This window comes from Podarcis liolepis (assembly GCF_965112155.1).
Source record: "Podarcis liolepis genome assembly, chromosome: 4".
NCBI lineage: Eukaryota > Metazoa > Chordata > Lepidosauria > Squamata > Lacertidae > Podarcis > Podarcis liolepis.
The window spans coordinates 97,776,515-97,848,495 of record NC_139558.1 but is presented as its reverse complement, the minus strand read 5'-3'; the positions used below and the strand labels follow the sequence as shown (position 1 = coordinate 97,848,495).

Here is a 71,981-nt window from a genome sequence, read left to right as displayed (position 1 = left end):
AAGCCCTGGCTCTGGTTGAGGCCAGCCAAACCTCCCTGTGGCCCAGGACCTCCCAAGATGTTTTTGTTTGAAGACCGTAAGGTCCTCCGTGGGACATACCAGGAGAGGCGGTCCCGTAGGTACGAGGGTCCTAGGCCGTATAGGGCTTTAAAGGTTAAAACCAGCACCTTAAACCTGATCCTGTAGTCCACCGAGAGCCAGTGTAGCTAGTATAGCACTGGGTGAATGTGATCCCGTGGTGAGGACCCCGTAAGGAGTCTTGCCGTGGCATTCTGCACCCGCTGGAGTTTCTGGGTCAGTCTCAAGGGCAGCCCCTCGTAGAGCGAGTTACAATAATCCAGTCTACATCTACATCTAGGGGAGGCCGAATCTGTCTTACTCCCAGTCCAAGTAACTTGTACATGTTTTTGGTTTTTAAAAAACCCCACCATTCCATTTCTGCATCGTAATACCAAATCACGTACTTTGATAAGTTCCGAACCGCCTTGCAACGTTCAGAGAAGTGTGAAGTCTTGCGGATAGCAGAGTTCCAATATGCACATGAGTCTGAAACGTGGCTTAGGTCACTGCCTGTAAGAATTTGCAGAGATCAAAGCATCCCCCTAGGCGCCTTGATATTTCTCATTTCTCGCCGACTTCCAGCGATACATGCAGGAGGGAGCCCTGTTTTAGGAGAACATTGTGTTTCCAAGATGAAAGCAGATACGAAGGGTCTTTCTGCGCTGCCTGCTCCAAGGCTGCTCATTCAGGCTTGAATACTGGCACTCGGTTCTGCTATTGTTGCCATCGCAAAGTGATGAATGGGGAACTGCCAGCTGGCCCACAGCCAAGGAGGCTGCACCCCTGTAAGCGACCTGAATCTCGCCCAAGGTTTTGGAGCGTAGATCGCACTGCTGTGCGTCTGCCAGACGAGTCTGTTCATTTGTCTTCCACCCATGTAATCTATTCAGTCTGTCGTCGTCATCTCCTTCAACGTGCATTTGCCAGGAACCAAATAGTAAAGATTATATCCAATTCTATTGTAATTATAATTATAAATAGTCCAAACAGTTATCTCCCGCTTGGACTACTGCAATGCGCTCTACGTGGGGCTACCTTTGAAGGTGACCCGGAAGCTGCAATTAATCCAGAACGGGGCAGCTAGACTGGTGACTGGGAGTGGCTGCCGAGACCACATAACACTGGTCTTGAAAGACCTACATTGGCTACCCATACTTCTCCAAGCACAATTCAAAGTGTTGGTGCTGACCTTTAAAGCCCTAAACGGCCTTGGTCCAGTATATCTGAAGGAGCGTCTCCACCTCCATCGTTCTACCCGGACACTGAGGTCCAGCACCGAGGACCTTCTGGCGGTTCCCTCATTGCGAGAAGCCAAGTTACAGGGAACCAGGCAGAGGGCTTTCTTGGTGGTGGTGCCCGCCCTGTGGCCCTCCCACCAGATGTCAAAGAGAACAACTACCAGACTTTTAGAAGACATCTGAAGGCAGCCCTGTTTAGGGAAGCTTCTAATGTTTGATGTATTACAGTATTTTAATATTTTTTAGGAAGCCGCCCAGAGTGGCTGGGGAAGCCCAGCCAGATAGGCGGGATATAAATAATAAATTATTATTATTAATATTATTTGCATTTATATCCCCCCTTTTTTCTCCAAGGAGCTCAGTGTGACATAACATGGTTCTCCTCCTCATTTAATCTCCTGCTACAATCCTGGGAGATCGGTTAGGGCGAGAGGCAGTGACTGCCCAATATCACACCCAGTGATCTTCATGGCCGAGTGGGGATTCGAACCCTGGTCTCCCAGGTCCTAGTCTAACACTCTAACCATAATACTATGCTGGCAGTTCACCTGTACAACAAGAAACAGGGATGTGGGTGGCGCTGTGTTCTAAACCACTGAGCCTCTTGGGCTTGCTGATTGGAAGGTTGGCAGTTCAAATCCCCGTGACGGGGTGAGCTCCCAGCTCCTGCCAACCCAGCAGTTCGAAAGCACACCAGTGCAAGTAGATAAATAGGTACCACTGCGGCGGGAAGGTAAACAGTGTTTCCGTGCGCTTTAGTTTCCATCACGATGTCCCGTTGCATCAGAAGTGGTTTAGTCCTGCTGGCCACATGGCCCGGAAAGCTGTCTGTGGACAAACACCGTCTCCCTCGGCCTGAAAGCGAGATGAGTGCCGCAACCCCATAGTCTACTTTACCTGGACTTAACCGTCCAGGGGTCCTTTACCTTTTACAACAAGATGACTGCTACTACCATTATTCCTTTGTCTCTGACTTGCCCTTCACCCGCAGATCCCAGGGCAGGTTACAACAATTTAATTTAAAAAACAGCTCAGACATATTTCATTCACAATAATAGAGTTGGTCCTAAAACCACACGTCTCGGATGTCAAAGATCGGGATAAAGAAGTCTGTGTGAAATCTCTTGACTTCTCGGGTACCACTGGACAGCTCTCAGAGGTTGGTGGCACAGCTAATGGAGGTTTTCGAACAGAAAGCGTGTGAACAATTCCTGCATTCCAGGGGGCTGGACTAGATGGCCTTCGGGGGGTCCTTTCCAACACTATGATTCCATGTTTCCTTCTCTAGTTAAGGCTACACATCGCTTTTTGGACCTTCTTCCAGAGATGCCGCGCAGCTGGAATAACAGACCCGCAGAGCATTCTGGTGCTAGGCGCCATATGGGTTTGTGGAGCTTTATGGAGTGTGGAAATGGGATGTTCGCACATGGAGGCAGGTTTTCTTAATCTTCCGGCACTTCCTGAGATCCAGGCAACGGTATGTCTCTGCCCCCTGCTAAACCCCCCACATTTGCTTCTGATATATCCAGACAGCAAAAGCAGTCGAGAAATAATCTTCAGCTGATGTGAAGTGGTATATGCCTCGAGTAAAGAGGGGTGGTGGCTGAACTGTGTCACCCGAAAGTTCGGAATGATAAAAATCAGGAAAGGAGATTGCAAGGGGCTCCAGGAGGGTCTCTGCAAAGTGGGCGAATTGGCCATTAAAACGACAAATGCAATTCAGCTTAAGGGGCAGCGGGGATCCTTCTAGCATCACAAATAGGTGAATAGAATCTGAACCAGCTAAGACTGACCATGAAAAGGAACTTGGGATTGTAATAAGTAGCATGAAGGAAATCTCAACCCCATGTGCAGGAGCCATGAAAAAGGTAAATCCCATGTTAGGAATAATTAGTTTGGAAACGAATTTTCCCGTATTACAATGTTGTATGGCCGCACTTGGATTGCTGTGTACAGGTCTGGTGGATGCACCTCAAAAACTTGTGACAATGGAAAATAAATAAGTAAGGGAGTATTTAGACACAGACGTACACACACACACACACGTCATTAACCGTGATCCTGATTTAAACATTTATATTAATATAATAAGCAGTCCATATGTCTGAATAGAGACTGAAATGAGATTAATATAAGGTAGTTATCATTTAATTATAATTATAAACGCTGGTTTGACATCAGCTGATAGGAGGTGCCTACAGAGGGTGGTGAATACAGCACAAGATATAATGGGCTGTCCCGTGAATCTGCTGAATGACATCGCGGAAGAACGTTGCCTCAGGAGGGTGAGGAAAATTCTCAGGGATGATTCACACCCTGGCCGGCACTTTCTTGATCGCCTGCCCTCAGGCAGAAGATACAGAAGCATGATAGTCGCACCAACAGGGTAAAGAACAGCTTCTATCCGTGGGCTCTTTGGCTGCTGAATGAAAAGATAACAACAGGGCAACTGTCTTTCGGGTTTGGTGGGTGTGCGTCAGTAAACGAGGGGAATTAAGATTAAGAGAGCTGAGTGGGGGGTGCTCGTGTAATCTCACTGTATACAAGTTGTACAAGTGACAATAAAGTATTTCAAATATATGTTCAGTTGTAGAAAGGGCAGCAAGTTCTTGAGAGCAGCGAGGAATGAATGGCAGGTTCTTTGCCTCCAGGGCTCTCGCAGGATCACACTTCCATTGCCCATCTGTTAGTCATCACATCGCAGTAATATTAAAAGGGAGGAATTGTTGGCATCCGTCTGTCTTGAAAGACAATGGAGCACTCCTCCTCTCTGCGGTGGAAGCCTGAACACTGTGAATGTCCTAGATCTCCCAGACAGCACTGATGTGATCCAAAGGAACGTAGAGCAAGACGTTTGTCCCCAGCTGGGCTGCAGGTGTTCCTGGAAGGAGGTGTACAAGGTACCATCCAACCGCCTTAGGGACTCCGCTCCAGATTTGTGTAGGATTTACTCCACAACCTTCTCGTGAAGATGTCCCACAAAGCAGCGGGTATGGATTATACAGCATGTGCAGAAACTGCCTTCTTGACTGTTGGCCCCACTACAGTGGTACCTCAGGTTACATACGCTTCGGGTTACACACTCCACTAACCCAGAAATAGTGCTTCAGGTTAAGAACTTTGCTTCAGGATGAGAACAGAAATCGGGCTCCAGCGGCACGGCAGCAGCAGGAGGCCCCATTAGCTAAAGTGGTGCTTCAGGTTAAGAACAGTTTCAGGTTAAGAACGGACCTCCGGAACGAATTAAGTACTTAACCCAAGGTACCACTGTATTGGTCTTGTCCACTCCATCCACCACAGCCTGTCTTCATATGCAGGAGAAGTCCCTAACCCACCGAGGGTTTGAAACCCATCGGCTCCCCTCACCTGCTTATCCAGCCAGTCAAAGCCATTTCCTGGGCCGTGGCCGCTGTCACCTGCTGACAGTTTCTATCTTTATTTGTTATTTCTTTATTAAATTTATGTACAGTGGTACCTCGGGTTACAGACGCTCCAGGTTACAGACACTTCAGGTTACAGACTCCGCTAACCCAGAAATAGTACCTCGGGATAAGAACTTAACTTCAGGATGAGAACAGAAATCGTGCGGCGGTGGCGGCGGTGGGAGACCCCATTAGCTAAAGTGGTGCTTCAGGTTAAGAACAGTTTCAGGTTCAGAATGGACCTCCGGAACGAATTAAGTTCTTAACCAGAGGTACCACTGTACCACCCTTCATCAAAAGATCTCGGGACGGTTCACAAAATAAAATACAAGATAAAACACGCTGGTCGGTTTAATCTGGCCCCTGCAGTGCCCAAGGATTAAGGTTTTCTGGGAGATGATATATAATGAAATGAAAAAGGTATTTAAATATACCTTCTTGAAGAAACCAGAGGCCTTTCTCCTGGGCATGGTCGGCCAATTGGTGCCAAAGAAGGATAGAACTTTCTTTATGTATGCCACAACAGCAGCAAGAATACTTATCGCAAAGTATTGGAAGACACAAGATCTACCCACCTTGGAGGAATGGCAGATGAAGGTGATGGACTATATGGAACTGGCAGAAATAACTGGCAGAATCCGAGACCAGGGAGAAGAGTTGATGGAAGAAGACTGGAAAAAGTTTAGAGACTATCTACAGAAATATTGTAAAATTAATGAATGTTAGAATGATGTTGGATAGAAAGTAAGTGGTTTATAGCTGTAATGTTATAAGGGAAACATTATGAGAAAATGGACTATTAATAGGTAAAAACCCAATGTTATAATATTTTAAGATTGAAGATTAGGATAAACAAAGAGGGGAGGGATTTGCTGAACTAACAAACTGAACTGGAATACAGAAAAGGGAGACGTGAGGAGGTCCGGGAAATAAGCAAATGAAAGATAAGTTATTGAAAGATTGAATTGTTTTTAACTATTTTTATTTTGTTTTTTTCTTTTTTATCTTTTTGTAATACTTTGAAAACTTTAATAAATATCTTAAAAAATAATAATAATAATCTGGCCCCTGCAGCAGTTTATTTCCTGGGGTAAAATCAACCCTAAGAAAAGGTCAACAACTTTGGTCAGCCCACACATGGCCCTTCACTTCATCAAATCTGGCCCTCTTTGAAAAAAGTTTGGACACCACTGCTGTAGAATATCGATCAGCCAAAGGCCTGGTTGAAGAGAAACGTTTTCACCTGGGGCCTAAAACTAGGAGCCGCAGGTGAGAGCTGAGTGCAGCGTGGAGACCAAAGGTGGAGAAAATACCCCAGAAGGAGCACAGTGTGTCTCCCACCAGAACTCCATTCCTGTGTTAGAATTCCTGCTCCCTGATTGTAGTCATGGGATTGTCTACAAAGTGGGAAGTGATGGAGACAGGATGCTTGTGTTACTGTGTTCCGTGAAGTGGGACTATTGTCCTTTGTCCTTTTTCTCTTTGCTGTCTGAAGACGGGAAGGGACCCCGGGGGTCATCTAGCCCAACCTCCTCAATGCAGGAATCTCGGCAAAAGCATCCAGGACAGATGGCCAATGAAGGAGAATCCACCAGCTTGGAAAATGAGACCATATGAAGATTTAAAGGATAAATTAACGGGGTGGCTTCAGTACCATCAAATTAATGCCCTCTGGAATGAACATAAAAAAGTAGGGATGAATGAAAAAAAATCTAAATACCAGGTAGAAATAATAGAAGGAAATACCAAACTTCTATCCAAAATGTATAATCAATAACTAGAGTGGGATACCAAGGACGAAGAGGTGAAAGAGGTTATGATTAAATGGGCCATAGATTTGGGATATAATTTGGATTACGATAGGTGGGAGAAACTTTGGAACAAAGATATGAAATTCACAGCTTGTGTTGGACTCCGAGAGAATATGGAAAAGATGATGTACCGTTGGTACATCACTCCAGTGAAACTGGAAAAGATGTATAGGACCGGGGACAAAACCTGCTGGAAATGTAAAAAAAAAGGAGGGTGATTTCCACCATATGTGGTGGACGTGTGAAGAAGTGAAAAGGTTCTGGGGCCTCATTTACGATGAACTAAAAAAGGTCTTGAAATATACTTTCCCTAAAAAACCCGAAGCCTTTCTTTTAGGAATGGTTGGAGATGAGATTAAGAAGGAAGATCAAACCTTGTTTCAATATGCAACGGTAGCAGCCAGGATATTGCTAGCGCAAAATTGGAAAACACCGAACATCCCAACTATCAGAGAATGGCAAATTAAGTTATTTGAGTATATAGAGTTAGCAAAAATGACACAGAAGATCAGGTATCAGAAAAATACAAAATTTATTAATGATTGGAACAAATTTATTTCATACATGGAAACAAATTTAGGAAATATCAAAATCACAGTAGGTGTAATATAAAACCTGCGATGAAGAGGTAAAGATGGTAAAAAGATACTGCAGAAGATAACATTGGGATATAACTCAAACCGTGGTGGAGGGAAGTCAGATTAACAATACAGTACGAATTAAGGTTTTTTTACGTGGTTTATTTGTGCTTATGTATTTTGCTTTTTTTTCCCTATCCTTTTTGGATTGTCTGTGGTTTTCTTTTTTTTTGGTGTACTTTATGCTGGAAATAAAATAAAAAGAATTTGAAGAGAATCCGCCAGCTCCCAAGGGAGACCGTTACACAGCTGAACAGCTCAGGAAAGAAATTCCTGATGTTGAGTCGGAATATCCTTTCTCGTAACTGGAAGCCACGAATTCGAGTCCTACCCTTCCACAGCAGGAGAAAACAAGCTTGCTCCTTTCCCATGCGACAGCCCTTGGGATATTTGTCGATTTCACAACAGGGCAATTGAGAAAGGAAGGAGGAAGGCAGGAAAAAGTGGCAAACTTGCATCCATCCCTTGTTGGCAGGGACACTGAGCCCCGATTCTTGCAGGATTTCCCCCTTTACTATCTGGATAGCCTCAGTCCTGAGTTCCTGACAAGCCGAGAAAGACAAGAGAGAGGGAGCCATGTTGCAGTGTTCCGTGTTTGTTTATATGTAAATAAAGTAGATTAGCCAAAATGCTGAGTTGCTGAGGTCTATCATGCAAGCTGCGAAGACTCTGCGGATCCCTAAGTGTGCTGATGTCTGTTGGCATCGGTCGCTGTGATGTTCGGGCTGAAGAAAGCTTTTGAAGCTCCCGAAAGAACGACCAGGAGGGAGAGAACATGCCAGTCGGGCATGTGTCTCTACTAGGCTCCTACTCGAGTGTAGGCTGAGCTCCTGACATCCTTCCTCTGACACCCCATACACCCTGTTACATTTGTGAGCGGGGCACACATGTTCTCCAATCCAGGAGGCAAAAGGAGGGTCGCAAGGATGGTTTAAGCCCCATCAGTTGCATCATCATCATCATCATCATTATTATTTATACCCCGCCCATTTGGCTCGGCCTCCCCAGCCCCTCTGGGCGGCTTTCAACAAAATATTAAAATACTGTAATACATCAAACATTAAAAGCTTCCCTAAACAGGGCTGCCTTCAGATGTCTTCTAAAAGTTTGGTAGTTGTTTATCTCTTTGACATCTGGTGGGAGGGCGTTCCACAGCGCGGGTGCCATCACCGAGAAGGCCCTCTGCCTGGTTCCCTGTAACCTCATTTCTTTCAGGGAGGGAACTGCCAGAAGGCCCTCGGAGCTGGACCTCAGTGTCCAGGCAGAACGATGGAGGTGGAGATGCTCCTTCAGATATACAGTGGTACCCCGCAAGACGAACGCCTCGCGAGACGAAAAACTCGCAAAACGAAAGGTTTTTTCGTTTTCGAGTTGCCTCGCAAGACGAATTTCCCTATGGGCTTGCTTCGCAAAACGAAGCTTGCCCCGGGGACAGCGGGTCTTCTCTTTTGAAGCAAGGGGCGGCGGGGAGATCGCTTCTCCCCACCGCCCCTTGCTTCAAAAGAGGTCCTGGACCTCTTTTGAAGCAAGCGGCTGCGGGGAGATCGCTTCTCTCTGCAGTCGCTTGCTTCAAAAGAGGTCCGGGGGCAGCGGGAAGCGCTTCCCGCTGCCCCCGGACCTCTTTTGAAGCAAGCGGCTGCGGGGAGATCGCTTCTCCCGGTGCTCCGAAGCGGGGTGGGGGGGTGGGAACACCTGCCCCAGCCGCCGGGCTTCGTAGCGCTGCTGCGAAGCCGGGCGGGGGGGGGGGGGCGGGAACACCTGCCCCAGCCGCCGGGCTTCGTAGCGCTGCTGCGAAGCGGGGTGGGGGGGCGGGAACACCTGCCCCAGCCGCCGGGCTTCGTAGCGCTGCTGCGAAGTCGGGCGGGGCGGGGGGGCGGGAACACCTGCCCCAGCCACCCCACTTCGGAACGCTGCTCCGAAGCGGGGTGGGGGGGGCGGGAACACCTGCCCCAGCCGCCGGGCTTCCTAGCGCTGCTCCGAAGCGGGGTGGGGGGGCGGGAACACCTGCCCCAGCCGCTGGGCTTCGTAGCGCTGCTGCGAAGCCGGGCAGGGGGGCGGGAACACCTGCCCCAGCCACCCCGCTTCGGAACGCTGCTCCGAAGCGGGGTGGGGGGGCGGGAACACCTGCCCCAGCCGCGGGCTTCCTAGCGCTGCTGCGAAGCCGGGCGGGGGGGGCGGGAACACCTTCTGAAGGCGGGCGGGGGGCGAAAGTCTTTGCTCCCCCCTGCCTGCCTGTCCCAGAGGGCTTTTGAAGGCGGGGGGGGGAGCAAAGACTTTTGCCCCCCACCCGCCTTCAGAAGAGGTCCAGGACCTCTTCTGAAGGCTGGCGGGGGGCAAAAGTCTTTGTCCCCCCTGCCTGCCTTCCCAGGGGCTTTTAAATCGCCCCGGACAGCGGAGAAGTCCTCCGCTGTCCCGGGGCGATTTTAAAATGCCGCCCGCCAGCATTTTAAGATCGCCCGGACAGCGGAGAAGTCCTCCGCTGTCCCAGGGTTTTTTAAAATGCTGGGGGTGGGAAGAAAAGCCCTTGCCCCCCCCCCCAGCCTTCAGAAGAGGTCCGGGGACAGACTGTCCCCGGACCTGGTCTGAAGGCGGTTTCCCTAGGAACGCATTAATTGATTTTCAATGCATTCCTATGGGAAACCGTGCATCGCAAGACAAAAAAAACTGCAAGATGAAGAGACTTGCGGAACGAATTAATTTCGTCTTGCGAGGCACCACTGTACTGAACCGAGGCCATTTAGCCTCTTAGCCAGTCTTATAAAATCCATTTGGGTGTGGGTGAGGGTGGAAATTTCCTTTAAAACTCCTCCCGTCTGGCTTAGGGTTTTTTTGGTTCCTCCATGCCAGCTCTCCCCAACCCGGTGCCCTCCAGATGTTTTGTACTCCAACTCTCACCAGCCCCTGCCAGCGCTGCCCTGATGGCAGTCTTTTAGCTCTACTGTTAGATACAGTGTGCATCTGAATTGCAGCTGCTAGCAATCGCAGATGGGTCGGCGGTCTGTTGCGTTCAAGCCTTGTTTATGGTTTTCCTATTGGGACATCTGACCCAGAGACAGCAGGATGCTGTGCTAAGATGGACCAGTGGCCTGATCCTGCCGGGCTTCTTTTGTGTCCTTAAGGAAGGCGCCAGATCAGCAAAGTTTGCTCTGCACCGTCAGGGAAACTACCAGAAAAATACAGATATAACAGGCTGGTTCTTGTTCTGCGCTCCCTCCAGCTTGTTTTTAAATTGATAATATTGTCAACAGGACCCCTGGCATGACAACGACATTGGAGTGCTTTGGCTCTCTGTCTCTGCCTGGGTCCGCCCCCCCTGCCTCAGTTGGGAATAAGATTTCCTTGAGGTGAGAAATTCAAGATGCTGTCAGGCTGGCCTGAACCTTTTTGCACCAGCTAATGGAGATTGAACTCCTCTTTTCCCACTTGACGAGACCCAGGCCATCGTGGAAATAAATGCTTAATATATATACCGTATTTTTCGCTCCATAAGACGCACCTGACAATAAGAGGCACCTAGTTTTTAGAGGAGGAAAACAAGGGAAAAAAATACATTCTGAATGAAACAGTGGATGTATGATTTTTGTGGTTCATGCTGTGGCCACAGACATGATATACCTGAAGGAGCGTCTCCACCTCCATCATTCTGCCCGGACACTGAGGCCAAGTGCCAAGGGCCTTCTGGCAGTTCCCTCGCTACGAGAAGCCAAGTTACAGGGAACCAGGCAGAGGGCTTTCTTGGTAGTGGCACCCACCCTGTGGAATGCCCTCCCACCAGGTGTCAAAGAGAAAAATAGCTACCAAACTTTTAGAAGACACCTGAAGGCAGCCCTGTTGAGGGAAGCTTTTAATGTTTAATAGGTTACTGTATTTTAGTGTTTTGTTGGAAGCCGCCCAGAGTGGCTGGGGAAACCCAGCCAGATGGGCGGGAAATAAATAGATAGATAGATAGATAGATAGATAGATAGATAGATAGATAGATAACAGGGTCATCTAGTCCAACCCCCTGCAATGCTGGAATCTCGGCGAAAGCATCCAGGACAGATGGCCAACGAAGGAGAATCCGCCAGCTCCCAAGCCGTTACACAGCTGAACAGCTCAGGAAAGTTCTTCCTGATGTTGAGTCGGAGTATCCTTTCTCGTAACTGGAAGCCACGGGTTCGAGTCCTACCCTTCCACAGCAGGAGAAAACAAGCTGGCTCCAAGTCCTTGGGATATTTGTCAATTTCACAACAGTACAATTGAGAAAGGGAGGAGAAAGGCAGGAAGAAGCGGCAAACTCGCATCCATCCCTTGTTGGCAGGGACACTGAGCCCTGATTGTTGCAGGATTCCCCCCTTTGCTATCTGGATAGCCTCAGTCCTGAGTTCCTGACAAGCCGCCCCAGGGTATATTAAGACACAAGCTTATTTTTATGCCATAATCCAAATTGACGGTCAGGGTTAGGCTGCGCAATAAATTTGTTACCACTAACCCCTCCATTGGGCGGCTGGATTTCCTGCTGGCGAGTCGAGGAGGAGGGGATTAGCCCTCGAAGCAAAGGCTTCGGAAAAATGCGTCTGCAGGTAAGAGCTTAATTTTAATAAGTAGTGTCAGTGTTTATTCCCAGGAAACAGCTGGAATTTCAGGGTTTACCAGCGGGCTGAAAATGGTGTTTATGGACGCGGTTCCATCTCCAAATCCTTAGGGCAGCCTTCGGTTTGCTGAGAGGCCCCAACCCGAGCCTGTTTACTCAAAGGAAATCCCAGTTTGTTCCTGCGCTGCGCCGAGAAATATCGAGGCCGTTTTGGGGTCCTCTCCATCTTTCCAAACATCGTGTCAAATGAGCATTTCCCCCAAAGTATAATTTATCATTTTTATATACACTATTAAAGCTGAGCCAAAAATGCTTAGAAGGCTGGGTCGTGGGGGATGTGAAACTGGCCTCTCTTTTGCATTATGGGATGTTTTTTGGGGGGGGGGGCGGCAAGGTAGATTTCCACAATACTTAACCCCCGGCCAGCTTGTCTCAGAAACTGGACAACAGTTAAATTTCCCTGAAATGCTGCTTAGCATCACAATTTCAAGTCAGGGTATTCTAGGAGAATATGACAACCGTTAATCGAAAATTCATTTTAGAGCAGATTTGGGTGGTAAATGTGTTTATTGGCTCCCCCATTCAAAGAGTCCTGTATGGGGCTCTGATTTACTATTTTAGAAAAGGTTTTTCTCCCCCTTGGTTTTTGTGTTCGGTGTTGCTTTGGAGAGCAGAACATAAGCTCCGAAGAAACTGGATGTTATGAATCTGTGTGGTTTCGATCCTCGTGTTTTTACTCTCAAGGTATACGGCCAACACAGCTTTTTATGTGGGGATAGCCAGTGCTTTTGAATTCTGGTGCTGAAGGAGACTCTTGAGAGTCCCATGGACTGCAAGAAGATCAAACCTCTCCATTCTGAAGGAAATCAGCCCTGAGTGCTCACTGGAAGGACAGATCCTGAAGCTGAGGCTCCAAGACTTTGGCCACCTCATGAGAAGAGAAGACTCCCTGGAAAAGACCCTGATGTTTTGAAAGATGGAGGGCACAATGAGAAGGGGACGACAGAGGACGAGATGGTTGGATAGTGTTCTTGAAGCTACCAGCATGAGTTTGACTAAACTGTGGGAGGCAGTGGAAGACAGGAGTGCCTGGCGTGCTCTTGTCCATGGGGTCACGAAGAGTTGGACACGACTAAATGAGTAAACAACAACAGCCAATGTGATGGCCTTCCAGATGGTTTTTGTTGGACTACAATTCCCATCACCCCTCACCACGCTGGCTGAGGCTGATGGGAGTTGGAGTCCCAAAAACACCTAGAGGACACCATATTGGCCAGCTTTGATTTCTGCGGATGTGTGAATCCTACATATTTAATAGCTGATGCCCTGTTTTCTCCTCCTATCCTGTGGAAGTGAGCCATGGCTATCATCAAAATAATTAATGGTGATCAGAAATGCAGAGTCAGGGACTTAAGCTAATAGCCGCAACATGTTACTGTAAGGTGCAATTTAACATATGGAATCGATCATCGTTGCCTAAAAGCACCCTGAAGCAGCCAGTTTAAATGCATCGATGAGCCTCCTATACGTTTACATTAGATGAAGGAGAAGGGATTAAGGAACATGGAAAGAGAACAGGAATATTTTTTATTTTTTTTAACATGAATGGCCCCTGAAATTGAAGGCCTTTTTGTTCCAGACGTTGACGTCTTTCGAGTGAGTTGAAGTGTCTGTGTTCAAATCGGTGTACGAGACTCTCCTTGGGTGGATCTACACACAGGAAAAAGATGCTATAACTAAGTCGTAAATTAAGTCATTATAAGAAAAGAAACGCTATGTAAAATTGCATAGAAGAGTTTTGTGCTCTACAGCGCCATCTGGTGTTGCATATTGACAACGCATTCAAAACGCTGTGGTTATTATTATTTTTTACTAATGTAGCTGAGAGACCATATAACACCAGTCCTGAAAGACCTACATTGGCTCCCAGTACGTTTCCAAGCACAATTCAAAGTATTGGTGCTGACCTTGAAAGCCCTAAATGGCCTCGGCCCAGTAGACCTGAAGGAGTTTCTCCACCCCCATCGTTCTGCCCAGACACTGAGGTCCTGCTCCAAGGGCTTTCTGGCAGTTCCCTCCCTGCGAGAAGTGAAGCTACAGGGAACCAGGCAGAGGGCCTTCTTGGTGGTGGCACCCGCCCTGTGAAACGCTCTCCCATCAGATGTCAAGGAAATAAACAACTAGCTGACTTTTAGAAGAAATCTAAAGGCAGCCCTGTTTAGGGAAGTTTTAAACGTTTGATGTATTATCGTGTTTTTAATATTCTGTTGGGAGCTGGCCAGAGTGGCTGGGGATACCCAGCCAGATGGGCGGGGTAATAATAATAATAATTTAAAACAAAAGACCCTCAAAGGAGCTGAATTCACGTTAGCAGAAGGAATGCTTCCATGAGCCATACTTGGGACCCAGCTCCATCCAGCACGTCCCTGAACTGTATCCTGGCAACAGCTATTACATCAGTCTCTAGCAAAGAAAGGGACTCTATTGGCTCAAACGGAAGACCACCAACTTGCACCCTTCTCTCCTTGAACCAATTCAATTCCTGCTGTCCATTTATACTAATTTTGTGACTTAAGTTTGCTTTCCCCCCTCCTCCCTCCCAGCCGCTTTTCCTTTTGTGCCATGACTTTCCGGCTGTAAGTCTGAGGGCAGAGACTTCCTTCTTCCTTCCCTCTGTGAACTGCCCGGGGAGCCTTCTTGCAGCTGAAGTGTGGGCCAGAAAATACGTCAAATAAATACATCTTAAAATGAGTATTTGCAGTCCAGGGGTAATCAGAACCAGGAGGTTTAACTGCCAAAACCCTCAAACTAATGCACAATCCGATTTTTCTGGATGCGCCGGCTTGTATCTCTTCCAGTTCTACAAATGGCCCTGCCGCGACTCGGCCTGCCTTAGCGCTTAGACTTGGCAGCCGTTTGTATACCTGTCCCTTCTTCCTCCTGGTCGAGACTGCAAGAAACGGTTGTGACGGGCTGGAGATGACCTGATTGCTGAAATATCCATCCCTGGTATTAATCAGCCTGGCAGGGAAGGTGGGCGGGAATTGCCTAATGGGAAAAGCAATCATCTCCTGAATTTGCTGGTGCAATGGAAAGAGAAGGGTGGGAGGGTGAATCTCATGCGAAAGTGTCATCCATGGCTTCTCTTCTTAACATGGAAATATGCTGTGCCTCACATGATGAGACACAGGAACATAAGACGAACCTTCTGGATCAGGCAAATGTTGAGGATTCCAACTCCCAGTGGCCCCAGTTGTTTGTTTTCAGATGTTTATTGAATTTTACATTTAACCACTGGACCATAAAGAAGGCTGATCACTGAAGAACTGATGCTTTTGAATTATGGTGCTGGAGGAGACTCTGGAGAGTCCCATGGACTGCAAGAAGATCAAACCTCTCAATTCTGAAGGAAATCAGCCCTGAGTGCTCACTGGAAGGACAGATCGTGAAGCTGAGGCTCCAATACTTTGGCCACCTCATGAGAAGAGAAGACTCCCTGGAAAAGACCCTGATGTTGGGAAAGATGGAGGGCACAAGGAGAAGGGGACAACGGAGGACGAGATGGTTGGATAGTGTTTTCGAAGCAACTAAAATGAGTTTGACCAAACTGCGGGAGGCAGTGGAAGACAGGATGGCCTGGCATGCTCTGGTCCATGGGGTCACGAAGAGTCGGACACAACTAAACAACAACAACAATATCCACAGTTATACATAAACAACAACAACAAGCCAAGAGATCAATGTAATGTCTGAAGGCTATGAAACAGTGACTGGATCCCTGCTGAGGAAGGAGATCTGTGCAAACTGGCAAATAAAACTCTTATTGTAGGTCTGGTAAAGGTAAAGGGACTCCTGACCGTTAGGTCCAGTTGCGGACAACTTTGGGGTTGCGGCGCTCATCTTGCTTTATTGGCTGAGGGAGCCGGCGTACAGCTTCCGGGTCATGTGGCCAGCATGACTAAGCCGCTTCTGGCAAACCAGAGCAGTGCACGGAAATGCTGTTTACCTTTCCGCCAGAGTGGGACCTATTTATCTACTTGCACTTTGGCATGCTTTTGAACTGCTAGGCTGGTAGGAGCAGGGACCAAGAAACGGGAGCTCACCCCGTCGCTGGGATTCGAACCGCCAACCTTCCGATCAGCAAGCCCAAGAGGCTCAGTTATTTAGACCACAGTGCCACCCATGTCCCTTAGCTTGGTACAGTGGTACCTCGGGTTAGGAACTTAATTCGTTCTGGAGGTCCGTTCTTAACCTGAAACTGTTCTTAACTTGAGGTAGCACTTTAGCTAATGGGGCCTCCCGCTGCAGCACAATTTCTGTTCTCATCCTGAAGCAAAGTTCTTAACCCGAGGTACTATTTCTGGGTTAGCGGAGTCTGTAACCTGAAGCGTCTGTAACCTGAAGCATCTGTAACCCGAGGTACCACTGTATCTAAATAAGTGTGCAAGGATACGAAAGCTTATACCAAGAACAAACTTAGTTGGTCTCTAAGGTGCTACGGGACAATTTTTTTTATTTTTATATATATTTAGACTGTGTCTGAACAGCACGGCTATCTAGTTGCAGAATCACAAGCAGCAAGAGTGCTGCTGCTTTCAGTTCCTGCTTGGGCCTTTCCTAGAGGTACTAATAATATTAATGATAATAAAAAAATATTTGTATCCCGTCTTCCTCGGCCGAGGCCGGGCTCAGAGCAGCTACCTGGTTATGCACAGTGAGAATGGAATGCAGGACGAGGGTTTTCTTACGTTCTTAACAGGTTTGGGGAACGTGCAGCCTTCTGGACATTGTTGTACTGCAACTCCCAGCACCCACAACAGTTAGCTACACTGGCTGAGAGCTCAAGTCCAAAAAAATCTGGAGAGGGGCACATCCCACACCCAAACGTTGCAACAATAAGGTCTAGAAACATGCTTTTTTAAAAAGAAGAGTCAGTTAGTTCTCAAGAAGACAAAAGTCTTTCACCACCACACACTGCAGTTTTTCAGTGTGTTTCTAGGCCTTGCAGTCTTTGCTTGAACCCATATCTTTCTGGCCGAGCTCCTAAGCTGCTACTCTCTACAGCAGTGTTTTTCCAAACTTGGGTCTCCAGCTGTTTTTGGACTACAATTCCCATCATCTGACCACCGGGTGATGGGAGTTGTAGTCGAAAAAAGCAGCTGAAGATCCAAGTTTGGGAAACAGCCAGCTCAGCCAAAACTCGGGGTGCGATTTGGCAGCCTCTGTTTCTGGTGGTGCAAAGAAAGCAGAGGAAAAAAATGCTCTATCAAGGCAAGTCTCTGTTACCAAATTTGCTATGGATTGAGAGATCTCTAGCCGGGATTTCACTCCTGGCTACGGAGACTCTGCAACTCTTTCACCAAGTTGGTGCCGGTGAAATTCTGGAGCTGCCTGTCGGATGCCAGCCGAAATACCCCTTGGTTGCTGTGCTGTGGCCAACAGCAGACATGCCGTGGTGCCACGCTGGTGGGGAGTGAAAATGACAGCAATTTCCTGAACATGGGCAGAGAAGCAGGCTCCTCTCCAGAGGTTTCCCAAGGTCACAGACCCTGGAAATTTATTAAAGGCAAAAAACAGCTAATGGGCGCGTTGGGAGATGGGGAGTCAACTTGAAAGGGAACAAGCATCTTCCTGAAATCCTTTATATGCCCGGGGCTGGTTTTGACCTCCGGTGACAGCGGGTTCCTGCCCTGCGTGATCTCTGGAGCAGGATTGGAGCGGGAAGTGGAAGACATGCTGAGAGGCAGATGGCGGAGTGAAGAGTGCTTGTGTCTACACAACAGGGAGGAGTTAGGCAGGGGCTGCTGGAAATTGAAATTTTTACTGCACTGAGAGAGCGGCTGGAGCTTAGGACTTCTAACAGTTGGGCCTGCTGTGCTGCACGTTGAAGGATATGAAAATGATGTATCGTTCGACCACGCTGCAGGTCCGTGGCTTTTGCAACAATGCCACAGTGGAGGCCGCCATCTGTGGCAGAGTTTTCCTGGGCCAGCTAGTAGTGGATAATAATAATAATTTAAAAAATTATTTATACCCCGCCATCCTCAGCCAAGACCGGGCTCAGGGCGGCTAACACCAGATATAAAACAATTGATTGAAATACAACTTAAAAAACAAGATAAATACAACATTAAAATGCAGCCTCATTTCTGCAGAAACTCAAAAACTTTTTTGCGGATGAAAACGTCAAGTCTTCACCAAGGCCAACTATCCAGACTGGTCCTAGGTGGGCTAGAAAAAAGCCAGGGAAGTCCCCAAGTAGAAGTTCCATCACAGAAGGAAAAAAGAAAGAGGGGAAGGGGATCAAGTTGATTTAAAGCCAAAGGCCAGGCGGAACAACTCTGTCTTACAGGCCCTGCGGAAAGAAATCAGATCCCGCAGGGCCCTGGTCTCATGAGACAGAGCATTCCACCAGGCCGGAGCCAGTGTTGAAAAGGCCCTGTCTCTGGTTGAGGCTAATCTGACTTCCTTAGGGACCTCTAGGGTGTTGCTATTTATGCACCTTAAGGTCCTCTGCGAGGCATACCGGGATAGGCGGTCCTGTAGGTCCTAGGCCATGAAGGGCTTTAAAGGGATGATGGGATTTGTAGTCCACAAACAGCTGGAGACCCAAGTTTGGGAAAACCCCATCTATGGGAAAACATGGCTTTCTTGTAATGAATCGTTGTCTTCCTGCGCTCCCCTCTCCTCCCCCGCCCTTGAAAAAAAGTCAGCAGGACAATGTTCCATTATCATAAGATATATGGGGACCCCGGGAGGGACCTGTAATAATTGCTACCATTTGAGCTGAGAGGTTCTCCGTCGCTATCAGCATTCCAAAGAGAGGCAAAAGTGCTTTTCCGCCAGGGCTGGTAATGCCACGCGGCTTAATTGCCCCTGACATTTTTCTTGGCCTCGTCAAGGACTTCCTCGCTATATCAAAAGCCCAATGGAAATTTATTGTACGTTGTCAAGAGACCGGGGGGTGCGGGGGGGGGGGAATTAAGACCTGTGGCATCTCCAAAGAAGCTTCGATGACCGAGTTGCGTTTAAAATAAATCAGCAAACAGAGGTCCTCTCCTGGGAGCAATAGCCTGCAAAATATTTCATCAGGAGGCCCAGACGCCGTTGCGATGGTAATTAATCTTCCTGGTAATAACGCTGATGATGTTTTCCTGTGACCCAAAAAATCGGACAGTTCCTAAAGGGGCCACAAGGTGGCATTGGGGTACCCTGCTCTGCGGAAGGAATGGTGTGTTTAGAAAAGAAATTTTTAGAGGGCTCTGGTACCTTTCATGGGCTGGGCTCTTAAATTTAGATCGAAAACCCTTTAGATGAAGCTCAGAACATCTCAGAATGAAGGTGTGGTCTGGGAAAGACCAGCCGCATCCGTCGAGGGAGAAGACTTGGCCAGAGACCAAAGGTAAGTACAGTGGTACCTTGGTTCTCAAACGTAATCCCTTCTGGAAGTCCGTTCCAAAACCAAAGCGTTCCAAAACCAAGGCACGCTTTCCCATAGAAAGTAATGCAAAACAGATTAATGTGTTCCAGACTTTTAAAAGTAGCAATTTAACATGAATTTTACTATCTAACGAGACCATTGTTCCATAAAATGAAAGCAATAATAATACAGTACAATAATCATTGTACTGCACTATATTATAAATAAGACAGTATTGTAGATGATCAAGATAAAAATTGTTTTTTTCCCTTACCTGCACTGATGATAGGTCGTTGTTTGGATGGGGGGCTTTTATCCATTTCCACAGTCACACAATCAATCAGTAGCTGAACTGGGTTCCATGCGGTCGCAAAAACAAATTATCCAAAAATCCTGAAAAACAAAAATGGAAAATAAATAGCAAACACAAAAGCGCCAAACTTAATCCATTCCAGAAGTCCGTTAGACTTCCGAAATGTTCGAAAACCAAGGTGCAGCTTCTGATTGGTGCAAGCGCCCTGGAAATAATAGCCGACAGCCATATCAGACGTTCGTCTTCCGAAACACGTTCAAAAACCAGAACACTTCTGCCACAGAGCTCTGCTCCTTCTTTAAATATCTGGAAGCCAAGGGAGGGCCAAAGTTAACATCTCAAGTCCAGATCCTGAAACAGGCTGGGTACACCATTAATTTGCTGTATCGCTTCACCGCCAATGATCAAACCAAGCTGCAGTGATATATAAAATTACAAGCCAGCAAGGGAAACAGATTGCTGAAACAAGACTGATCGGATAACTCTGCTAAATGAAATGAAAATGGGCTGAGTATCGACGGCAGCAGCCTTGAAATCTGAGATCCGTCTTGGACACACGCAGAGACGGGTTTGTTTTAATTAACCGTCTACAGGTGAGCCGTGAAGACAGTTGGCAAAAGTCCATAGGAGGGCATTCCATAGCACCACTGCAGAAAAGACTCTGCTTTCACTGTGCTTTCACTATACAAAAGGTAAAAAGGGCAAGGACCCCTGGACGGTTAAGCCCAGTCAAAGGCAACTATGGGGTTGCGGTGCTCAACTCGCTTTCAGGCTGAGGGAGCCGGCGTTTGTCGACAGACAGCTTTCTGGGTCGTGTGGCCAGTGTGATTAAACTGCTTCTGCTGAAATGATAATAATAATGATAATAATAACAATAATAATTTATTATTTATACTCCGCCCATCTGGCTGGGTTTCCCCAGCCACTCTGGGCAGCTTCCAACATAACACTAAAACACAATAACCTATTAAACATTAAAAGCTTCTCTAAACAGGGCTGCCTTCAGATGTATTCTAAAAGTTTGGTAGTTATTTTTCTCTTTGACATCCGGTGGGAGGGCGTTCCACAGGGCAGGTGCCACTACTGAGAAGGCCCTCTGCCTGGTTCCCTGTAACTTGGCTTCTTGTAGCAAGGGAACCGCCAGAAGGCCCTCAGAGCTGGACCTCAGTGTCCAGGCAGAATGATGGGGGTGGAGACGCTCATTCAGGTATACTGGGCCGAGGCTGTTTAGGGCTTTAAAGGCCAACACCAACACTTTGAATTGTGCTCGGAAACATACTTTCAAAACCGGTGTTATGTGGTCTCGGCGGCTGCTCCCAGTCACCAGTCTAGCTGCCGCATTCTGGATTAGTTGTAGTTTCCGGGTCACCTTCAAAGGTAGCCCCACATAGAGCGCATTGCAGTAGTCCAAGCGAGACACTGTGATGGAAGCCAGAGCATACAGAAAAGCCGTTTTAACTTTCCACAGTGGTACCTATTTATCTACTTGCACTGGCGTGCTTTCAAACTGCTAGGTTGGCAGGAGCCGGGACAGAGCAATGGGAGCTCACTCCGTCATGTGGATTTGAACCGCTGACCTTCCAATCAGCAAGCCCAAGAGGCTCAGTGATTTAGAGCTCACCCCGTCGTGGGGATTCGAACCACCAACCTTCTGATCGGCAAGCCCTAGGCTCTGTGGTTTAACCCACAGCGCCACCCGTAGGGCTTAAAGACAGCATCCCTCGGAGCCTGCTGGACTCGGCCAGTCCATGCGCTCTGTGAAAAAGCACTTAGTTCTTTCTTCCCTAAACCATCCAACAGTCAACTTCCTAGGATCTCCCCAGGTTTCAGGATTAGGAGAGAAAATGTCTCCCAGCTCACATTCTCAGGCACCTTGCCCCACCCAGAATATAAAAGATATAACATTTAAAAAATGGAAGCAGGAATGTCACGCTGACCTTTTTCTCTAGGCCTTTGGAAGGGAGCCAGCGAAATGTCACGGAGACCTCTGCAAACGGGCCGAGGCTGAGAGATCTGCCTCCTTTCGGTACCTTCCAGCGCCCACTTGTCAGAGGTATGTCCAACTCCTATCACAAGCCGCTAATAAACTTATTTTTCTCCCCTCTCTCCCTCCCCACTTTTGAAACTTTCCCACTGGCTTAATCTCTATTAGACTGGGGAGGTAGGCAGAAAAATGGCTTGCCCTCGCATCGGAGAGGTTAGAGCCGCCCCGCCCAGCCGGGCTGATTTAATAGCAATCAATTAATAAAGCAATCTGCCCGTGTTATTCTTCAGCCGGCCCCGTTCTCAGGGCCGTGATTCAGTGCTGCTCGGCGCAGGAGCCATTCCTGCACATTGTCTGAAGCACCCGCCGCGCTAAGTGCCCAATTAATCAGCAGACAGAATGGCCCGGGGCCATTGTCACAGCCAATTCTTATGAGCCCAGCTGTGGAAGGATACTTTTAAGGAGGAGCTGATGGATATATCATAGGAAAGTGCTTCGTTCTGAGTCAAGGCTATCGCCCGATCTGGCTCAAAATGGTTCTGCACTGCTTGGCAATGGATTTCCAGCAGGGATCATGAACAGCCCTGTCAGGAGATGCCTTCTGCAGGTCTTCTTCTTCTTTGGCTGTTATGTACTGAGTTGAATAGGATTCAGAATGCTGCAGTCTGATTGGTCCTAGAACAATAGGATCCAGAATGCAGCAGTTGGATTGGTCCTAGAACAATAGGATCCAGAATGCAGCAGTCGGATTGGTCCGCAGGAGCCACCCAATCCAGCTCCAGGTGGAAGTGAATCCGCAACCTGATTGGCCTACAGGAGAATCCCAGAATTAGCCAATCACGTGGGGCCCATTGTGTAAATAATGTATATAAAGCAAGGGGGGGGGACTTCCATTCCTCCTCACTACTATGAGTCAAATAAAGAGCATGAAATCCACAATCGACTCCGAGTATATTTTGCTGGCCATCACTCGTAGCTGAGTAAGATTGTCTTCCATAAACACGGTCTTAACAGTGAGTCCGTTGGTGGCTGTGGAGGCCAATTCTGAATACACACATCCTTCCACAGTAGGGACACAGGTTTCCTGCGGGAGTTGATCATGGTGAGGGTTTGCCAAGTGAGTTCCTCTTAGTGCGTTTCTCCCTTTTGTCCTGAGTTCGAGTGTCTTCAAAGCCCATGACACCTTTGGTAAAGGCTGTTCTCCATCTGCAGTGCTCACGGGCCAGTGCTTCCTAGTTGGTGTTTATACTACATTTTTTAAGATTTGCCTTGAGACCTTGTCTTTAAACCTCTTTTGTTGACCACCAGCATTACGCTTTTTAAAGTTGGGAATAGAGTAGTCGCTTTGGAAGATGATACCTTCTGCAGGTATCTCCCATACCTTCTGCAGGTATCTTCTGCAGATAACGAGCAAGCATGTAGCTCATGCAACATCAATTTTCATTTTTTTAAAAGGAATTCAGGGGAGATCCTGTAAATTATAAGCCAGTTAGCTTAATGTCTGTCCTGGGGAAACTGGTGGACCTCTGGAGAGTAGGACTCGAACCAATGGCATCAAGTTACAAGAAATGAGAGTCCGACTCAACACACGGAAGAACTTTCTGACAGTAAGAGCTGTTTGACAGGGAACGTTCTCCCTCAGGAGGTTGTGGACTCTCCTTCCTTGAAGGTTGTTAAGCAGAGGTTGGGTGGCCATCTGTCATTAGCTGAGATTCCTGCCTTTCAGGGGGTTGCACTAGATCAGTGTTTCTCAACCTGTAGGCCCCCAGATGTTGTTGGACTACAACTCCCATCATTCCTAGCCAGCATGATCAGTGGTCAGGGATGATGGGAGTTGTAGTCCAACAACATCTGGGGACCCACAGGTTGAGAACCGCTCCACTAGATGATCCCTGGGTCCATTCCAACTCTACTATTCTATTATTCTATGAAGAGAAAATAACCGACCACAGAGAAGAACAAGCCTGGCTGAAGCCAAGTGTGGCTTCTGCAAGGACAAGTGCTATCTCATGAAGCTATAGGTGTGCTGGACCCGAGGGGGTGGGGTTACCGAGAGGCGTGGTCAGAGTCCGGTCCTGGGTCGAGGGTCTGGAGACTGTCCACCAAGGGGGAAGCGGGGTCCAAAGCAGGAAGCCGGGCGTGGTCAGGAACTCCAGAAGAACAGGTCTGGGTGCTGGCAGAAACAGGTTTCCAACGGCGTTGCTCCCGCAACCTGGGACCGGGCTGACTGGCCTTTATCTTCTATGAGGCCGGGGCTGTCCCGTCCCACAGGTGACCCGCCTCTCCTGGCCTTAAGGCGAGCACTCCTCCTGGGAGAGACCAGTTTCCTCCGCCTCTCTGCCCTGAGCCTCTGCAGCTCAGGAGAGGCTGGAGGGTTACTGGACCCAGGGGGAGACTCACCTTCCCCTGACAGGGCTGGGAGAGGCGCACCTGTAGGCAATGGGTCCTCAATCATCTCCAGAGCCAGAGTGGATTCAGCTGGTGTCTGCTCCTGAGGATCCGGCACAGGTGCAGGCGCTTCAGATTCAAGGCCCTGCCCTGGCTCAGCCGGCCCTAGAGGCGGGGACTCCTGTGCAGGCTGGGATTCCTCCGGTTCAGCCTCTGAATCAGACTCCCAGGCCATCACACCAGGAGTTCTTTGGTAGTGTCAGCGAGCATACAGAGGTGATCTGACTGACAACAGGTACTTGCGCTTGTTGGTTTCTGTTTCGCTTTCAAAAAGCTTTTGACGAGGACTCCAGAGTATGCTTAGCAGTCATGGAATGAGAAGAGAGACCCTCTTGTGGATCAGGAATTGGCTAAGTGACAGGAAGCAGAAAATTGGAATAGATGAGCAGTTCTCTGATTTGAATGGAGAGAACTCCAATATCCATTAAAAAATGGAAATAATAATAATAATAATAATAATAATAATAATAATAATAATAATAATAATTTATTTATACCCCACCCATCTGGCTGGGTTTTCCCAGCCACTCTGGGCAGCTTCCAACAGAACACCAAAATACAATAACCTATTAAAAATTAAAAGCTTCCATAAACAGGGCTGCCTTCATATGTCTTCTAAAAGTTTGGTAGTTATTTTTCTCTTTGACATCTGGTGGGAGGGTGTTCAACAGGGCGGGTGCCACTACCGAGAAGGCCCTCTGCCCGGTGATGTTATGTGAAATATTATGTGTATTAATGAATTATATTCCCCTCCCCCACTTTTCCTCTGTAAGGTATTATGTACTGTACATCTTTTTTGGCTGAAAGTCGCTTGGAGGCCCTCAAGTGACAAGCGACAAATAAATCTAATACAGTGGTACCTCGGGTTACATACGCTTCAGGTTACATACGCTTCAGGTTACAGACTCTGCTAACACAGAAATAGTACCTCGGGTTAAGAACTTTGCTTCAGGATGAGAACAGAAATCGTGCCTCCAGAACGAATTAAGTACTGAGGTACCACTGTATTCTGGGTGTGGTCTGACCAAGGCAGAATAGTGTGATACTAATACAGTGGATCTATGGAAGTAGTGCTTCAGGTTAAGAACTTTGCTTCAGGATGAGAACAGAAATCATGCTCTGGCGGCACGGCAGCAGTGGGAGGCCCCATTAGCTAAAGTGGTGCTTCAGGTTAAGAACAGTTTCAGGTTAAGAACGGACCTCCAGAATGAATTAAGTACTTAACCCAAGGTACCACTGTAAATGAAATGAAATTCATTGCCCAGCCCATGTTTGCTTCTGGCCCTTTCCCACCTCTGGCCATAGCCGTCAATGTTTCCCTTTTTTAAAAGGGAAATTCCCTTATTCCGAATAGGACTCCTCACAAGAAAAGGGAAACGTTGACAGCTATGCCTCTGGCATCTGACCCTCAAATGGTGGCCCAAAAGGGAATATGGACCTTAAAATGTTTCCCTGTCCCTGGTTCTGTGCTCATATAAATATACAGCTGAGAAAGCATTTGGTTCAGCGATAGGTTAGAAAGATTTCGAGATGGCGGCCATCTTGGTTCCCTTCGGCCTGCATCTCCCAGGGGTTTGCTTGGGCTCTTCTTGAAGTCTTCCCCATTCTCAACCGAGCTGCGCCTTTTGACTTGTAAAAATAAAAGTCAGAGAGAAGGAGAGGGTCTTAAACTCCAGAGGAAATCTCTTCCTCCAACTGCACACCACCACAGACCAAATGCGCAAAAATGGTGTGTGTGTGTGTGTGGAGAATCACTTTTCAAGATGCCCATGTCTCCTGATGGAGGAGAGCTCCCTTTGCCTCACCAGAGAGTTCAAAGTGTCTCTGCTGGATGTTGGCTTCTCCGCAGGATTTCTCCGCCCAGATAAATCTCTCGGTGCCGGTTAACCTCCTTCCTCACTCCTGGCGTGTGAAACTCACCCGCCTGCGAGAGATCAGAGATGGCCTGGAGTTCACGTTAAGGAACAGATGTCACAGTTCTAAGCGCTGAGGTGTCGGGGAGCATGGCGGTCAAGACATTGAATTAATTAACTAGATCCCTGCAGGCAAAGCCAAAGGACTTGGCCACTTAGAACAAGCCCAAGTGTGAAATTCAGCCCAACACCCCAGCCTGATGCTCTCTGGCTTTTGCTGCCCCATGTAGGACTTACTATGGACCCCTCCAGAGGTCCTTTTATTTCTGCATCCATGGTGTTTTGTGTTCATGATGGCAACAGGAAGGTTATACACAATACTGTTTGCGCTTGCACAGGTTTTGGGGCCTAAAGGTAAAGGTAAAGGTAAAGAACCCCTGGACGGTTAAATCCAGTCAAAGGTGACTATGGGGTTGAAATGCTCATCTCGCTTTCAGGCCGAGGGAGCCGGCGTTTGCCCACAGACAGTTGTGATGGCCTGGGACTCAGGCTCGGACTCAGAACCAGAGGAGTCTCAGTCTGCACCGGATCCTTTGCCTCAGGCATCACCTGAACCAAGTCTGGGGCCTGATCCTGAAGAGTCCCAGTCTGCACAGGTTCCCCTGCAACAAACACCAGCTGGGCCGAGTCAGGGACCTGAGCCTGCCCTGGCTCCAGATGCAGGGATTACCTCGTTGCCTTCAGCTGGGCCATCACTTACAGCTGATCCACTACCGGTTGGGTCAGGAGAGGCTGAGGCGGCTCCTGGGTCTAGTAACCCACTGACGTCTCCCGAGCTGCAGAGACTGAGGTCTGAGAAGGAAAGACCTGAGTACTCGCAGGAGGAGTGCTCGCCTTCGGGCGAGACAGGAAGGTGAGTCGCTGGGGGATCAGGACCAGCTGCTACGCCGACAAAGATAAAAGGCCGTCAGACCCCACCCCAGGTTGCGGGAGCAACATTACTGTATGCTAGATCCTGCCTGAGATCCTGTACCTGTCCTTGCCTGGTTTCCTGCCTCATGTCCTGCCTTGACCCTGTCGGACTGACTCCTAGTGGAACCTATGGATTCTGGACCGGACCTGGACCGCGGTTCTCAGGTTACCCCTGGGCCCAGCACAACAGCTTTCTGGGTCATGTGGCCAGCATGACTAAACCACTTGTGGTGCAACGGAACACCATGACGCAAATTAGAATGCATGGAAACGCCATTTACCTTCCTGCCAGAGCGATACCTATTTATCTTCTTGCACTGGTGTGCTTTTGAACTGCTAGGTTGGCAGGAGCAGGGACAGAGCAATGGGAGCTCACCCCATCGCGGGGATTCGAACCGCCAACCTTCTCATCAGCAAGCCCAAGAAGCTCAGTCGTTTAGACCCCAGCGCCACCCGTGTCCCCTAATGCTTCTTAATACCAGTAGCTGGAAGCCACAGGATGGGGGGAATTGCTCTTGTGCTTAAATCCTTCTTGCTAGTTTCCCACAGGTCAGCCACTGTGAGAACCATTAGACCACAGTGCCATCCTATTTCAGGGTAGACACACCACTTATAGTCAGAGATTGACCGGTAACTTCTGGCTAAAGTCATGCAGTCTTTCACATACCACAAATGTTCTTTTTTTGTTTGTGTGTGTGGGGGGGGGGTGCTTTTTATTTCTTTTATTTATTGATTATATTTCTGTGCCCCTTTTCACTCACGTGAGTCCCAAAGTGGCTTGCAAACAAAAAGTAATAGCTTAGAGTATTTTTGCTTTTGCTTTTTATACCCTGCCCATCTGGCTGGGTTTCCTCAGACACTCTGGGAGGCTTCCAACAGAATATTAAAAACATGATAAAACATCAAACATTAAAAACTTCCCTGAACCTTCAGGGATGTCTTCCAAAAGTCAGATAGTTGTTTATTTCCTTGACATCTGATGGGAGGGTATTCTGCAGGGTGGGGGCCACCACTGAGAAGGCCCTCTGCCTGGTTCCCTGTAATTTCGCTTCATGCAGGGAGGGAACAATTCAGTAATCCAACCTTGAGGTTACCAGAGCATAGACAACAGCAGTTACGCTATAACTGCCCCTCATCCTCATTCGATAATCCCATAGTCTCATTCTGGAGGTCATCGCCAACTGAGCACAGTCTTGTCTGTCAGTCAAAGGGATGTTGACAGAGGGAACTGAGCTTTTTTATTTTTATTTTTTTTATTTCAAAAAATAATAATCACAAACATCAAATTCAAAATCCATATTCATTTTCTAATATAAGCCTATTACATAGATTACCTAAATTAAAATATATCTAATTGCTCTAGGCTTCCCTTTGCTATGTGTAAATACAACGCAATTAACAAATTACATTACAAATGATATTCTAGGTTCCCCTATACCCCCCACTCCCCTTCACCCATGTGTGATCTCAATATTTTACTTCTTCCATCTTGGTGTCTTGTTATAATTTAATAATTATTCAGTTGATTCTTTTATTATTTCCTTGATTACCCCTGCACGTTTTACACATTCTCTGTTAATATTTCAATTCCGGAACCATATTTTTTCATGTATTCCTTCACTCCATCCCACTCTCTAATTATTCTTTGATTTGAGTGGCCTCTAATAATATTATTGGGACGCGGGTGGCGCTGTGGGTTAAATCACAGAGCCTAGAACTTGCCGATCGGAAGGTCGGCGGTTCGAATCCCCGCGACGGGGTGAGCTCCCGTTGCTCGGTCCCTGCTCCTGCCAACCTAGCAGTTTGAAAGCACGTCAAAGTGCAAGTAGATAAATAGGTACCACTCTGGCGGGAAGGTAAACGGCTTTCCGTGTGCTGCTCTGGTTCGCCAGAAGCGGCTTAGTCATGCTGGCCACATGACCCGGAAGCTGTACGCCGACTCCCTCGGCCAATAAATTGAGATGAGCGCCGCAACCCCAGAGTCGGCCACAACTGGACCTAATGGTCAGGGGTACCCCTTTACCTTAATAATATTATTAGGGAACTGAGCTTTCCTGGGGCATTGCTGCCTGCATTCTTTCCAAGACTGATGCAGTTCTGAAGAGACCCTTTGTGGACATCATTGGATACAGTCCCGCTTTCTCCAGAAGATCGGAGGCATCCTTTATTTTAAAAAATGTGACCAAGCCGATGTAATTTACTCCATGAATACACTCTGGCGTGGGGGATGAGTCATGTCATGTGTCGGTAAGCTGAAGCAGGAAATGGCCACTCGGCAGGTAAACAGTAGGAGCATGTGGCAGAATTTCCCTTCTAATCTCTGGAAGCAGCTGAGCAAACATGATTGTTGTGGCCAGACGCAGCAGAAGAGAAAGATATGGCACACTGTTGCAGCCAGAGATGGATGCCAGCCTTTCCCAAAAGAATATCCTACCGGATTGGGTTCCTTCCTGGTACTAAATGACAGTCTCCTTCCAGAGAATCCCATCATTTAAATTAAATTAAATTATAAATTATAAAAAGTAAATTATAAATTATAATTAAATTATAATTGAATAATAATAAATTTTTATTTATACCCCGCCTTTCCTGGTTCAAAAACCGGGCTCAGTGCGGCTAACAACAAATTTAAAACACTTAATTAGTAATACGACTACTACTACTACTACTACTACTACTAATAATAATAATAATAGGACATGTCTAAACCACTGAGCCTAGGGCTTGCTGATCGAAAGGTCAGCGGTTCGAATCCCCGCGACGGGATGAGCTCCCATTGCTCTGTTCCAGCTCCTGCCAACCTGGCAGTTTGAAAGCATGCCAGTGCAAGGAGATAAATATGTACCGCTGTGGCGCAACCTTAAATGGAGTTTCCGTGTGCTCTGGTTTCCGTCATGGTGTCCTGTTGGGCCAGAAGCAGTTTAGTCCTTCTGGCCGTGCGAACCAGAAAGCTGTCTGCAGACAAACACCGGCTCCCTCGGCCTGAAAGTGAGATGAGCGCCGCAACCCCATAGTCGCCTTTGACTGGACTTAACTGCTCAGGGGTCCTTGACCATTTTTACCTTTTTATTCAGAAGCTTTGTTGCCTCCTTCTGTGGAGGAAGCGCATAGCCATTAAGGCTAGCAGCCTTCAACAGCCCTCTCCTTCTCCATGAACGTGTCTAATCCTTTTTTTGAGGCCTTCCAAGTTAGTGGCCATCACTGCCTCCACAGATGGAGTTCCATAGTTGAACTACGCACTGCGTGAAGGACTTTCCTTTAACTGTCCCGAATCTTCCCCAAAAAATCAGCTTTCTTGGATGCTCACAAGCTCTAGTGCTATGAGAGAGGGAGAAAAACTTTCATATTTGAGGCCTGCTTGTGTAAATATTCATTTAAGCATCCCCATTGTTTCTGTACCGTAGTTTTGGATTTGTGTCTCATTAAATACAAAATATGAAAGTTTGGTTGTGCTTAGACTAATCAGCCCTGAGTGCTCACTGGAAGGACAGATCCTGAAGCTGAGGCTCCAATACTTTGGCCACCTCATGAGAAGAGGAGACTCCCTGGAAAAGACCCTGATGTTGGGAAAGATGGAGGGCACAAGGAGAAGGGGACGATGGAGGATGAGATGGTGGGACAGTGTTCTCAAAGCTACCAGCATGAGTTTGACCAAACTGCGGGAGGCAGTGGAAGAGAGGAGTGCCTGGCGTGCTCTGGTCCAGGGGGTCACGAAGAGTCGGACACAAAGAACACAAAGATTTGATGGACTATGAAAGAATTCAAAGAAAGGAAGTGACTGAAGAACAGATGTAAAGGTGAACTAGAAACTAAGAGGCGTGTGGTGAATGCGATGGAAGTCTTTCAGAATATTTTAACTAGGATTTGTATTTTGTATTGTCTGAAGTATAAATTTGGTATTATTGATTATGAAAAGTATTTTCTTTCTTTCATCTTTCGTCTCTTTTCTTTTCTAGTCTGCATGTTGGGAAATACGTAGACAAATGTGTTTACAGTGTTATGTATTGATTTTTGTTTCTATTTCTTTTTTCTTGTAATATTTTATAAAAAACTAATATAAAAAAAGAGAGAGAGGGAGAAAAACCTTTCTCCACCCACTTCCTTCCTGTCCCTCTGGAATTTGCCAGGAGAGGCTAAGATCCAGCAGCTAGAGACCAGATTCCCAACGCCTCCTGTTACACATCTTGATTTTAGCGTAAGGTGTAATGGGCTGGGACGTGCCATGAGACGAAACCTTTTTGCGGTTCATGCGCCGCCATGCCACAGTCCTCTCTGGGAGCTCCTCCAACATCCCTCAGAAGGGCTTCTGGGAGTTCTCTGGCATGTGCAGAATCGATCTCCTCGGGCCGCGGAGCACAAGGAAGAGGGAGACGTCTTGCAGAGCCGGGGAATCGCAGGGCAGTTCGGCGGCCGTGCCATCGATCACTTCGCGCCAGCTACGACATGACAAGCCCATCATAATATTTGTGAAGGATCGCTTCCTCGTCAGCGGCAGCGAGCGCCAAAACCAACGCTTTACGGTTGCAGTGGGAGCGTCGGGGCTGTGCCGTGCTAACTCGAGGTCACAAAACACAACAATCTGAAATATTCCCCCTCCATTAAAAATAACAACTCGGGGTTAGAAGACTGTTTCATTACAGCTGGGAGGGGGAGTTTGGTGAATGGTAGAGTGGGGGGAGAGAAAACGCCACAGATGGGATGGAATTCAGATGTCTGCATTGGTGGAACTCCTGCTGTTGTCCTGCAACCATCAAGGATTATAGAGGGCTGTTGCTCAGAGTCAACGTTGCCCTGATGGAAGAGATTTGTGGGAGACATTTTTCATTTGTACAAGCAGTATAGCATCTGAAGTTTTTTGCATGTGTCCACAAATGTGAGAGAAAGAGAGAAAGAGATCCCGTATGATGGCCACCCCAAAATGTGCAATTTTCGGGCAGCGCCAGGAATGCGGAAAATTTTGACTCCCCCCTTTTCTTATTTCCCAAGGATTGTTTCAACGTTTGGGAACGGCAAAGGCTGACAGAAAATGGCTAGACAGAAAACATAGCTGTGTTGACACGGCTTAAGATCCAGCCGTTTCTCTTGTTTACCGAAACGTACTTTCATCTCGATTCATCTTCCCCGTTTGTAGCTAGGGATGAGTGAATCGGTCAATTTCAGCTTCTCGTTTTTTCTAGGCTTAAGTTCAGCTCTCCCCAGTTCTTCAGATTTCCACATCAATTTACAACTGAAATGAAAGAAAAGTCCTCAGGAAGAATCATCAGCATGTTGACACAATTTCCCCCTGTTATACACCTTTGTGTGCAATTTTGCTTGAGGCACAGTTAAGGAATTTCCCCCCAGATTCATTTCTGTATATTTGAGTCACTAAGATATGCATTTTTTATGTACGCACCACCCTGCTATGTTTATTGCTGCACACATTATTTGACTGGAGGACCACGTTGCAAAATTCGGAGAAGTTCAAATTTAGGAAATACGGCTTTCTTTTTGTTTGTGTCTTGTTTCGGAAAGCACAAATTACCATATTTTTCGCTCTATAAGACACACCAGACCACAAGATGCACCTAGTTTTTGGAGGAGGATAACAAGAAAAAAAATATTCTGAATCCCAGAAGCCAGAACAGCAAGAGGGATCGCTGCGCAGTGAAAACAGCAATCCCTCTTGCTGTTCTGGCTTCTGGGATAGCTGCGCAGCCTGCATTCGCTCCATAAGACGCACACACATTTCCCCTTACTTTTTAGGAGGGCAAAAGTGAGTCTTATAGAGCAAAAAAATACGGTAGGTAGATTTTCCTTTGAATGCAATCTGAATCAACATTCTCCCCCATCCCTGTGTGCATCATTTATTACTTCAGATTTCTAACGCACCTGCCCACCCCAAAGGGAGGCCAGGGAAGCTCACGATAATAAAGATCACATTAAAAACAATTCAAGGCAGCGGCGTAACAGACTGCAGACAGCAGTTCAAGCCAGCAGTGTGAAAACTTCATGCAACGAGAAGCCCAAAGCCTGGATAAATAAGAAGGTTTTTACATGCATCCTGAACGCCAAGGGTGACCTACCTGAATTCTCTTGGGAGGAAGTTCCACAACTGGGGAGTAATATGATTTATTGGTTGTTTGACATATAGTCTCCATAATCAAAAAGCATAACATTAAAAAATGCATTACAATAAAATAGCCCAGCCGTTACCAACTTGGCACCCTCTACATGTTTTCAATTATGACTCCCATCAGGGCTGGGGCATCCATGGTTGAGCAGCTTCCTTGAATGTGGAAGGTTTCAGGTTCAAATTCTGAGCATCTCTTGGTAGGGCTGGGAGAAATTCCATGACTGAAACCCTGGAGAGTTCTACCAGTCAATGTAGATGTGATGAATTGGCTGGACTTCGACAGTGGAATTTGCTGCCAAGGAGTGTGGTGGAGTCTCCTACTTTGGAGGTCTTTAAGCAGAGGCTTGACAACCATATGTCAGGAGTGCTCTGATGGTGTTTCCTGCTTGGCAGGGGGTTGGACTCGATGGCCCTTGTGGTCTCTTCCAACTCTATGATTCTAGGATTCTATGATTCTATGATTCTATGACTTGGAATGCTGGAATGATGGGAGGCACCGGCTGAGGGACCCCCCAAGGGAAGGAAGCTCAGGGTGGTGGCGGGACGATGATGAGTGCTCCGAAGGAGAAGAGGGAGAAGACGGGGAGGAGGAGGTGTCAGGAGCTAGAGAGGCAACAGGGTTTAGTGAGCTGCAGGAGTCTGTGACAGAAAGCAGTCCAGAATCAGAGGCAGGAGCTAAAGCAGGAGAGGAAGGAGGGCAAGAGGCAGAGAAGAGTCAGGCGAATGAAGAGTCTCCGGTGTCTCCTCCTCCTGCTGTGACAAGCTCCCCTTCCTGCTGTTCTTCCAGAAGAAGAAGAAGAGTTTGGATTTGATATCCCGCTTTATCACTACCTTAAGGAGTCTCAAAGCGGCTAACATTCTCCTTTCCCTTCCTTCCCCACAACAAACATTCTGTGAGGTGAGTGGGGCTGAGAGACTTCAAAGAAGTGTGACTACCCTAAGGTCACCCAGCAGCTGCATGTGGAGGAGCGGAGACGCGAACCCGGTTCCCCAGATTACGAATCTACCGCTCTTAACCACTACACCACACCGGCTCTCCAGGACCAGAAGAGGTATGAAAGAGGAGGAGCAAAGACAGCAATGGCACCACAGTCTCAGATTGCTTGGGAAGGACCCAGGGAAGAATCTGGTAGAGATTCATTCCCCGTGTCTGCAGTCATGGGATTGTTGTCTATCACATGACGGTGTATGTTTTCATTCCACAGTGTGAGAAGTGATGGAGACAGGATGTTTTGGTATTACTGTGTTCCGTGAAGTGGGACTATGGTCCTTTGTTCTTTTACTCTTTGCTGTCTGATGAGAAAGGAGGAAGGAGCTCAGGCAGAATGATCCGAGTGTATTATATGTAAATGAATGTAGATTAGCCAACATGCTGTGCTACTGAGGTCTGTTACGCAAACTGCAGATCCTCTGCGGATCCCTAAGCGTGCTAATGTCTTTTGGTATGTGATGTTCGGGCTGAAGAAAGCTTTTGAAGCTCCCGAACAACCGACCAGGAGGGAGAGAACATGCCAGTCTGGCATGTGTCTCTGCCAGGGTTTTACACGAGAGTAGGACGCTCCTAACAGGATCACCATCAGATCATAGGGGGCAAGATCTACTGAGAAGAGTCACTGTGCTCACTAGGCCTAGCCTGGTGAGCTGTTTGTTTCTTTGAAGATGGGACGTGGGTGACGCTGTGGTCTAAACCACTGAACCTCTTGGGCTTGCCAATTGGAAGGTTGAGCTCCCGTTGCTCGGTCCCTGCTCCTGCCAACCTTGCAGTTCAAAAGCACACCAGTGCAAGTAGATTAAAAGGTACCACTCTGGCAGGAAGGTAAATGGCGTTTCCATGCGTTCTGATTTCCGTCACGGTGTCCGGTTGCGCCAGAAGCGGTTTAGTCCTGCTGGCCACATGGCCTGGAAAGCTGCCTGTGGAAGTATGCCGGCTCCCTCGGCCAGAAAGCAAGATGAGTGCCGCAACCCCATAGTCGCCTTTGACTGGATTTAACCGTCCAGGGGTCCTTTACATTTTTTTTACCTCTTTGAAAATAGAGTTAACTTCACTGATGCCGTGTGATTTATTGCTCTTGACTTCCACTCCTGACATTTGATCAGGTGTGGGGAGTCTTTTTCGGCCCATGCACCTTGTGCCATTCTGGGCAACCTGTGGGCGAGGGAGACACTGCTGTGGGCAGCGCAATGAAGGTGAGCTTTACCTTTGCCCTGCAGGCAAGTTATCGGCGCACTCTCCTCTCCATCCAGACAAGCAGGAGACATTATCCGAGTTCAATGAGATATCTCAGCTAGGGAAAATACACTGTGAAGTGTTGTAAAAAAAAATCTGCCCTTCTTGCCTTATGGGGTATCCAAGAGCCCATATAGAGACCTTACGTAGGTTCCCTATTGGTAGGAGAAAATAACAGAGGCCAACCAGAGAATATTGAGAAGCAAAGCAGCTAGTAAGCCTGATCTTTATTGATCTGTTGCAACAGGGTCCTCACTCACCATATGAAGGAGGGAGGAGGAACCCAGAACAATGGTGTGCAAGGCCTTATATGGACTTTTGAAATTGCCACCCTGTAGATCAAGACCACCCCCAGAAACATCATACATACATCACAGAAGGGGTGTAACCTAAGACCACCCCTCAGATACATCACACCTACATCACAGAAAAGGTGGTCTAAAACAGAAATTTGAATGTTGTTTTTCTCCTGTCGTTGTTTATCTCCTGTCTGGCAGGTTACTTGATTGGATTTGCCTGGGTAGCCTGGCCAGTCTTTTGTAATGATAAATACTTAGTTCCTGGGCCAGGTCACAGGCTCACACCCTATTCAAACACAGACATACCCTTAAGACAGGATTTGTGAAGGAAAAGACAATGGGGAGGCTTTCCCATTTTCCTTTGACCTCGCAGAGAAAACATTTGGTCAGTTTGGGACAGTTTGGAAATCAAAAATGGTTCCAGGTCGGTCTTCCTGTGCTGATCTATGTTCGTGGTTGGTTGGTACACTTATGAACATTACCATATATCTAAAACCTCAAAATTCCTATCACAGAAGCAGGGCCAGTGAATGGTGGCAGCAATATTCACATCCCATACTTGATGTTCCCCACTCCTAGTATAGATGATATTGAGCTATCTATGGACCAATGGTGTGGCTTCATATCATAGAATCATAGAGTTGGAAGAGACCACAAGGGCCATCGAGTCCAACCCCCTGCCAAGCAGGAAACACCATCAGAGCACTCCTGACATATGGTTGTCAAGCCTCTGCTTAAAGACCTCCAAAGTAGGAGACTCCACCACACTCCTTGGCAGCAAATTCCACTGTCGAACAGCTCTTACTGTCAGGAAGTTCTTCCTAATGTTTAGGTGGAATCTTCTTTCTTGTAGTTTGGATCCATTGCTCCGTGTCCGCTTCTCTGGAGCAGCAGAAAACAACCTTTCTCCATATAAAGCAGTTGCCTGTGTTCGCAGCTCTATGGTAGAACACATGCTTTGAATGCAGAAGATTTATTCATCTCTGGCATCTCCAGGTAGGGTGAAGAGACACTCCTGTCTGGTAGCCGCTGAGGAGCTAGATGGATGAATGGCCGGGCTCCGTTTAAGGCAACTTCCTAATCTCCTCCTCCAGAGGAAGATTAGTTTAACAGCTGGAAGAGAAGCGCAGCCATGCTTGGGTGTTTTGACATGACAGAGCTCTGGGCTTTGATCCCTTCGCAATATGGATGTGAAAGGCGCGCCGATAAGAACGCTCATTCATATTACAAAGGCCTCCCCTCTGCTTTCTCCATTGCGTGAGCAACGGGGGGATGGTCAGATGTTAACATAAATTACAGGAGAGGCGCGAGAAGAAACAAAGGATGAAATGGATTGTTGCAATGGATCTCTCTTTCGCCGTGGGAGTTGGCCGGTTGAACATTTAACATGCTTGCCTTGAAACGAACCCCATAGTCATTATCCATCAAATATGAAGGCCTTGGTACTTCCAAGCTCATCAACACAGTTTAATTAGGCAAATGCGTGGATGACAAGGCTAGCCAAAGCTACAATGGCTAGGTTCTCGCTCCATCGTTGGAGGTGACATGTGCCTCTGAGGACCGTGAATCACGAGAAGGGAGAGTTGTTGTGCTGGTCTCGGGGCACTAACTGAGAGGCAAGGTCCGAGTCCAGTCCGAGGTCGAGGGTGCGGTATGGAGGCTGTCCATCAAAGCTGTAGCTGGGTCCAAGGCGGGGAGTGGGGTGGGGTGAGGAACTCTGGCAGAAGAGCAGGACAGGGTGCAGGCAGGAACAGGCTAGCAACAACGTTGTTCCCGCAACCTGGGACTGGGGCTGGCTGGCTTTTATCTGCCCCGATGCACAGGGCGGCCCCGATCCACAGGTGACTCGCCTCTCCTGGCCTAGAGGCAAATTTAGTTCCCTCCGCCTCTTCCCTGAGCCTCTGCAGCTCAGGAGAGGCTGGAGGGTTACCGGACCCAGAGGCAACCTCAGCTTTCTCCGACGGGGCTGAGAGTGGAGCACCTGCAGGCAATGGGTCCTCCATCACCTCAGGAGCCAGAGCAGACTCAGCTGGTGCCTGCACCTGAGGATCCAGCACAGGTGAGGACCCTTCAGGCTCAGGCCCCAGCTCCGGCTCAGCTGGTCCTGGAGGCGGGGAATCCTGTACAGGCTGGGATTCCTCAGGTTCAGCCTCCGAGTCCGAATCCCAGGCAATCACAGTTGTTGTTGTGTTCAGATCTTCCTTGTGGGCTTCCTAGAGGAGGAAAGCTCTTGTGTGTGGGGGGGGGGGAGAAAACACCCCCGGGTGCAAGAACACCCTCCCCACTTGTGATCCACAACAAATGACCTTCAGAGACATATTGCCTGTGACACTGAAGGCACAATACAGACCCTCCAAGTGTCTCTATTTTCTAGGGCAGCGGTTCTCAACCTGTGGGTCCCCAGTTGTTGTTGGACTACAATTCCCATCATCCCTGAGCTCCAGCCTTGCTAGCTAGGGGTGATGGGAGTTGTAGTTCAACAACATCTGGGGACCCACAGGTTGAGAAAGGCTGTTCTAGGGACAGTCCTGGATTTGCAGAAGCCGTCCCTGTTTCTGATTTGATCCCAGATGGTCCCAGTTTTCCTTGGGATTTCCCTCTTTTCACTGGAGAAAAGTTGGAGGGTGTGGAGTCCTGCAACCCCAGAGCCAGGGAGCTAGGTAACTATATAACCTATACAAAACATCTGTTTAGGAAAGCCTTCTGATGTTTATTGTTTGATCATGTGTTTATATTTGTTGGAAGCTGCCCAGAGTGGATGGGGCAATCTGGTCAAATGGGCGGGGTATGATAATAATGATGACATTATTATTGTTGTTTAGTCGTTTAATTGTGTCCGACTCTTCGTGACCCCATGGACCAGAGCACGCCAGGCACTCCTGTCTTCCACTGCCTCCTGCAGTTTGGTCAAACTCATGTTAGTAGCTTCGAGAACACTGTCCAACCATCTCTCCTCTGTCATCCACTTCTTCTGCCCTCCATCTTTCCCAACATCAGGGTCTTTTCCAGGGAGTCTGGAGAGCCAGTGTGGTGTAGTGGTTAAGAGCGGTGGGCTTGCAATATGGGGAACCGGGTTCGCGTCTCCGCTCCTCCACATGCAGCTGCTGGGTGACCTTGGGCTAGTCACACTTCTTTGAAGTCTCTCAGCCCCACTCACCTCACAGAGTGTTTGTTGTGGGGGAGGAAGGGAAAGGAGAATGTTAGCCGCTTTGAGACTCCTTCGGATAGTGATAAAGCAGGATATCAAATCCAAACTCTTCTCCTTCCCATGAGGTGGCCAAAGTATTGGAGCCTCAGCTTCAGGATCTGTCCTTCCAGTGAGCACTCAGGGCTGATTTCCTTCAGAATGGAGAGGCTTGATCTTCTTGCAGTCCATGGGACTCTCAAGAGTCTCCTCCAGCACCAGAATTCAAAAGCCTCCATTCTTCGGCGATCAGCCTTCTTTATGGTCCAGCTCTCACTTCCATACATCACTACTGGGAAAACCATAGCCTTTGTTAGCAAGGTGATGCCTATTATTATTATTATTATTATTATTATTATTATTATTATTATGACATCCCTATTTTCATCAGAGAAATGTTGGAGGGTATGAGAGCATAGCCATCAATAGCCGTCTCCTCCATGAATGCATCTAATCATCTTTTAGAGTCAATTTGCGGGATCAAATCCTTTAAAAAAAGAACTGTGTGAGGCAGTTCTTCCTTTCCTTTATCTGGAATCTTCTAACTCATCTGTCAGAAATTTGTGGCATGGCACAGCTTCACAATTGCCTCTGTCATCACCGCACACCTTTCCTCCCCCCCCCCTTTTAGAAAAATAAATTCTGTGCCTACCAACCCATCACATCCTTGTGCAAAGTTTCACCATGACAATCTCACCCTGATATATTGCACCCCCTTGGGAAGCACCTGGAAAGTGTTTCTATCTCATTAATCTGAACTTTGAAGTTTAGCGTTCCCCTGAAGAAAAATAAATCATTTGCCGAGGTAGGCTGGAGTGGCCGGCATGAGATTTTCCTCTCAGGAGACCGGCATCTGACCCTTCCTGGCTCCTCTTTCCCCACTTCCATGAAATGAGCAGTTTCATCCATGAAATGAGCAGTTTCACATTATTTTTGAGGTGTTAATTCTGCCTGTCTCACGAGACGCTGGAAGGCCTCAGCAAAAACACTTCCTTTTGAGGACCTCCCTGTCATGAGCTCATTTTATAATGTGTTTCTTTCATAACATTTATACACCGCTTGATTGTAAAACAAAAGCCCAAGAACCTCAAAGCGGTTTAAAAAGAGAATAAAAGCACAACATTATCAGATATATATACAGTTATACTTCGGGTTACAGATGCTTCAGGTTATGCGTTTTCGGGTTACGGACGCGCCCAAACCTGGAAATACTGGAATGGGTTACTTCTGGGTTTCGGCACTCGCGCATGCGCAGAAACACAGAAGCGCCGAATCATGACCCATGCATGCACAGACTCGGCGTTGCGGCTTGTGAACTCTGCGGGTTGCAAACGTGCCTTCTGCACGGATCACGTTCGCGACCCGAGCGTCCACTGTATATAAAACAACTATTTAGAACAGTGGTTCCCAATTAGCTAATTACGGTAGACCCCCTATTTTCAAAAGCCAAGCCACAGACCACCTACTTTGGAAAATTCTGGTAATTCTATGGTAGTTACATGGGACTCGCTCACCGTGTAGGGCTGGACCATATATCTCGGAAGAAGTAGCTGAGCTAAATTCCAGTCATTGTAAATTCCAGGTTAAGTATTTAATTCATTCCGGAGGGCCGTTCTTAACCTGAAACTGTTCTTAACCTGAAGCACCACTTTAGCTAATGGGGCCTCCCGCTGCCGCCGCGCCGCCGGAGCACAATTTCTGTTCTCATCCTGAAGCAAAGTTCTTAACCCAAGGTACTATTTATGGGTTAGCAGAGTCTGTAACCTGAAGCGTATGTAACCCGAGGTACCACTGTATCAGCATACAGTCGTACTTTGGATTTCGAATGCCTTGGCCCCTGAACAAATTGGCTCCCGAACAATCAAAACCCAGAAGCGAGTGTTCCGGTTTTCAAACGATTTTCGGAAGCCGAACGTGCAGCATGGCTTCCGATTGGCTGCAGGAACTTCCTGAAAAGGCCCTGGCCCTGGTTGTGGTCAATCTAACCTCATTGGGGCTCAGAACTTCCAAATTGTTGTTATTTATGGAGGTAAATATGGAGGTAACCTTTTGTCTCAAATCCTGACGCAAGAAAGCTACTGCAATTGCAGACTGCATCGACAGAAGTATGTTATCCACATCAAGAGAGGTGATAGTGCTCCTTGACCAGACCCCAGCTGGAGTCTTGTGTCCAGTTCTAGGCACCACGGTTTAAGAAGGATATTGATAAGCTGGAACAGGTGCAGAGGAAGGCAACTGTCAGGAATCAGCCAGCTCCAAGCAAAGAAAGCAGCCAGGAACAGAGAGGCTTAGGTGTGAGTCAGAAAGGAGAGAGCTGGCAGCTGCAGACTTCAACTCTTCTGAACCTTGACAGCTGATAAGGCTGTAGCTGAGAGCAGGTTAGGAACACAGCCAAAGCTCTCCGGCAGCTCAAACAGGCGCGAACAGAGACAGAGAGATTCTCTCAGAAAAGGAAGAGGTTGGAGCTGATCCAATAAGTCTGCAGAGTTCGAGAATGGGAGGGCTGTTAGGCAGCAAAACAAAAGACGTAAGGTGTGAAAGTTCAATATATTCTGTAGACACCGGAAGGCGTCTTCAGAAGGGTCATCTTGAGTAATGATGCCGGAGGCTTTGTTGGAGCTGTCCAGAGTTATTTGTGTGGGTTTTTTTTGCAACAAATCCTCCTTTTTAATTATCCGCGCTTACAGTGTTATCAAGTGGGGAACCTGGACAGCGACCAAGATGATCAAGGGTCTGGTAACCAAGACTTAGGAGAAACAGTTGAGGGAATTGGGCGTGTTTGACCTGGAAAAGAGGAGACTGAGAGGAGCTATGCTAGCGGTCTTCAAATATATCGATGCATGTCACATGGAAGATGGAACAAGCTTGTTTTCTCCTGCTCTGGAAGGTAGGATTCAAAGTTACAAGAAAGGAGATTGTGACTGAACATCAGGAAGAAATTTTTGACACCACGAGCTGTTCAATTGTGGAACAAACTCCCTTGGGAGTTGGTGGACTCTCTTCCCTTGAAGGTTTTCAAGCAGAGGTTGGATATGTTGGGATTTTGCCTACGTGCAGCTTCACACAAAGCAATTAAGAGTTGGCTGAAGGCCAAGAAGACTGAGCAGAGGGAGTTATTCTACCTAAAGATATGGCACCTTGGATACAACTCTACTATAGGTTGAGGTCTCCACATAGGCATGATGACTCATGACCTTCCTAGGCTGGATAGTTGGTTGGTCAGTGTGGTGTTCTGAGAGTCGTTTGGAGTTTGTTAAGAGAGGGAGTTGAAGATCCGTGTCTGCATCTTGTATATAGTAACTTGTAGAGTCTGCTGTAAATAATAAACACCTCTAAGTAACCAAGTTACTGGTAGCAGCGACTTGTTCCTTCTTCATCCTTCCTGCCTGCAACGGATTGTTTCTGGAAGTCTGCGTATGCTCTGCTATTGTGCTGGTCCCGAGGGTTAACCGGGCGGTGAGGTCCGAGTCCAGTCCGAGGTCGAGGGTGCGGTGTGGAGGCTGTCCATCAAAGCTGAAGCTGGGTCCAAGGCAGGGAGTCAGGTGAGGTCAGGGACTCTGGCAGAAGAGCAGGGTGCAGGCAGGAACAGGCTACCAACAATGTTGCTCCCGCAACCTGGGACTGGGCGGGCTGGCCTTTTTCTCCTCCGAGGCGGCCCCGGTCCACAGGTGACTCGCCTCTCCGGGCCTGGAGGCGAGCACTCCTCCTGCGGGAACTTAGTTTCCTCCGCCTCTCTGCCCTGAGCCTCTGCAGCTCAGGAGAGGCTGGAGGGTTACAGGACCCAGAGGCAACCTCAGCTTCCCCTGACAGGGCTGAGAGTGGAGCACCTGCAGGCAATGGGTCCTCCATCACCTCAGGAGCCAGAGCAGACTCAACTGGTGCCTGCACCTGAGGATCCAGCACAGGTGAGGACCCTTCAGGCTCATGCCCCAGCCCCGGCTCAGCTGGTTCTGGAGGCGGGGAATCCTGTGTAGGCTGGGATTCCTCAGGTTCAGCCTCCGAGTCCGAATCCCAGGCAATCACAGCTATATTCAACTGGGTCTGGCTAAGATCCTGCAACAGGCCAAAGTTGCAAAACACCAATAGGATGGCCATCTGTCAGGAATTCTTTAGGTGCGATTCCAACATTTCAGGGGTTGAAACAGATGACCCTCCAACTCTATGATTCTGGATGACTCTGCAATCCTCTTTTATTGCATCGACCTTTTCTCTTTTTTTCCTTTTCTGGAATGTTTTCGTTCAGGCCAGCTGCGCGTATGGGCACCAAGCACACAAAACAGATCTTATTTGGAAAGGCATGAAACGGATCCAGCAGAGGGATGGAGCAGCAACAAACTTTAACAAGCCGTCAGAAGCCATTCCCTTTTGAGAGTGTCCAGCCGTAAGCAGACAGGATAGCCGGGAGATGTCAAATTTTGCTACCATCTGCTGAGCGACGGCGGGTCTGGAGGAAAATAACAAAGCCTGCAGACAAACGAACCCAGCCCCTTTCTCGACAGTGACTCTGCTTCCCGCTGAGAATAAAAATGTCTCATAATCGTTGTGGAATATTCCTCCTCCACTGCCTGCTGTCTCTGCTTGAGGATAATGGTTTCCATACCCAAGCCGTGTCATGATGAGCAGTGGTGGAGCTTGCAGGCTGTCTACTCTGACTTGCAGTGGCTCCCCAGAGTAGGTAGGGAAAATGTGTCACCGGAAAAGGGAGCAGAGGTGGGCATGATAGTGCAAGATTTTCCATTTGCTAATTGATATTATTTATATCAGGGACACGGGTGGCGCTGTGGGTTAAACCGTAGAGCCTAGGACTTGCCGATCAGAAGGTTGGCGGTTCGAATCACTGTGGCGGGGTGAGCTCCTGTTGCTTGGTCCCTGCTCCTGCCAACCTAGCAGTTCGAAAGCACATCAAAGTGCAAGTAGATAAATAGGTACCACTCCGGTGGGAAGGTAAACGGCGTTTCCGTGCGCTACTCTGGTTCACCATCATGCTGGCCACATGACCCGGAAGCTGTATGCCAGCTCCCTCGGCCAGTAAAGCGAGATGAGCGCCACAACCCCAGAGTCGGTCATGACTGGACCTAATGGTCAGGGGTCCCTTTACCTTTACCTATGATTTATATCAAGAAGAGAATGAACTACAATTAGAAAATAAAGAAACAGAGCAAGGTGAATTACATATCTGCTTAGAAATCATGCTGAGAAGAGAAAACCAAACAGTAGAAATGAAAGGACAATGAAACAATCATGGGCGGCCTTTGGAAATCTCAGCTTCATATTTAAAAATGGAAACATTATCCTAGAGTTGATCACAGAAGTGTTTGACGCGTGCATGTTACTTGTGATGTGTTGTGGAGCGGAGAAGTGGGCCATGACAGAGAGAAACACCAGCAGTTTATGGACAACAAAGGTAAAAGTTTAAAAAAAGGTAAAGGACCCCATGGCGGTTAATAATAATAATAATAATAATAATAATAATAATAATAATAATTTATTATTTATATCCCCACCCATCTGGCTGGGTTTCCCCAGCCACTCTGGGCAGCTTCCAACAAAATGTTGTTGTTGTTTAGTCGTGTCCGACTCTTTGTGACCCCATGGACCAGAGCACGCCAGGCAAGCCTGTCTTCCACTGCCTCCCACAGTTTGGTCAGACTCATGTTTGTAGCTTCGAGAACACTGTCCAACCATCTCGTCCTCTCTCGTCCCCTTCTCCTTGTGCCCTCCACAGTGGCGTAGCGTGGGTTGTCAGCACCCGGGGCAAGGCAAGTAATTTGCGCCCCCTAACCTGTGGATTTGCGCCCCCTAACCCTAACCCCCAGATGTTGCGCCCGGCCCCCCCTGCACCCCCCACGCTACACCACTGCTAAGGGGACAAGGAACACGCGTGGGGTGGGTGGAGAAGGATGTGGCTAATAATGCAGGAGAGGGGTCTAAGGGGACAAGGAACACGCGTGGGGTGGGTGGAGAAGGATGTGGCTAATAAGGGGAAAAGGAGCTCGCATGGGGTGGGTGGAGAAGGAGCTTTTCGGAGAGCTGAGCGGGGAGGGGGGAGGGAAAGAGCACTGTTGCTTTAAAGGAGCCAACCGGACAGCAGCCACTTACAGCAGTGTAAGCAGCTCCTTTCCTCTCCCGCTTTGCTCCTTCTCTCCCTCTTTGCTGCTTTACACAGCTAATGGCGAATCCCCTGCAACCCAAGTCCTGCTCAGCGGATCAGCTGAGACGCTGGGAGAATTGTAATTTCCCCCTCTCCCTCATCCCGTGCCCTCCTGTCCCCAGCAGCCTTTTAAAAAACTTTTTTACTGGTTTTCACTGCGCTTGTGGCTCAGAGCCCTCCTGTGCCCTGCCGTCCCTCTGCAGCCTCATTGCTCCGTTTAGAGAGCGCACGGACCTTTGCTAGCTGAGGCTGCAGCAGCTGTTGCTGGCTACGCAGCGCTTTTCCCGGCTCGCTATGGCTCCCGTCTGTCCCTCCTCGCATGTAAGCGGCTGCTGCCCGCTTTGCTGGCATGGCTCTCCTTCCCTCCCTCCTCCTCAGCTCCACCCCCTCCTCCTGGCTGTAAAGCAAGCATGAGTGCATTCGCTCTGTAACACGCACAGGCATTTTCCCTTCCTTTCTAGGAGCAAAAAAGTGTGTGTTTTGGAGCGGAAATTACGGTAATTCCCAGCAAGCAATTAGCAGGCTCGCTCCACCTCCTCCTCCTCCCGGCTTTGCTGCTGCTGCTGCTGCTGCGCGGCTCTTTTCCTCCACCGACGGCGCGCTGCGCCTTGGAGAGGTTCCCGCTTCCTCGAGGGGGGCCGGCCAAACGCGCCCCCCCAAATGTTGCGCCCGGTGCGGCCGGCACCCCTGGCACCCCCCACGCTACGCCACTGGCCCTCCATCTTTCCCAACATCAGGGTCTTTTCCAGGGAGTCTTCTCTTCTCATGAGGTGGCCAAAGTATTGGAGCCTCAGCTTCAGGATCTGTCCTTCCAGTGAGCACTCAGGGCTGATTTCCTTAAGAAGTGATAGGTTTGATCTTCTTGCAGTCCATGGGACTCTCAAGAGTCTCCTCCAGCACCAGAATTCAAAAGCATCAATTCTTCGGCGATCAGCCTTCTTTATGGTCCAGCTCTCACTTCCATACATCATTACTGGGAAAACCATAGCTTTAACTATACGGACCTTTGTCGGCAAGGTGATGTCTCTGCTTTTTAAGATGCTGTCTAGGTTTGTCATTGCTTTTCTCCCAAGAAGCAGGCGTCTTTTAATTTCATGACTGCTGTCACCATCTGAGGTGATCATGGAGCCCAAGAAAGTAAAATCTCTCACTGCCTCCATTTCTTCCCCTTCTATTTGCCAGGAGGTGATGGGCCCAGTGTCCATGATCTTCGTTTTTTTGATGTTGAGCTTCAGACCATATTTTGCGCTCTCCTCTTTCACCCTCATTAAAAGGTTCTTTAATTCCTCCTCACTTTCTGCCATCAAGGTTGTGTCCAACAAAATACTAAAATACAATAGTCTATTAAACATCAAAAGCTTCGCTATGATCCAGTGTGGTGTAGTGGTTAAGATCGGTAGACTCGTAATCTGGGGAACCGGGTTCGCTTCCCCGCTCCTCCACATGCAGCTGCTGGGTGACCTTGGGCCAGTCACACTTCTTTGAAGTCTCTCAGCCTCACTCACCTCACAAAGTGTTTGTTGTGGGGGAGGAAGGAAAAGGAGATTGTGAGCCACTTTGATACTCCCTAGGGTAGTGATAAAGTGGGATATCAAATCCAAACTCCTCCTCTTCTTCTTCTAAACAGGGCTGCCTTTGGCTGCCTTAATAATAATAATTTATTTATCTTCAGATAGAGGTGGGATATGGTGCAGAAACGTCCTTCAAAGGATTCTGATGGTCAAATAGACACACACCGGCCACACATGGCCTGTTTCCTGTATCACCCAGAAGAGAAGTTTCTTCCCATCTCGAGACATAAGGACACACCACCAAAATAAAAAAAGCTCCGTGCTGGGGTTTCTAACATTGTAAACTGAGGTCGCATGATGATTATTCATTGTAAGAAAAGTGGGGGGTGAAACCACAGCACTGTATTATTGAATCATGCACCACAAGGGATGTTTATCTGTTACGGGGTTAGCGAGACTTCAATGTGTTTCGAATCAGTCCATATTCCAGTAAAAGTTATGAAGTCTCGCTTAATCAAGACACCACCCACCTTTCCCATGGCGGCTCCTTTGGAAATGCCTTCTCAGTTCCCGGATAAATCCAGATCAAGGATAAGGGCAATCTTCTTGTTGCTGTTGAGGACCATATTCCCTCTGGTCCTCAAAGGAGTGGGGGAGCTGGATGATACTGGAAGCAGCCAAGGCTGGAGACAAACATTATGGGGCCATCCCCTCCCCCCCTTCTTTATTCTCTTTTTATCACTCTCCCTCCTTGCCACCCACATGAAATCAGGGCAAGGGATGCACGAAATTGGCCAGTTGGTGGCGACGTCCTGACAGGGCCTTCTTGGTGGTGGCTCTCCATTTGTGTGGAAATACCACCCCCTCCAAGGCAGTTGCCTTTGTCTCCCGCACCATTGACTTTATGGAAGAACCTAAATCTATTCCTGTTTACCCAGGGAGTTGGTGGATGAACGACCTGTTCCTGGCAACCCTGAAATTATTATTATTATTTCCCCAAATTTTTTATTGATTTTCTGAAATTTATAAACAAACAAACAAACAAAAATCCTAACTGTATTTATTTCACTCTTAATAACATTGTTACATGACTTCCTCAAATCCCCCTGGCTGAGTTTCAATATATACCATTATAATGGTTTTCCAAAACAAATTTCTCATAAAATTTACTTAATCAATTAACGTCTTTCTTTCTTTTCATTTTAAATTTAAACATGTTATTCTGTAACATCACATATTTAAATCCTAAGCCTATCTAGATTTTGCAAGTATTTCTATTTAAATTATCTTAGCATATTTAACTAAATAGTCTTTGAATTTCCTCCATTCCTCCTGGTACTCCTCCTCCTTCTGGTCGCGGATTCTTCCAGTCAGGTCAGCTAACTCCGAAAAGTCCATCATCTTCATCTGCCATTCCTCCACTGTTGGGACTTCTTGTGTTTACCACTTCTTAGCTAACAAAATTCTAGCTGCAGTTGTGGCATACAAAAACAGTCTAACATCTTTCTTGGGCAGTTCCAAACCTGTTATTCCAAGAAGAAAGGCCTCTGGTTTCTTAGTAAATGTATATTTCAACATTTTTTTCAATCCATTATAAATCTTCTCCCAGAAGTCTTTCACCCTGGGGCAGGTCCACCACATATGATAAAAAGTACCTTCTTTTTCTTTACATTTCCAACATAGATTATCACTTATGTAATATATCTTTGCTAATTTTACAGGGGTTAGGTACCATCTATAGCAACCCTGAAATTATTAGCTGGGAGTAGGCAATTTGTTCAACTGTTTTTTAATGATTCTTAAACTCTTTTTAGAAAGGTTTTTTTTTTTGAGAAGTTTTAATTGCATTCTCTTGTGGATGGGTTAACTCCTTTGAGAGGAAAGGGTGTGTGTGTAAATTTAATAAATTTATACGTGAATAAGATGGAGGGCTGCACGCAATCCTAGTTCCACTGGGTGCCCATCCTCAATCAAGATTGTCCAATCTATCCTTCAGTGCCTCTGAAGGATTTCCTCCCTCCATCTCCAGCTGTGCTAACCTTTGATCAGTCAGTTCCAAAATTCGGGGAAATGGCAACGCTCCGTCTCCCCATCCACCGCCATCCACCGCTGGTGTCCTTCACTCGCCATTGACACACATTTTTTGGAGTCCTTCCCAGATTTGGCAGGTCAGTTCTCGGAAGGGTGGAAACTTCTATTTTGACTACATACATATATATGCAAAAAAAAACCCTACCAAATTTCTGAAGCGTGCCAGCCTCTGACACAGCGGCTTGCGAGTTCTTAATAACTTATTATTACACACACATGTTTACGCGGTTACTGGGAGTGTATTATATTACTCCACTGGTTTATAGACTTTTAATACTTTCCCCCCTCTGAGAGTCTTACGGTTTTCAAGGTGCTGAGGGTCAAACTTTGTGTATGGAAATGGGAGGCAGAGAGAGAGAGGGAGAGAGATGGAGAACTTTAAAATAATAGAATCGTAGCGTTGGGACGCTAAGAGTTGTCCATTTCCTGGAATAAAGGAACCACAGATTTTTTTTAAAAAAACCTGACAGATGGCCTTCCAACCTCCAAGGAAGGAGAGTCCATCACCTCTTGTGGGAGTCTGTTTCACTGCCAAACAGCTCCTACCTTCAGAAAGTTTTTCCCGAAAGTTTAGTCAGAATCTCCTTTCTTATAACGTGAGGACATCTCCTCGAGTCTGAGCTTCCAGAGCAGGAGAAAACAAGCTTGCTCCATCTCCCATGTGACAGCCCTTGAGATAGTTGAAGATGTCTATTCTATCTCCTCTCAGTCTCTTCTTTTCCAGGCTAAACATACCCAGCTCCTTCAACCGTTCATCATAAGGCTTGGCTTCCAGACCCTTGATCATCTTGGTTGCCCTCCCCTGCACACATTCCAGCTTATCAATATCCTTCTCAAATTGCAGCACCCAGAACTGGACACAGGACCCCAGGTATGGTCTGACCAAGGCAGAATCTTCTTCTTCTTCTTTGGCGATGCCTCGTAGCCAAGTAAGACTGTCTTCCATAAACATGGTTTTAACAATGTGACTGTGGAGGCCAATTCTGGAACCACACGTCCTTCCACAGTGGGGACATTAATTTATGGGTGGGAGTTGATCATGGCAAGGGTTTGCCAAGTGTGCCTTCCTCTTAGCACGTTTCACGCCCTGGGTTCGAGTGTCTTCAAAGCCCATGACACTTTTGGCAAAGGCTGTTCTTCAACTGGAGCGCTTGCAGGCAAGTGTTGCCCAGGTGTCAGTGTTTATACTATATTTTTAAAGATTTGCCTTGAGAGAGTCTTTAAACCTCTTTTGTTGACCACTAGCATTACGCTTTCCAGTTTGTCAATATCCTTCTCAAATTGTGGCACCTGGAACTGGACACAGGACTCCAGGTGAGGTCCGACCAAGACAGAATAGTGTGGAACTAATACGTTAGTTATAGACCATCACACATAATTTTTTTTATTATTTTACAAGACCACCATGAATGAAAAAATGTGCCAAAGAACTTAAGAAAATGCTTAAAAGAACCTTTCCTAAAAACCCCAGAAGCTTTCCTTCTGGGAATAATAACAAGAGAGAAAGCCCCCTTCCCCAAACCAAACTACTTTATGGATGTGACTACAGCTGCCCAAATTTTGGTAGCACAAAAGTGGAGAACAGATGCAGTACCATCAAGAGAAGAATGGCATCTTAAAATATTAGAACTTGCCTGCATGACAAATAGATTAAGAAATAAAGACGACAAGAATTTAAAAGAGGACTGGACATTCTATATACAGTGGACGCTCGGGTTGCGAACGTGATCCGTGCGGGATGCACATTCGCAACCTGCAGTGTTCGCCACCCATGACTGCATGTCTGCACACGCGTGGGTTGCGATTCGGTGCTTCTGCGCATGCGCAAAGCGTGACTTAGCGTTTGTGTGCATGCGTGACCGCTGAAACCTGAAAGTAACCCATTCTGGTACTTCCGGGTTTCGGTGGTCCGTAACCCAAAAAAAGTCAACTGAAGCATCTATAACCAGAGGTATGACTGTAGATTATACGGAAAAATACTATAACAAGAAAAGTGTAACAGACTGGGGAAAAAATACTCAACAGTGGGAGAGTGTATGGTAATGAAAACTACTTAGTAGAGCAAGAAAGCGCAGTTGAAAAGATAGGAAACTGGGGGAAAGTGGTAGAGGAAATAAAATTAAGGTTTAAAAGAGTCAAATAAATTGGAGGAATAAGTTATGTTGCTATTATTATTCACATACATAGGTTTTACGCTATCTTTTTCTTTCTTTCTTATTACCATGTGTTTGACTGTAACACAGTATACATTGTATATTGATGATGTGATAAAATAGAAAAGCAAATTAGAGAGAGGGAGAGAGAGAGATGGACTATTACTTCCCTTGATCAGGACACTATACTTCACGCTAGAGTACCATTAACCTCTTCTTCTTTTTTAATGCTCCATCACACAGGTGAGAGCCAAGTGAACCTTTGACCAAAGCTGGACCCACTACCCAAAAAGAAGCATGACTTGTCCCCCAACAGAGGTCCTACGCTTCCCATTACGTCCCATCCACTGAGATGCGTTGTTCTAAAAAGAAAAGGAAAACACAAACGTTGAAAGAGACCTTGCTCTTGAATCTCAGCACGTCTCCAAGAAAGGTCAGAGAGTCCATCGGCTTCTGTAGTGAAATGGTTGCTTCTAGAACTTATGTCAGCCACACGTTGCACCCCGCAGATGAATGCTTGATGGGACCTGGGCAGAAAAGACAGCGTGACCAGGTCACTCTCAGGAGGCTGGTGTTTATAATCTCCTCCATCTTCCAGCCCCCTTTTGGAGTGCATTGGATCATGTTGCTCCTTCACAGCGGGAGGCAAGGATGTCTTGAAACGCGAGACCAGGAGCGGCTCTTTAAAGCTCTCCATGGCCACTGACTTCCTGCGTTGGGGCTCCTTTGTTGATTACATATGTAAGGAACCAACTTCACACCGGTCCTGAAAGACCTACATTGGCTCCCAGTACGTTTCTGAGCACAATTCAAAGTGTTGGTGCTGACCTTGAAAGCCCTAAACGGCCTCGGTCCAGTATACCTGAAGGAGCGTCTCCACCCCCATCGTCTGGCCCAAACACTGAGGTCCAGCTCCGAGGGCCTTCTGGTGGTTCCCTCATTGTGAGAAGGGAGCTTACAGGGAACCAGGCAGAGGGCCTTCTCAGTGGTGGCGCCCGCCCTGTGGAATGCCCTCCCATTGGATGTCAAGGAAATAAACAACTATCTGACTTTTAGAAGACATCTGAAGGCAGCCCTGTTTAGAGAAGCTTTTAATGTTTGATGTGGTTGCTTTTTTATTATTAATATTCTGTTGGGAGCCGCCCAGAGTGGCTGGGGAAACCCAGCCGGATGGGTAGGGTATAAATAAATATACCCTATAAGTGCTCTTACCCTGCATCCACTAGAATTTGGTTTATGGGGAAGTATCTGCCCAGCACTAGCCAAACCAAACTGGAGTCCACTCCAGTTTCAGAACAGGAGAAGAAAGTTCTGATAATAACTGAATGCATGAATGTGGAGCCGCAGCTGTATAATTTCAAAGAGCTTAGGGATTTTGGAAAGGGACTTATGTTTAGAATGGCTGGACGGAATTTCTGAGGATTTTTGAGGATTTCGGCATGTTCCTCAAGTTTTCATGTGCTCCAAATGCCCCTGTTTCCCAGAGAATGGGACTAGAGGTGGGGGGGGGGGATGAATCCATTCCGTTCAGATTTTAATGCCAACGTAACTAATTCACACTTTCCAAACCAAGATGTGAACTGAAACACAGTTTCCCTTGGGAATGTGCAGCTCTCTGAATTTTTGCAATGCAATTATGCAATATATAATGTGTATAGCATAATGCACATTTACACATTCTGAAGGAAATCAGCCCTGAGTGCTCACTGGAAGGACAGATCCTGAAGCTAAGGCTCCAGTGCTTTGGCCACCTCATGAGAAGAGAAGACTCCCTGGAAAAGACCCTGATGCTGGGAAAGATGGAGGGCACAAGGAGACGGGGACAACAGAGGACAAGATGGCTGGACAGTGTTCTCGAAGCTACCAGCATGAGTTTGAGCAAACTGCGGGAGGCAGTGGAAGACAGGAGGGCCTGGCGTGCTCTGGTCCATGGGGTCACGAAGAGGCGGACACGACTAAACGAGTAAACAACAACAGCATAATATATGTGTACAGTATAATAACGTGTACAGTAATACCTGCATGCTCCATAAAGAAAAGAAAAGAAAAGAAAAGAAAAGAAAAGAAAAGAAAAGAAAAGAAAAGAAAAGAAAAGAAAAGAAAAGAAAAGAAAAGAAAAAATTCTGTTGGTGAAGATAATGCACAAAAATACATTGGGGAGTGGCGGTTGTTGCTTGCAGGCTCAAGAGCACACCGAAAGATGTGTATATCCATATTACCAAAACTGAAATGAAAGCATACTGCTTTGACTCAGCTCTCAAGTTAAGCAGGAACACAGCTTAAATTCAGGCCTTAGCCTAATGCCCTTTCATCCTTATCCTTTGGCAATACAGTCGTACCTTGGTTCTTGAGCAGAATCCATTCCAGAAGTCCGTTCCACTTCTGAACATGTTCAAGAACCAATGCGCGGCTTCCGATTGGCTGCAGGAGCTTCCTACACTCAGCTGGAAGCCACGGAAGCCACGATGGACGTTCTTGTTCCCAAGAACGTTCGCAAACCAGAACACAGCGTTCGGGAGCCAAAACTTTTGAGTCACAAGGCATTCATTAACCAAGGCACGACTGTATATAAATATTAAGACACTTGAGTAAACGAGTTCAATAGTCACAATCTTCAGGTAAGTATGCAAATAAATTCAATTCGTTTCACATTTAAGGTGTTACTTAATTTGTGCTTTGCAAAACAATGCATGAACTGAAACACACCCCTCCTTTGAAAGTCTGATTCATAATTTTGCAGTGCAGTTTTCCAACCAAGTGATGTATTCAGAAATGCATACACCAGGGTAAAGTGTGCATATAAATGCATATATTAGTGAAAAGAACATACAAAAGTGCTTTCTATTGGGGCAAATGCTTTACAAATATGTGTATATTAGGCAAAATGTGTAATCCCTGACAAATGAGCATCCGACCTCTGTTTGAAAACCTCCAAACCACCCTCCTTCCAAGGGAGTTCGTTCGAAAGAAACGAACCTCCGAAATTGTCCAGCTCCCTAAACCCTTAAGAATCAGTCTTCTAGGGACTTTTCCCCAGCTCCCTCTGGAGTCCAGGACTTGGATGAAAAACAGGGGACGTGTCAATGGAGCAACTCAAAAGCATATCAACGGAAGTGTATATCCGTAATGCCCAAAACAGAATTGAAACGAAAGCATATTGCTTTGGCTCAGCACTCAAGTTAAGCAGGAATCCCTGCTTAAGTTCAGGCCTTAGTCAAATGTCCCTTCGCTCTCCTGCAGTTGTAAAAAAGAAAGATAATATTAAGACACCTGATTAAACAAGGTCAGTATTCACAATCCCAGAGAGTTCCCAGAACTGGGGTGTAAAATGACTAATGTGGGGCAGGATGGTTCAAGAGTCATGGGTAGCAATTTTGCTTTGCCTTACACATGATCTGGACATCTTCCAGGGTATCCTAATATTAGCAGAGTGAGCAGATGTTTTTTTCTTTTCTCTTTGCTGAAGTGAAATCTTGAATGTCCATCTCTAGTTTGCTTTAGTTAATTAAAATGTAGATCTTCACCATGCCTCTTCAGACTCTGCCAAGCTCCTTGGGATTCAAAAACTGATTTTGGCATCTAAAGCAGCCTTTCTCAACCTGTGGGTCCCCAGATGTTGTTGAACTACAACTCCCATCACCCCTAGCTAGCAAGGCCAGAACTCAGGGATGATAGGAGTTGTAGTCCAACAACATCTGGGGACCCACAGGTTGACAACTGCTGATCTAAAGGAATGCATTGACAAAATATTTTTTATTGACCCGGATATTTAAATACTGTATTTTTCACCCCATAAGATGCACATTTTCCCTCCTAAAAAGTAAGGGGAAATGTGTGGGCGTCTTATGGAGCGAATGCAGGCGGGAGGCTCTGTTCAGCGCTCCCTTTAAAGAGCCGCGCGGAGCGTGTGTGCGGCTCTTGGGGGCTTTTCCCCATGGAGGGAGAAGGGCAGCCCATCAGTCCCTTCTCCCTCCTCGGGGAAAAGCCCCCAAGATGAAGGCTTCCCCTGCCCTGAAGAGGCTTCACACGATGAAGCCAGAAGCCAGAACAGCAAGAGGGATCCCTGCGCAGCGATCCCTCTTGCTGTTCTGGCTTCTGGGATTCAGAATATTTTTTTTCTTGTTTTCCTCCTCCAAAAACTAGGTGCGTCTTATGGTCTGGTGCGTCTTATGGAGCGAAAAATACGGTATTTACATTTCCTTGCTATGTTTTTCGAGAGCATTATAGGACACACTAGGGGCAAGAGGATGACAATGAGACCCAACAGAGTCTATTCTCCATTCCATCCATGAATTTATAAGTGATCAGGTCTCTGTGGTCACTTGAGAGCCAGTATGGTGTAGTGGTTAAGAGCGGTAGTCTCGTAATCTGGGGAACTGGGTTCGCTTCCCCGCTCCTCCACATGCAGCTGCTGGGTGACCTTGGGCCAGTCACACTTCTCTGAAGTCTCTCAGCCCCACTCACCTCACAGAGTGTTTGTTGTGGGGGAGGAAGGGAAAGGAGAATGTTAGCCGCTTTGAGACTCCTGAAGGGGAGTGAAAGGCGGGATATCAAATCCAAACTCTTCTTCTTCTTGGGGGATAGAGGGTACAAAATCCATACGTACTGCCTTGTGGGACATCTTTGGGAGAAGAAAAAGCTGAGGAGTAAACCCTAGACAAATCCCTAAGGCGGTTGGATGGTTCCTTGTGCGCCTCCTTCCGGCAACTCCTGCAGCCAAGCTGGGGCCAAACGTCTTGCTCTGCTTTCCTTTGGACCACATCAACAAGGCCAAGAGAGGGGTCTTGTCGTCTGGGCAGCCCAGGGCCTCCAGACACACTGCCCAGACTTGTGCTCCAGGGAATTCACTGCTAACACAACAAAAACAGCACAGGAGGTAGCATTTGCGAGTTACCCATCTCTGCAGCCACAGCAGGCGCTGTGATTCTCTAGCAGCTGGACTTCACCCCGGGAGGCGCACTCCATTGTTTCTTGAGAAAGAAACATGCCAACAGCATATGTTTGTTATCCTGCCCTGAAACCTTATGGTGAAGTCTGGGTAAGAAAACTTTTCAAGTAATAGTAAGGGGCTGTACACACAGGTTTCTCACTAAGCATAAATCACAAGCCACATGCAACACAACCTTGCTTTGCAACAGGAGTGTCCCCTCCTCCTGGTTGGAACGTGTCCTTGAGTTTTGATAATGCTTCTTGCATAATATCACCCACGTTTGCTTCTGGCCTTACCCATCACCGGCGTACGACCCCTGGAGAAAGTGACAACTACATTAGATGGAATAAATAAATAAAATTAAAAAAATGTCCAGTAGCACCTTAAAGGACCCCTGACCATTAGGTCCAGTCTTGACCGACTCTGGGGTTGCGTGCTCATCTCGCTCTATAGGCCGAGGGAGCCGGCATTGGTCCGGAGACAGCAGGACTAAGCCACTTCTGGCGAATCAGAGCAGCGCACGGAAACGCCGTTTACCTTCCCACCAGAGTGGTACCTATTTATCTACTTGCACTTTGATGTGCTTTTGAACTGCTAGGTTGGCAGGAGCAGGGACTGAGCAACGGGAGCTCACCCCGTTGCTGGGATTCAAACCGCCGACCTTCTGATCGGCAAGTCCTAGGCTCTGTGGTTTAACCCACAGCGCCACCCGCGTCCCTAGTAGCACCTTAGAGGCCAACTAAGTTTGTTCTGAGTAACCAACTAAATTTGTTCAATTTAGAGACTTAGTTGGTCTCTAAGGTGCAACTGCACAATTTTTTAATTTTATTTATTTATTTCGACTGCGTCAGACCAACATGGCTACCTGCCCAAATCTACAGTAGATGGATCTTTGATCAAGCAGAACACATAAGATGCTCTTTGGTTTAGCGGCAGGGTCTATACCACTCCCTTGTCAAAATCTCTACACACAATAGATCAGGGGTCAGCAACCTAAGGCCCTTGGGCCGATAGCGACCCATGGGCTTCATCTATCCAGCCCATGGCGACCCTTGCCACCCCCTTACCGGCATGGCGCAGGGAACCGACTTCTGGGTTGATGGCACCGGAAATAAGGTGTGTGCACGCATGTGGGATGGAGAAGCGCCTGTGTGCATGCACACATGCTATTTCCGGCGCACATCCGGGTCAGAGGAGCACGAGAAATAGCTTGTGTGCATGTGCATGGGCGCAGCTCTGATCCAGAAGAGCACGTGTACGCACAAACTCCAGCCCATCATTCGACAGACAGAACATGGACCGGTCCATCGTTCGGTAAGCTTGCTGATGCCTGCAATAGGTGCCAATTGCTCACAGTCACTGAAGATCCCTTTCCTTTTCCCTTGCCGGAATCAAAGGGCAAATTAACTCCTTCGTCTTGGCTGAAACCCCAATATCTCTCCTTTCTTTGTAGAGGTAAACTGGGGGAAGGTCAGAAGTAGGAAACGTGTGTGCAATCTGTTTGTGTGTGAGAGAGCGAGAGAGTGAAGGGCAGGGAGGGTCTTCTGGGAAAGTACTTCTGTGTTGCAAAATTAGTTTCGCTGGGTTTATAAGGTGTTGAAGACTTTTAATGCCATGTGCTGCGGTACTAGGAGATAGTAAACAGGTCTAGCAAAAATGTCTCTCTCCAGACAGCCCTCCCCGGCCCCCAATTCCCCCCCTTCTTGGCCCCTTTCCAACCATTTCTCCGTAATTTCTTCCCCATCTTTTTGCTCTGTCTCTTGGATTGCGTCCCATTCTCTCCGGACTGTCTTATTAATTTTCCTCTCCCTCTCAAAGAGACCAGGTCTGCGGCTGCAGGCTTTACGGCATTCTCCGGCAGACCTGAACATTAAGGAAAGGGGTGGGGGGGGTGGAAGGTATGGACAAAAGAGATTGTATGTATGTGAAAGAGAGAGAGAGAGAGAGAGAGAGAGAGAGAGAGAGAGAGAAGCAATGGCTAGCAGGGTGCCAGTAATGGACTCACGTTGATGGGCCAGACTTATTATTAAAGTAACACCCCTGGAATTTTTATGGACTACAGACGTTTTATGGGTATGCCTCACCACCTGGCATGGCTGCTGGAGAAAAGGAAGCAGTGGTAGTGGTAGATCCACTGGCCTGGAAACTCAGCCTGCCCTTGTAAACTTGGAGCCATGATAAAGTTATAGACCCAGCTGACTATGAACCAGTCGCCACACGTCCAGAAGCTCCCAGGTGACTGTAGCAGCTGTCGTTGGACCCGACAGCAGCACGAGAGGTCCTTCACCACCTTACCAAGAGGTGCTTCTCATTTATCCTCCGGCAACGGCTTCTCTAAGCAGAAGGGTGGGTGGACAAGGAAATCATTGCCAAAGGAAGTTGCCCGTGTGCTTTCGTTCCTCTTGGCTGCAGCTGAACCCAGCCAGGTGCTGCAGAAAAGTGAGAGAGTTGCCTTCTAGGAATGCCTGTAGCTGTCGTTTCTGATAACGGCTGCTACAGTCAACTGGAGGCTTCTGAAAAGACAATGGCAGGCTGCTGAGCGAACTGGTCTGTTGGCTCACCTATATAGCCTGGTTGCAAAGCATAAGCATATGTGTGTGACACCCCCTCCCCCCAAATGCACAGCCCAGGCCACAGAGAATAGGAGCAGCTCAGCAAGGTACCTGCAGGGACATATCCAGATAGCTCATGCAAGTGAGTCCATGTGCACACTGCTATCCCTGATATTCTGACTTGGATGGGGAAAAAATCTTTAGATGTAACTCCAAAGAACGTGAGCATTCAGATTCAGGAAGAGCAAATCACATAAGCTGAAATGCTCCCCAAAATTTATTTTGTGGGGAGTTCTTTCTTCAGCCAGTACTAAATCTCCCGACTTTCAGCTTCGTGGCATGTCGACGTTCTAGTGTTATATTGAAGGATTTCAGCATCAGTGTCGACCCTTGTGGAAAGATAAATGCCCAGGTAAGAGAAGTGATCAACATTTACCAACGTTACACCATTGAGTTGGATATGTGGTGCTAGAGAGGTAGACAGGCGAACTAATGCCAGTGTACTGGAAGAAGCAAAGATCACCCGTGTCAAAGCAATGATTCTTCAACATCAACTTTGTTGGACTGGTCATGTTGTGCGGATGCCTGATGATCGTCTTCCAAAGCAACTGCTCTATTCCGAACTTAAAAATGGAAAGCATAATGGTAGTGGTCAACAAAAGAGGTTTAAAGAGTGTCTCAAGGCAAATCTAAAAAAATGTAGTATAAACACTGACAACTGGGAAACACTGGCCTGCGAACGCTCCAGTTGGAGAACAGCCTTTACCAAAGGTGTCATGGGCTTTGAAGACACTAGAACTCAGGATGCAAGGGACAAATGTGCTAAGAGGAAAACACGCTTGGCAAACCCTCACCGTGATCAACTCCCACCTGGAAACCAATGTCCCCACTGTGGAAGGACGTATGGATCCAGAATTGGGCTCCACAATCACTTACGGACTCACTGCTAAAACCGTGTTCATGGAAGACAATCTTACTCGGCTACGAGGGATCGCCAAAGAAGAAGAAGAAGACAATGAAGGGAGAAAAATGCTTCTCCTCCTGCTTTCCCTACACTGCGCATCAATTTTCGGTCTTCCATCATGTTTCCTTTTCCTCCCAGGATTCCCTGCTCTAGCTGATTGGCCAGCCGGGTCAAGTAGGGCAAAGGGCCTCTATGCCGAGGGCTGTGGAGAACCCCCCTCTCTCTAGCTGCTTCCAACTCCCTCTTTAAAAAAATGAAAAAATAAAAACGGCTGTCTGTTTCCAGCCTTTGATTGCAGTTGATGGATCGCTATCATATCCCGGCCTCTTGGGGGAGAAAAGGCACACAGCTGATGCAGGAGATGAAATCAGTTAAGGAGCCACATTCTGTACGGACCCCTTCCTTCCCCGATAATCAGCAACAGCTGAGAATGTCATGGTGCCCACAGAGTGAAATGCAGCCGGCTTTGTGATTCATACCACGTCTCCCGCCGCTGCCTGCCTCTTGCATCTAAGTGCTGCATGGCCGCTCTGTAACATGGACATATTTCTCCCTTTTGCCGCCAGGTTCCGACTTCCAGGCCAAGACAGACTCCAGAGAGAGCGAGGAAGAGCGGGGCTTCAGCCTTTCTCTTTGATTGCAACGCAAAGACTATGGAGGCAAGCTGGGGGGTGGGGTGGGGTGGGATGTCCTCGTGTGGGCCCCCAGATGGGACCAATGGATTGGTAGCATGTCAAGGAAATTGAAAGCTACACGGCTTAGCTGCAAAGTGCTATCTTGGGCCTTCTTAAGAGGAGGGCCTCCGTGGGAGTCGCGACACGTAATGCATAAGGTGATTACGGAGAGATATGACTATCAGTACCGCTAGAGACATTTTGACAGGCGAGATCTTCCGCCTTAAGCTTGTCGGGTGGGAAAGGGGCTGAGACGTTTCATGTGCCTGGAAAAACCTGTCCCCCCTATTTCCCCAAGATAGCAAGCAATTGCAGTGCAGTCCTTTCCAATTAGCCAAAAAGCCACGTCGGAGGAGGAAGGAAGGGGGAAGGATATGGGGAGCGCAGAGATCATGTTTAGATGCTGCCGTTTGAGATGTGCTGGGCTCCTTCGTCGGAGTGCTGCTTGGGGGAACATTACTGTTCTTGACGCGACCACAGCGGCCATGTTAATTATTCTCTGGTGCTGTTCCCATATCTGCCCCATTCAGGTAAAGGTAAAGGTACCCCTGACGATTAGGTCCAGTCGTGGCCGACTCTGGGGTTGTGGTGCTCATCTCGCTTTATTGGCTGAGGGAGCCGGTGTACAGTTTCCGGGTCATGTGGCCAGCAGGACTAAGCCGCTTCTGGCAAACCAGAGCAGCACACGGAAATGCTGTTTACCTTCCCGCCAGAGCGGTACCTATTTATCTACTTGCACTTTGGCGTGCTTTCGAACTGCTAGGTTGGCAGGAGCAGGGACCGAGCAACGGGAGCTCACCCCGTCGCAGGGATTCAAATCACCAACCTTCTGATCGGCAAGTCCTAGGCTCTGTGGTTTAACCCACAGCACCACCCGTGTCCCCCAGGTACAGGTAGGGTTGCCATATTCCCCCAAGTGAAAATCAGGACAAAGTTGTTGCTACTTGCCATGCAGACATTTTGCTGATTCAGCGATAATCTGCCCAGATGCCATTTCGCTGCTCAATTCCCAGACATGTCTGGGAAAACCCAAATGTATGACAGCCCTATGTACAGAAGTCCCGCCCCCAACACAGGGGTTGTGTTCTGGGCCCCTGCGGGCATCAGTGAAATCATGTAAAGTCGGGAATGCCCCACTTTAATAGGGATGGCACGCAGGGAGTTAGAGAGAGAGAGAGAGAGAGAGAGAGAGAGAGAGAGAGAGAGAGAGAAGGGCACCCAGCAGAACTGATGCCAAGATGGGGATACAAAACAACAACAAACCTATGGTTACGTGAAACATACTCAATAAACACACAAGACGTAACCAGCTTTTGAATGAATAAGGTATACTATTCATTGTATCAAATTGTAGATTTCAACAGAAGTCTCATAAAGTACAATGAAAAAAGCAGAAGACCCAGTGGATCAGATCATTCTCTAGTCAGTTCATGCATAAGGTCCATACATTGGACTGCAAGAAGATCAAACATCTCCATTCTGAAGGAAATCAGCCCTGAGTGCTCACTGGAAGGACAGATCCTGAAGCTGAGGCTCCAAGACTTTGGCCACCTCATGAGAAGAGAAGACTCCCTGGAAAAGACCCTGATGTTGGGAAAGACGGAGGGCACAAGGAGAAGGGGACGACAGAGGACGAGATGGTTGGGCAGTGTTCTTGAAGCTACGAACATGAGTCTGACCAAACTGCGGGAGGCAGTGGAAGACAGGAGAGCCTGGCGTGTTCTGGTCCAGGGGGTCACAAAGAGTCAGACACGACTAAACAACAACATCTTCTCTTCTGTGGTCTCCTCTGTCATGCGGCCTTCCTCTGGGCCCTGGTTTGCTCTCTTGGAGTGCTAGGTGCCGTGGAATAGGCTCACGTCGGGCCTGGGCTCGGCCACGTGTCTTTGCCCTCCCAATGCTCTCCTACCTCTCCTCCTGAGCAGCAGCAGCGGCACGACAAGGTCGGAGCCCCACTCTTTTTTCTCCTTCCTCTTTCTCTCTCTTCCTGCTGCTGCTTCTCCTTCTCCTCTCCTCCTTCTCCTTGCGTCGGCTCTGGGGTTTTCCTGGCCCTGGAGCGCCGCTGGACAGTTGGCCAGGCGCTCTTGCTCCTGGCTCGATTTGGGTCGCAGGGGGGTGTCAGTGGTTCCCCCAGTTGATTCACCAGGCATCCCCGGTTCCCCCTTGGCAGTGGCAGCGGCAGTGGCAGTCTCAGCAGCCCAGAGCAAGCCTGGTAGAGCAGTTGGCTCTGGCTGGCTTCAGGAGCTGCTCGCTGCCGTGGCGCCCGCCATTTTGCCTCGCCGGAAGTCCCCATATGATATGCCTTGTGCCACTGAACCAATCACACAACATTCATTCCCTACTAATAAATCTACAACACTTAAAATAGAAATCCGGGGACATTAAATGAAATCCGGGGACATTCCGGGGATGGATTTTGTCCGGGGACAGATTTGTAAATCCGGGGACTGTCGCTGGGAAACGGGGACATCTGATAACCATACTCTAGATCCTCTGTAATGGGCTTCTTTATCCCACAAGGGAGCCTTGTGGATCCTTTGTGGTGCATTTCTGTCAAGACTAAGATCCTTACAGGAGACTTAAAGCAGCACATGATTCTATTGCGTGGAAGTTGAGGAACTCTATAACATAGATTATCCCACCAATGCACAGAGAGAGAGAGAGAGAGAGGCTTGGATATTTTTGCTTTGTTTTTCTATTCCCCGGACTGCTGGAACCCTGGAAGATTCCAGCCAGATTCCTCATTCTGCTCAACTTGCTTTTATCTCCCTGCCCAGCACCCCACAGGATAATAAATACATGGCGTGCCACGTGGATACTGATTTGCGTGGGGAGGACTGTTTTCAATTTCTCCCGGAGTCAGATGTTGGCCGTGAGAGCTCTGTTTACCAGTTGCACAAGGAATCGTTGTTCGCCTGGCCCAGAAAACTGCTCCGGAACAGAGATTGGGGAAGTGTCTTCGATTTAAGGGTGAGGATGTTGAGCAGCATTGTGTGAAGAGAGCAGGAAACTTGTGGCCTGTCAATTTCATTTGGGGGCTGTTTGGTAATAGGCCGGGTGTGCATTACACACATAGGCTGGTAGATGCACATGCATGGGGGTGAGAGAGAATTGAAGAGCTGGGAAACACACCAAGCACCGCGTGGTCTCCATTGCCCCAATCAAGGATTTTTCAGTGCAGCTCTCTGGCCAAATAATGTGCAACTAGATGTGTATATTTTAGAGAATCATAGAACTGTAGAGTTGGATGGGACCCTGAGAGCCTGACAAACTGGAACGTGTCCAGAGGAGGGCAACCAAAATGGTCAAAGGCCTGGAAACGATGCCTTATGAGGAACGGCTAAGGGAGCTGGGCATGTTTAGCCTGGAGAAGAGGAGGTTAAGGGGTGATATGATAGCCATGTTCAAATATATAAAAGGATGTCACATAGAGGAGGGAGAAAGGTTGTTTTCTGCTGCTCCAGAGAAGCGGACACGGAGCAATGGATCCAAACTACAAGAAAGAAGATTCCACATTAGGAAGAACTTCCTGACAGTAAGAGCTGTTCGACAGTGGAATTTGCTGCCAAGGAGTGTGGTGGAGTCTCCTGCTTTGGAGGTCTTTAAGCAGAGGCTTGACAACCATATGTCAGGAGTGCTCTGATGGGGTTTCCTGCTTGGCAGGGGGTTGGACTCGATGGCCCTTGTGGTCTCTTCCAACTCTAGGATTCTATGATTCTATGATTCTATGAGCCATCTAGTTCAACCCCCTGCAATACAGAAATCTCAACTAAAGCATCCATGACAGATGGCCATCCAACATCTGCTTAAATATCCTCCAATGAAAGAGAAGCAGGAGAAATGAAGCTTGCTCCATCTCCCATGTGACAGCCCTGGAGATATTTGAAGATAGCTATCCTATCTCCTCTCAGTCTCCTCTTTTCCAGGCTAAACATCCCCAGCTCCTTCAACCGTTCATCATAAGGCTTGGCTTCCAGACCCTTGATCATCTTGGGCGCCCTCCTCTGCACACATTCCAGCTTATCAATATCCTTCTCAAATTGCAGCACCCAGAACTGGACACAGGACCCCAGGTATGGTCTGATCAAGGCAGAATCTTCTTCTTCTTTGGCAATCACTCGTAGCCGAGTAAGATTGTCTTCCATAAACACGGTTTTAACAATGAGTTCGTAAGTGACTGTGGAGGCCAATTCTGGAACCACACGTCCTTCCACAGTAGGGACATAAGTTTCCGGGTGGGAGTTGATCATGGCAAAGATTTGCCAAGCGTGCCTTCCTCTTAGCACGTTTCATTCTTGCACCCTGGGTTCGAGTGTCTTCAAAGCCCATGACACCTTTGGTAAAGGCTGTTCTCCAATTGGAGCGCTCGCAGGCCAGTGTTTCCCTGTTGTCAGTGTTTATACTAATTTTTTTTTTTTTAGATTTGCCTTGAGACAGTCTTTAAACCTCTTTTGTTGACTTTCCATTTTTAAGTTCGGAATAGAGTAGTTGCTTTGGAAGACGGACTATGAGTTCCCTTGACCTGGACACTATACTTCTGTTGATGCAGCCTAGAATAGCATTAACCTCTTTTTCTGTTGCATCATACCATTGGCTCTCGTTAAGCTTGTGGTCTATTAAGACCCCCTAGATCAGCATTTCTCAACCTGTGGGTCCCCAGATATTGCTGAACTGGAACTCCCATCACCCCTAGCTAGCAAGGCCAGAGCTCAGGGATGATGGGAGTTGTGGTCCAACAACATCTTGGGAACCCACAGGTGGAGAACTGCTGCCCTAGATCATTCTCACACGTATTACTGGCAAGCCAGGTGTCCCCCATCTTCTATTTGTCCAGGTTGATATTCCTTCCCAAGTGCAGAACCTTACATTTGTCCCTATCGAAATTAATGTTGAATCTTGATTCTGTCTTTTGGGGCAAAAAAAATATAAAAAATTGCATTATATATGGGGAAATGGCATGCAAAAAGTAATATACCGAGCAATTGCATATAAAATGTCCCTATGGTTAGAAAGGGGCTTCAAAATCCATGTGAATTTTTGTGCGGACGTGAAAAACTCAAGCTGATGTGAAAACGGAGTGAGACTTGTTTGGAGAAATGAGAAACTGAGGGAATCTGGAATGGGGTGATCCATTCCATTCTTCATGGTGTGATAGCCTGGGACTCGGGCTCGGACTCGGAACCAGAGAAGTCTCAGTCTGCACTGGATCCTTTGTCTCAGGCATCACCTGAACCAGGTCTGGGGCCTGATCCTGAAGAGTCCCAGTCTGCACAGGTTCTCCTGCAACAAAACCAGGTGGGCCGAGTCAGGGGCTGAGCCTGCCCTGGCTCCAGATGCGGGGATGACCTCGTTGCCTTCAGCTGGGCCATCACTTACAACTGTTCCACTACCGGTTGGGTCAGGGGAGGCTGAGGCGGCCTCTGGGTCTAGTAACCCACCGCCGTCTCCCGAGCTGCAGAGACTAAGGTCTGAGAGAAGGAGAGACCTGAGTACTCGCAGGAAGAGTGCTCACCTTCAGGCGAAACAGGGAGGTGAGTCGCCGGGGGACCAGAATCTGAAGGTTCCACTAGGAGTCAGTCTGACAGGGCCAAGGCAGGACATGAGGCAGGAAACCAGGCAAGGACAGGTACAGGATCTCAGGCAGGATCTGGCATACAGCAATCTGGCATACACCTGCAACCTGGGATGGGGCCAGACAGCCTTTTATCCCGGTCCTGATCCCCTGGCGACTCACCTCCCTGTTTCACCCTAAGGCGAGCACTCCTCCTGCGAGTACTCAGGTCTTTCCTTCTCGGCCCAGCTGGTGTTTGTTGCAGGGGAACAAAGGATCCGGTGCAGACTGAGACTCCTCTGGTTCCGAATCTGAGCCCAAGTCCCAGGCCATCACACCTGGGATGGAGGTAGCCTTCAGTTGTCCGCTGGCAGTTTTGCAGAGGTATCTTGTTCCGACACACCTCTGCTGGCACAGCAGGCCCCAATCCCTCCCATGCAAGGACTGGATGTTTCTAATTCCTAAAGCTCAGCTCGCTTGCTATAGTCTCCGACTTGAAAGAGACCCTGCAGAGTGATAGAATACCACACGCCCCTTAAGGCACAAAGCCCCAGTGTGGCGACGGCGAGAGAAAGACCTGGGTTTCTATTACAGATTTCCAGGTCACAACTGGCAACTGGGGTTGGGAGGGAGGGAGGGAGAGGAGGAATTTATAAAACATGTGCTGTTTCAGTGGGACATCTTGTTTAGGAGTCATCGATCACTGCTCACCTGCCCTGCGTGCTCCGGGGTCATCCGCCAAGGCCTGGGGGTGGGGGCTTTGCACCTCGGGTGATTTTTGTGATCAAAGAAGTGGACTTTGGAGCTTTTCTGAGGGTTCCTACAGTTAAGGGGAGATTTACGCCTGCTTAGAGGCCAAGAGTCCCTCCCAAAGTTAAATAACACTCAAACAAGAAGCAAGGCAGTGGAGCAGATAATAGAATCACAGAATTGCAGAGTTGGAAGGGATCACATAGGGCATGTAGGAATCTTTCACCCAACATAGGGCTTGAACCCACGGTCCTGAGATTAAAAGCCTCAAGCTCTACAAACTTATTTATTTCATAAAATTTATATAGAGTTTGTGGTAAAGGTAAAGGGACCCCTGACCATTAGGGCCAGTCATGGCCGACTCTGGAGTTGCGGCACTCATCTCGCTTTATTGGACGAGGGAGCTGGCGTACAGCTTCCGGGTCACGTGGCCAGCGCACGGAAATGCTGTTTACCTTCCTGCCAGAGCGGTACCGATTTATCTACTTGCACTTTGATGTGCTTTCGAATTGCTAGGTTGGCAGGAGCAGGGACCGAGCAATGGGAGCTCACCCTGTTGCGGGGATTCGAACCATCTTTCCCAACATCAGGTCTTTTCCGGGGAGTCTTCTCTTCTCATGCGGTGGCCAAAGTATTGGAGCCTCAGCTTCAGGATCTGTCCTTCCAGTGAGCACTCAGGGCTGATTTCCTTAAGAATGGAGAGGTTTGATCTTCTTGCAGTCCATGGGACTCTCAAGAGTCTCCTCCAGCACCATAATTCAAAAGCATCCATTCTTCGGTGATCAGCCTTCTTTATGGTCCAGCTCTCACTTCCATACATCACTACTGGGAAAACCATAAGATATTACTTCTTAATTTTAAAAAATAACTTTAAAAAATTCTTCTCTCTCTCTCTCTCTCTCTCTTAAAAAGTGTCCCCGGATTCTTTGAAAAAAAATCTGGTAACCTTCATCAAGAGAGCTTTAAGGTTCAGCTGGGCTGTGAGGAGGCTAAGATTTCAAAGCAGTATCTGACTGGCCACCTAGCAGGAATATTGTAGGAGTGGGTGTCCTACATCGGAAGCGGGTTGGATTAGATTGGCTTTGAGGTGCCTTCCACCTCTATGATTCCCTCTACCAGGTTTATGGAAAAAGCTTGGTTTTAATTTTTTTTTGTAATGTCATGGAACCATAGCTGTCAACCTTCCCTTTTTTGTAGGAAATTCCCTTATTCCAGTGCCATTTCCCACTGCTTCCTGCTGCTATCCTGGATTGTTAGATATCCCGTAGACTGTCCCTGGGACAGGTGAGGCTGCTGATCCCTTATTTTCGAGGCTGCTGATCCCTTATTTTCAAATCTGAAAGTTGACAGCTATACATGGAACATTCAGGGTCCAATTTTATGCTGCCTTCAATCTGCTGTAACAGTATTTCATAGAATCACAGAACTGTAGAATTGGGAAATGATACATAATGAGTTGAAAAAAAATGTTTAAAATAATCTTTGTTAAAAGCCTTCCTTTTTGGAATTCTAGGCACCGAAATCTCAAGGGATTACGAGTCTACCGCTCTTCACTACACATCTTCTCTCCATCTCTGGGCCAGTAACATCCGTGCAGCCGAGGTCACATACATAAATAGTCTATGTATGTGACCTCGGCTGCACGGATGTTACTGGCCCAGAGATGGAGAGAAGATGTGTAGTGAAGAGCGGTAGACTCGTAATCTGGGGAACAGGGTTCGCGTCTCCGCTCCTCCACATGCAGCTGCTGGGTGACCTTGGGCCAGTCACACTTCTCTGAAGTCTCTCAGCCCCACTAACCTCACAGAGTGTTTGTTGTGGGGGAGGAAGGGACAGGAGATTGTGAGCCGCTTTCAGACTCCTTCGGGTAGTGATAAAGCGGGATATCAAATCCAAAGATCAAGTTCCTCCCCGAGAAGAATGGCAGATGAAGTTGATGGACTATGCTGAAATGGCTAAAATGACCAGAAGGATCAGAAATCAGGAAGACCAAAATTTTAATAAGGAATGGGGGGAAATTGATAACTTACCTTGAAGACCATTGTAAACAGTCAAAACTGTAAGTAGGATTGGAATATCACTTGTAGTTTAAGGTTGAATTCTGGACACAATGGAGATTTACAGGATTATCATAAAAGATGCGGGACGAAATGATTAATAATAGGACCCACAGAGGGGAGGATGGAAATCCAGGAGATTCCTTGGAATCTTGTTTGTATGATTTATGTTTGATATATCTCTGTAAGATTTTAATTTGAAAAACCAAATAAACATTTTATTTTATTTTAAAAAGAATTGTACAGTTGAAAGATGCAGAAAGATTGCCCAATGTGTGGCTCAAACACGAGGCCAAGAGATTAAGAATCTTGTGCTCTACCGACAGAGCTATCTCGTTGGCTTATTTTGTTTATTAATAAAATAAGAATCATTTAATTTAAAAGGGGGCAGAGCAGCAGATGTGGCTTGAGCCTTCTTGCGGCAGCCTATGTTCAAGTTGTGCATGATTCAGAGGCCCTTACATGCGCATCGTGGTGAGCAAGAGGCAGTAAGAGGAAAGTACAGTTTAATTTGCAGCGGTGGCCATCAATGTGAATGGCTCTAAAACGGGAAGGTTGTGCCCCTACTAAATGATTTTTAAAAAACAGCACTGTCGATGTAATGGCTTCTGGCTCAGTTTGAGTTGTCATGATGTTCATTTCTCAGTGACGTCTTAGAAGGGGGGGAATCCGAGGCAAAGTGCTGCTCGCGGAACGATTTAGTAAAAATGTAAATGGGTATTATAGTAAAAAGAAAGCAGAGTGGTTGTAAATCCCCATGCAAACAAGCGTGAGCCTTAGGGAACATAAATAGTCTTTAGATGATGATTTACATGTGGGATTGTAGATACTGCCCCCCTCCCCTTCCAGGCTCTCTGTATGCTTTTCTGCAATTGAATGGAGTTTAGGAATGGTGGAAGAAAGCCAAATCAGTGGGATATTTGTGGCTTTTTTCTCGTTAGTCCCCCTGCTTTGAAGATCTCTGCTGCCTGTCAACCCCAATCCGTTTTGCTCCGAAGCCAGACTGAACCGTTGCTCCTTGTGCAGCTTCCATGGAGTTCCTTGCCAATGCTTGATCGGGAGTGAGGTGGATACATGGATGCGTGTGGGGCTGGAGAGAATGGCTGTTGTACCCTTTGACCACCCCTCCTTTTAGAGATAGGGGGTGAATTCGGTTCAGCTTGCATTTAGAAGCCAATCTGTGCGGTCTGAAATAGCCAGAGATGCATTCTCATTGGAAAGTTAAGGGACGTGGACCTTTCTTCTAACATCTGTGAATGGGTGTGGTGTAGTGGTTAAGACTGGTGGATTCGTAATCTGGTGAACCGGGTTCGCATCCCCGCTCCTCCACATGCAGCTGCTGGGTGACCTTGGGCTGGTCACACTTCTCTGAAGTCTCTCAGCCCCACTCACCTCATGAAAAAACAAAAAAATTCCTTCCAGTAGCACCTTAAAGACCAACTAAGTTAGTTCTTGGTATGAGCTTTCGTGTGCAAGCACACTTCTTCAGATACTTCTTCTTTGTGTGCTTGCACACGAAAGCTCATACCAAGATCTAACTTAGTTGGTCTTTAAGGTGCTACTGGAAGGAATTTTTTTGTTTTGACTATGGCAGACCAACACGGCTACCTATCTGTAACTCACCTCATGAAGTGTTTGTTGTGGGGGAGGAAGGGAAAGGAGAATGTTAGTTGCTTTGAGACTCCTTCAGGCAGTGATAAAGCGGGATATCAAATCCAAACTCTTCTTCTTCTTCTTTCTGAGACATCGGACACAAATAGTGAGGACTGGGCCTGTTACATCTACGTCCCTGAAGCTCAGCACTCCACAGGGATGTGTGCTGAGTCCATACCTGTATTCGTTATATACATATGATTACATTTCATCTGACCCATCTACTGCAATTGTTAAGTTTGCTGATGACACCACCATAATGGGTTTAATTACAGGCAGAGATGAATCTGCATACAAGGGGGAGGCTCAGAGAACAATCTGCACCTAAACATTGGCAAGGCAAAGGAGATGGTGTTGGGCTTTCAGAGAGGCGAGCTAGCCCCGTTGTATATCGGGGAGGGAGAGGCTGTGTGGAGAGAGTCTCTTCCTTTAAATTCCGGGGAGTCCATCTTAGCGAAGACCTTACTTGGAAGGTCAATACAGCCCAGGTAGTTAGGAAGGCCCAGCAGAGACTTCATTTCCTTAGGGTCTTGCGAAAGAACAATGTTTGACAGCAACTGATGGTTTCCTTCTATCGGTCCACGATAGAAAGTGTTCTCTCATACTGTATTACGGTGTGGTATGCTGGTTTGACAAGGGACGCGGGTGGTGCTGTGAGTTAAGCCACAGAGCCTAGGGCTTGCCGATCAGAAGGTCAGCAGTTTGAATCCCCCAGACGGGGTGAGCTCCCGTTGCTCGGTCCCTGCTCCTGCCAGCCTAGCAATTCGAAAGCACGCCAGTGCAAGTAGATAAATAGGTACCGCTCCGGCGGGAAGGTAAATGGCATTTCCATGCGCTGCTTTGGTTCGCCACATGACCCGGAAGCTGTACGCCGGCTCCCTCTGCCAATAAAGTGAGATGAGCGGCGCAACCCCAGAGTCAGTCACGACTGGACCTAATGGTCAGGGGTCCCCTTACACCTTTACTTTACGTTTATGCTGGTTTGACAGTCATGGACAGACAGTCCCTACAGAGGGTGGTGAAGACAACATACAATATCATGGGCTGTCCCCTGAGTCCGGTAGATGTCATCGCAGGAGACCGTTGCCTCAGAAGAGCGAGGAACATTCTCAGGGATGACTCACACCCTGGCCAGCACATTTTTAATCTCCTGCCCTCGGACAGGACATACAGAAGCATGATAAGACGCACCAACAGGTTAAAGAACAGTTTCTACCTGTGGGCCGTGAGGCTGCTGAATGGAAGACAGCAACATTGCAGCTGACGTTTGGGGTTGATGGTCGTATGACAGCACACAGAGTGTAACAAGGACTGAGAGATTGGGGGAGGCTCATTTAATCTCACTGTAAACAAGTGGTACAGTATTTCTATTTCTATTTTAAATAAAAGGACACATTCTACTCATGTAAAGACATGCTGATTCCCGCACCGTCCGCAGGCCGGATTGAGAAGGCGATTGGGCTGGATCCGGCCCCCAGGCCTTAGTTTGCCTACCCATGCACTAAACCAAGATAAGTTCCTTTGCACAGTTGTATTGCCTGTGTGGGTTTAATGCTTCTGTATCTATTGCATCTTTGAGCAGAGAAATGCAAACAAGTTAGGTAATTTGCACTCGGGACGTGGGAGCCCATGGGGATATATTTCCACTGGAAATATCCAGAGGCATTTCACATTCTACGTGAAATGAAAAGCTGGCGGTCTTTCTTTCCACTGCCTGGCCTTTTCACGTACCCAAACACCAACACAACGAAATCAAAGTCAGATGGTTCTCCCACTGCCAAACCCGAAAAACTGCAAACATCAATGCTGGCACGAAGAAGGTTTCTTCCATTCTTTCTGCTCTGTGCCCTGCCTGCTAATGAACAGCCTACCAATGTCAATTAGGATTTCTCCTTTGTTTTCTATAGGCGGCTCTCAGCCCCCCCCCCCCGCATAACCCCCTCCCCACAAAAAGGGTCTAGTGAAACTGGGAGCTCAGACTGTGTGCCACACTCTGGTTTCTCTCTCTCTAAATCTCTATAAAGAACCTTTTAATGAAGGTGAAAGAGGAGAGCGCAAAATAAGATCTGAAGCTCAACATCAAAAAACCTAAGATCATGGCCACTGGTCCCATCACCTCCCGGCAAATAGAAGGGGAAGAAATGTAGGCAGTGAGAGGTTTTACTTCCTTGGGCTCCATGATCACTGCAGATGGTGACAGCAGTCACGGAATTAAAAGACGCTTGCTTCTTGAGAGAAAAGCAATGACAAACCTAGACAGCATCTTAAAAAGCAGAGACATCACCTTGCCGACAAAGGTCCATATAGTTAAAGCTATGGTTTCCCCAGTAGTGATGTATGGAAGTGAGAGCTGGACCATAAAGAAGGCTGATCACCGAAGAATTGAT

General features: G+C 47.6%; 1 long non-coding RNA gene across 1 annotated transcript; it reads left to right on the top strand.

The window, feature by feature from the left end:
• The first annotated feature begins 11,366 nt into the window (after positions 1-11,366).
• Positions 11,367-51,562, top strand: LOC310705488. Its single transcript, XR_014525334.1, has 3 exons — positions 11,367-11,731; positions 42,801-43,232; positions 50,707-51,562. It is a non-coding gene; the product is annotated as an uncharacterized lncRNA (long non-coding RNA).
• Positions 51,563-71,981: the final 20,419 nt, after the last annotated feature.